This window comes from Gorilla gorilla, chromosome 12 (assembly GCF_029281585.2).
Source record: "Gorilla gorilla gorilla isolate KB3781 chromosome 12, NHGRI_mGorGor1-v2.1_pri, whole genome shotgun sequence".
Classification (NCBI taxonomy): Eukaryota; Metazoa; Chordata; class Mammalia; order Primates; family Hominidae; genus Gorilla; species Gorilla gorilla.
In genome coordinates this window covers 29,207,448-29,279,536 of record NC_073236.2, presented here as the reverse complement: position 1 = coordinate 29,279,536, position 72,089 = coordinate 29,207,448, and the positions used below count along the sequence as shown (strand labels likewise).

The window sequence follows — 72,089 nt, the reverse complement described above, 5'->3', positions numbered from 1 at the left end:
TGTTACATGTAGTTCTAATTTGTTCATTTTCATTGCTGAATAATAGTCAATAGGCAATTATAAAAATTCATCTTTTTTTAAACAAATAATGCTGCTATGAACATCCTTGCTTGTGTCTTGTGGTATAAATATGTAAGTGGGTAGCTGCATCCATTTACTTTTTCTCCAACCGTCTATGAGAATTTCCCTTGTTCTCTATCTTCATTTGTAATCGTTATTGTTAGTCTTTTAATGTTAGACAAACTAGTATGTGTAGAATGGTATGTCATTACAGTTTTAATTTAAATTTCTCTAACAAATAATGAGCCATTTTCATCAGGACTGAGCCTAGGGTGAAGCAAGAGAGGCATCTAGGGTACACAATTTAAGGACGTGTTTATTCCCTTTCCTTTCTGTCCTTGTTTGTGATGAATTATTTCTACTTTATCAAACAAAAAGTGTAATAGGTATACAGTTGATTTTTGCTTTTTGTGCATTTGTTATAAGTCCAGTCACCTTACCAAACTGGCTTTTATTTCTAATTGTTTGTAGATAATTTTTGACATTTGTACATAGCCATGCCATCTCCAAAATAGCATTTACCTTTCCTTTTCAATATTTACAAATTTAACTTCTTTTAATTGCCTTATGACACTAGCTGGGGCTACTATAAATCTTTTATACTTGTTTTGATGTCTATAGAAACTGTAGTGATGTCCTCTCTTTATTAATTTCTCACACTGGTAATTTCTGGTCTCTCTTTCTGTCTCACTGTTTATCTTTCTGTCACTCTCTTCCCCTCTTTCTCCGTGTGTATGTACGTATGTGTGAGTGTGTGTCTGTATAAAAGAATTTAAATATACAGATAGTCCTTGACTTAATGATGGTTTGACTTACAATTTTTCAACTTTACAATACTGCAAAACAATCACAATTTCAACATAATATACCATATTCAATACATTACATGAGAGATTCAACACTTTCTGATAAAGTAGGCTTTCTGTTAGATAATTTTGCCCAACTGTAGGCTAATGTTAGTGCACTGAGCATGTTTAAGGTAGGCTAGGCTAAGCGATGATGTTTGGCAGGTTGGGTATATTAAATGCATTTTCTACTTATGATATTTTCAATTATATTGGGTTTATCAGGATGTAACCCTATCATAAGTTGAGGAACATCTGTACTACAATTATACAATTATAAAGAGATTCATTATTTTTTTCCAGGCAAAACTTTTTTTGTTGTTGATTTTTCTCTTATATGTCTGCTGTATTAGTCAGTTTTCAAATTACTATAAATATACTACCAGAGACTGGATAATTTATAAATAAAAATGATTTACTTGATTCACAGTTCTGCATGGCTGGGGAGGCCTCAGGAAACATACAACCATGACAGAAGGTAAAGGAGAAGCAAGGCACATCTTATATGGCAGCAGGAGAGAGAGCAGGAAAAACTGCCACTTTTTTTTTTTTTTTAAGACAGAGTCTTGCTGTGTAGCCCAGACTGGAGTGCAGTGGTGTGATCTCAGCTCACTTCAACCTCCACTTCCCAGGTTCAAGTGATTCCCCTGTCTCAGCCTCATGAGTAGTTGAGATTACAGGCATGTGCCACTATACCCAGCTAATTTTTTTTGTATTTTTAGTAGAGATGGAGTTTTGCCATGTTGGCCAGCTGGTTTTGAATTCCTGATCTGAAGTGATCCACCAACCTCAGCCTCCCTAAGTGCTGGGATTACAGGTGTGAGCCATTGCACTGGACAAAACTGCTACCTTTAAAGCCATCAGATCTCATGACAACTCCCTCACTATCACGGGAATAGCATGGAGGAAACCACTCCCATGATCCAATTACCTCCCCCCAAGTCCCTCCTTCAACACGTGGAGATTACAATTAGAGATGGGATTTGGGTGGGGACACAGTGCCAAACCATATCATCCTCATCTTTTTTTCAATAATTTCTTCATCATATCTCATCATGTATTTATTTACATGTATTTTTAAATTGAGTTCTAGGCATTATATATGAAAAACTGAAAGTAATTTGAGGCCCTGGAAATGTTAACATTCTTTACAGAGGAATTACATTTGCTCTTTGCAGTAAGCTAAGGACACTAGCAGGTTACTTTAATGCATCCATAAGTGTACAGATAATCAGACACTAGTTTTATGTCCCTGAGTGGGCTGGTCTTTACCGAGTGTAGTCTTTGACCCCAACTCAAAGCCTGGAGGGTACTGTGCTCCAATTCTCCCCACGACATTCCCTTGCACACTGACACAGTTACATGCATTTGGCTGCCAAAAGTATTCCTTAGTTTTGCAATCTATTTTTTAACTTCCTAGAATCAGTAAAAATCTTGAGCTGAAAAGTGATGCTCAATGCCAAGCTCATCTCTTGGATCTGGGCTTTGCAATTTTCCATTGCTTTGTTAACACTTAGTGTCTCGAAGAAAATTTTGTTGTTGTTTTCCATGGGAGAGTTGATATCAATTACAAATCTGCAGTTACTGGTAGAAGTTCCTGTGGTTTCTATTTTGCCTTCAGATTTTACTTTTAGACTGCTCCAGTCTACATCTTTTTATGAGAGATCATGTGAGGACAGTTTTTTTTTTTTTTTTAATTCTCTTCTGCAACCTCTGGAGTTTTGTAACTTGCATTATTCTTGTTTTACCAAAATTTATGCCTTTTATTCTATAGTCAGTTTTCTTTAGTTGCTCAATCTATGTGCTGTATTTATAGGACTTATTTTTCATCTGTTATTTCATAAAATGTCTCTATTTACTTTCTCCTTATTTTGGCTCATTCTTGGCTAGATTTTTGTGGTGATGTTACCTGAGATCTTTTATGTCTATTTGTTGCCTGAATGACCCTTCGGGTTTTACATAATTTTTTCAGCCATCCTTTTATTTTCTTAAGAATGTCCTGGTAACATGTTTCCCCTATAAATCTACATCCAAATCCTTCCTTAATTTAAGAAATCACTACATGATAGTGAACTTTTAGTTCTCTTTTATTCCAATTTGAGTTATCAATGTCAGGCCAATTATTCTTATTCAAGATTTCATTGCCTGCACTCTTCACATATTATCTTGTTTATAATGACTTGAATCATTTTTGTTTATTAACATACATAGCTACACTCCCCCCAGAGGAATAGGGAACTCACATATGCAAAAGAAAATCCACGGGAACACCTACAACACAATTTATCCATCATCCAGAATTACTGAGTAAAGGCTCTTGGAATAAGAGTTTTCAACACAAATAGAATATGAAAAACTATAATATGCATACAAAATGTGAGAGGACTTGGACATTTAAAAAAAGGACTTCTAGTTGAAAACTAATGTGTAGACTGACTAGCAGAAAAGATACAGGTGGAATTGATGAGCATAAAATTATTAAATAAAAACAAAAATAGGAGAACATGATAAATATTTTCAAAGTATGATATCTGAGATAGCAGAGGTCAGAATAACAAAAGCATCACTGAGATGCTGCAATAGGAAACCATGATACCTTCGTGGGCTGCCAAGGCAGCCTAAGCTATTTGTTGCTGCACTCAGTGTCCCCAGACACCTGTGTGGCTGTCACTGCCTCTGGTGTGTCCATTTTACTTCTCTTCTTCTGCCTGAGCTTCTGCTCTGAACTCTGTCTCTAACTTACAAGAAATCAAACTCACTGGATTCTGAGCTCTTCGGGGTCAAGGACTGTGTCAGTAGTTCATGTCTCTTTCTAGAGATCACAGCTGAATATCTGGCACAGAGCAGATACTCAGCCAATGCCAAATGATTCATTTGCCAGAAAGCTGAATTTCATCCATAATCCTAGTCAATGCAAATACATTCTGCCGGTGGGGTGTGTTTGTCCTCTGAAGGCATTTTCCCAGGCATTGTAAATACATACAGGCCATTTAGAAATTTGAATGTCAAAGAGTAAAGGAGCTTAGAAAGTAAACATTGGAGAAGTGTGGGAGGGTGGTATTATTTGCAAAACATTCCTGGGTCCTTGTGAGTTCTATACACCCTCGATGAGATGAGCACAGATTCTGGGCCAGGCCAGACACCCAGCTGGACCCAGGAGATACTGAGGTGAGTAAAGCCAAAATGCCTACCTTCAGCAGGAGTTAGGCAGTCACACCAAAGTGATAAAGGCACAAAACCCAGAGGCAGCAGAGGAGCAAGGACTACCTTGTTCCTGGACTGTGTGACCTCAGGGAGAGCTTTCAGAGGAGGACATCTGTGCAGGGCTTGGAAGGATGAACACAAATTTGCCTAGCAGAAAGGGAAGCCAAGGAAATCCTGATGGAGAACAGCTTGGCTGAGAGTGTGAGCCACAGGATTGAGGGGCACAGGCATGGAACTGGAGGAGCAGAAAGAATGAGGGAGGATAAAGTTGGGAGGTCAGCGGAGGTCAGTCACAGAAGGTTTTGAATCCTGGTGAGGGAGAAGTGGGTGCTGCACAAGGGACATGGGCCTGGAGGAGATGCAGTTAGCTCTGAGTGAAGATGGAGCATGCCATCCACTAGGGAACCACAAGATGCAATAGAAATAAGAACCCCGAGAAGCCTGCACAAAGGATGAGGGGCCCAGGTGTAGCACCAAGAAGGTCCCTGTCAGAGGCCAGCTTTGAACGGAGACAGAAAAGACTCTTGAGGGCCTCAGCTGCTGCAAACCTCCTCAACAAACCATATTTTACCTTCAAATATTTGCTAAAGAATACTAACTACTGGAAGAGCAATGGTCCATTGATAATAATTATTCCCTCACTGTACATTTTTTACAATTCTCAAAATGCTCTCAGTCCAGTGTCTCATTGGAACCCCCATAAAATCCCATTTTATAAATAAGGAAATGAGGCCCTGTGATGTCACACCGAGGTTTACAGCAGTTCCAGGATAGAAAATAGGGAGCACTTTCATCTCAGCCTCAAAGTTCCTTTTCTGGGAGGGGGTCCTTGAGGCCATCCAGCAGCCCATAGTCCAAGTCTTCTTCTTCCTCCTTGGGCTTCTCCACACCTGTGTCCAAAGCTTCCTTCTCCTCCTTTGTTCTCAGGTACCACTACCGGTTGCTGGGCAGGGAGACCTCCTGCTGCTGCCCATCCTAGGGTGCATCCTCCAACATGGGTGCATTGTGGTTCAGCCAGGACCTACACCACCTGCAGCCCAGGGCTCCTGTGGTGGGCCTGAGGTCCCTCCCTATCAAATGGAGATGTGCTGGGGTTGCTGCCTTTGCTGAAGCCCATGTCCAGGTTATCTTTTTGGTGGCCAAGGGTACAGGGCCCTGGGGACAAGCCAGAGGGCTACAGGGGCAAAAACCAAGAGGATGAGGGGATCTCTGAGTCAGATCGCCTGGATCCACATCCCAGAGACTAGCTGCAAGGCCTGGGGAAGACTGGTTCACCTCTCTGGGCGTCAGTTTCCTCCCCTGTAAAGTGGGAGGTATAACAGATTCACTCCTACAGTTGTCTCTGAGCTTTACAGCCGGTAATGTGTGCAAAGTACTTTGCACAATGCCTGGCACATGGTAGGTGATAATAAACAGGGTTACTATGATATCATCATCTGAGCTAGGTCACTCATGCACTTCTCCAATGCTTCAGGGTTCCCCTCCATCCCTCACAGGGTAGCAGCAAATGAAAGGGATGCCCCTGGCCTTGAGGAGCTCACATCTTCTCATTTCCCAGGGGTCTCCATCCAGTGCCCACACATGCCTGGCATGCTGTAGGCACCCCATCCACATCTGGTGAAAGAGTGGAAAGCAGGTCATTGTCATGTATTGTTTGGCACAGAATCTGCAGTAGGGGACAGAGAAGTGAGTGACTGTAGTTGTGCCCACCAATTCCTGTCCCTGAACTTACAGGGATCAAGAGGCCTTAGCAAGTCTAGTGCCAGGGAGTGGGCACTGTGTGGTGGAGCAGGAGGCAGGTCTTAAGAAAGGCAGTGGGGTGAGGAGAGGAGCTCTGCCTTTGAGGTCTGGGAGATCCTCCACCAGGACCTCACCAAAGGCCCCGGGCAGGTCATCCCTCTTCCCAGAATCTCTCTATGCTCTTCTGTATGATGGGGCTAGCCTGGAAGAGATACATGCAAAACCATGTTCACAGCAGCATCATCCACAATAACCAAAAGGTGGAAGCAACCCAAGTGTCCATGGATGGATGGACGGATCAACAAAATACTGTCTATGCATACAGTGGACTAGGGTTCAGCCTTGAAAAGGAAGGAGAGTCTGACACCTGCTGCATCAGGAATGAACCTTGAGGACATTAGGCTGAGCAAAATAAGCCAGACCAAAAAGACAAATGCTGTATTATTCCACTTTTCCAAGGCACCTAGAGTAGTCAAATCCATAGAGACAGACAGGAGAATGGTGGCTACCAGGTCCTGGGGAGGGTGGTGATTGGGGAGTTGTTTTTAAATGAGTTACAGAATTGTAGTTTTACAAGATGAAAATCATTCTGGAAATTGGTTGCACAACATTGTGAATGTATTTAATGCACTGAAATGTAAACTTAAACATAGTTAGACAGTAAATTTTAGTTTATTTTACCACAATTTTTATAATGGGGTAGTTATGCCTGTCTCCTTGTGTTGCTGTAGGATTTCATGAGATAACATATAAGGAACCACCCAGCATGTTGCCTGGCACATAGTAACTGCTCAATAAATCACAACTGGATGCTATTGAAGATAAAGTTACCTGAGTTCTCTGAGGCTTGCTCTCTTCAGCTGAAAATTCTCCCGAAATATATGAGATGAGACCCTACTGTATTATACAGTGTTCATAAATAGCACTCCCCCTTTTCCCTTCCCACAGAGTGCAGTGAATAGAAGACACTTCTCTGCACCCCAAAAGCTCCATGCTGATTGCGAGAAGGAAATGCTGGATGGAGGGGTTCCTGGAACTACTGTGAGGGGTGAGCTTTCCCCAGATGTCTAGAAATGAGGCAGGGGCCCGACATCTTCCACCCCCACTAAGGTTACCTTGCAGTTCCCAGCTGGCTCCATACTTCCTAGAAACTGCCACTTTTCTGCCTCCATTACCTCATAGCCCAGTCAGCACTATCATCATCATCACCATGATCGCCATCACCATCCTTACAATCACCAACACTATCATCGTCGCCATCACCATTCTTACCCTCGCCATTCTCACCATCATCAACACCAGCATCTTCACCATAACTATCACTATCGTTATCACCACCTTCACCATCACCGTCCTCATCATAATAATTATTGTCACCCTCCCCATCCTCATAATCATCATCATTATCATCATTACCATCACTATCATCATCACTATCACCATTCTCACCATCATCATCCTCATCATCATCACCATTATCCTCACCATAAATATCACTATTATCATCACCACCTTCGCCATCACCATCCTTATCATCACCATCACAATCACCACCATCACCATTCTCACCATCACCATGTTCACCTTTACCACTCTCACCATCATCATCACCTTCATCATCCTCAACATAACTATCACTTCATTATCACCTCCACCTTCACCATCACCATCCTCACCATCATCATCACCACCATCACAATGATCCTTGCTACATGGAACCATGAATTCTGGGTATGACGGCTCTTGGGTCAGGGTATCTAACACATCTTGTCGGATAGAAACCCAGCCCCTCAGGGTCTCACAGTTGGTGAAGTAACTGATTCTTGTGAGGTCATGTTCCTCTGAGTGATGTGGGATGTCACAAGACCAATAAATATGGGCTGAAGCCCATGGCATCACTTCGTTTTTTGTAAAATAAGCTCCATCATCAGTAGTAATTGTATGATAGCAGAGAATAAGAACTCAGCAAATGTAAATAATTTGATGCTATGAGAAGCATATGAAGTGGAGTCCATATTCCGATATGCATCTATTCCAGTGAGGGCAATTCTTTACCACTTCCATGAAGGAAGGGAAAAAATATTATTACAACATTACCAGAAATCTCTCTGGTCTAGGCAAGGTAGTTCCTCTTTCCAGGGTCTCAGCATTGCTCATTGCTGGCAGTCAGGGCACTCATCTGGGCAGTAGGCAGCACTGCTGCAGGGAAGTTCATGTTATTGGAAACATGTAGCATCTTCTCCTGCTACCATCGCCACATTGTCCATGAACCCACTGGGCAAACGATAAGGAATCTGGGAAAAGTTCTCATAACCAGAATATAATCATCCACATCAGGATGTTAGCATTCACCCAACACTACGGTCCAATCAACAGATGCTATAATCTCATCCAAATTTTCTCAGTTGTGCCCTAAATACATTTTTTTGAACTTCGTAATCCAGGATCCAATCCAGGATTTCCCATTGCATTAATTGTCATGTCTCTTAAGCTCCTTCAACTTCAAACAGTTCCTCTGTTTCGCCCTATTTTTCATAAACTTAAGAGTTTTAAAGAGCATAAGCATTTATGAAGGATGTGTTCACCTTTTTCCATCTGATGTGTTTCCAACATCCAGACTTAGGTCATGTATCTTTCACAAGAAAACCGCAGAAATAATGCTGTGGTCTTCCTAGGAGGACATCACAGCAGGAGGCACATGATCAAGTTTGTGCCAGATTTCTCCACCACAAAGTCATAATTCTTCCAATTGTAATTGATAAGTATTTCATATGAAGACATTAATTACACATACACATGAGTGTATATTTATATGTAAAATACATACAAAATATTATTTCAATGTCTAACCAACATAAAAGTTATTAATTAGATATGTTTAATTTTATTTCCTACTAAGTTTTCAAAATCTGGTGTGTGTTTTACCCTGACAGCACATCTCGGTCCAGCCTAGCCACATTTCAAATGCTCAATATTCACATGGCTGTGGCTACCATATTTGTCAGAGCAGCACTAAAGCATTAAAGAGCTTCTTCCTTGGAGAAGTTCTAAGCTTTCAAAATGTTTGGCAAATACACTTTATAAAATTCTTCAGAATCCATAAATAGGCAGTTACACATTTAGTAAGCCATAGAATCCAACATGACATTAACAATGAATCCCTCGAAAAAAAGAAGGTAGGCAAAATGTTCTTCACACCAAATGGACAAATCAATTATGATTACCTAACATGCCCATTATTATTTATTAACATCCTTCATTAATACCCCCAGACCCCATCAACAGGTAAATGAATAAATGCATTGAGGCCTATCTGAACAATGTCCCAATTTCCTTACCATTCTTACTTCTTTTGCAAGCAGAAAGACTCAGTATTAGCAAAGACTATTCAGATAGTTTGTTCTTATGCCAGTAGTTGTAATCTCCTGGAGGTCTATGTGATATCAGTTATGTACTTCAATACCTCTCACAAGTACTTTTCCTGTTTGGCCATTTTCTGCAGTATATCCATGCTCCCATTTTCTCTATTCTTTTATTTCTATCCTAGACTTTTCTTTCATCCTATAATTCTTTATCCTAAAAATATTAATTTAAGGATAACATCACAAAATAGTGTATTTCTTCAGATGATACCCCAAATTGATACTTAATATACGGAAATGACTATCATGGACATAACCCACAACATGTGAAATGTATGGCTCATTCTACTGACATTATAAAGGAAAGTTAATGACAACTGAATTTCTAGTCATTTTCCACCCAACCAGTTGCTTATAAAATGGCAAGGAGTTGTAGATATGCACACAGTGGCTATTTTTTGGTGGGGTGTTCAGCAACTGTCTTCTTGAGAGCCCCCCTTTTCTTTGAGGACCATTTCAATGAGCACCAACTGGGCCTGACCCAACCTACCAGCCCCAGCCCTAGAGGTGATCATGATGCCCAGCTCTGGCAAAAGACTCTACCTTTGGATCATAGCAACTGTTTCAGTACTTTTTTTTTGGAATCATCAGGAAGGACTCTTGCTTTTTCTACCACTGTGGTCTGTGAGGACAAAGTAAAGTGGGTTATCTGTAGCACTATCTCTTGCTACAGACAGAGAAGAGAGTCATCTTCAGAAGGAAAAAGTGAGGCTAAAACAAAAGGAAAAGTGTCAAGAGAAAGAAGGAGAACATTTCTTGATGATTTTATGTAAGCCTCTGGGTCCAGCTATGCATGATAGAGACTTGGGTTAAAGCTCTGTCACTTATAGTATCATTGACTTAAATATAAAATAAAGCATTAAAAGCTATGAACTTTTAGATGAAAATACAGAAAAAAAATCTTTGTAATATTCAATTAATCAAAAATGTCTTAGATGAAGCCCCAAAAACCAAATGCACAAGAACAATTAATAAATTGGACCCCATAGAAATTAAGAGCATCTGCTATTTGAAAGATAGTGTTATGAGAACAAAAAAGAAAACTCAAGGGGAAAATACTGGCAAGTCTCATATCTAATAAGGGATTTGAATCCAGAGTATATAAAGAAACTATTAAAATTTAATAATGAGAAAATAAGCAAAGAAAAAAACAAAAAAGGAAGAAGGAAAAAAAAATGTGAACATACACTCTACCAAATATATACAGATGGCATGTAAGTACATAGATACTACATATTATTAGGCATTATGGAACCACTATAAAATACTATTGTACACACATGAAAATGTCTAAAATTTTAAAAGAAGGCCCATACAAAGTGTTGGCAAGAGTGTGGAATTCCTATATACTGCTGATAAAAATATAAAATGGTACAACCATTTTGGCAAACATTTTGACAGTCTCTTAAAACTAAACCTAAACCTATTAGCTATTACACTCCTAATATTTACTCAAAGTTAGAAGAACTTATGTACATGAATGTTCATTGCAAATGTATTTGTATAAGTCCAAAACTGGAATCAATGCAAAAACCCATCCACAGGCAAATGGATATATAAATTGTGACCGATCTGCACAATAGAATACTACTCAGTAATAAAATTAATGACCTATTGATGCCTGCAATATAGCTGAATCTCAAAATAATTATGCTGTGTGAAAGATGCCAGACCCCTCCAAAAAAGGGTCCATACTACACTTCATTTATATAAATATCTAGACAAGGCAAACTATTTTATAGTGACAGATTGGTGATTGCCAGGGAGAGTGGTAAGGTAGGAAGATACAGAAAGTTTGGGATTATGAAAGGGCAAGGGGAAACTTTTATGAGTGCTGGATATGTTCATTATTTTTATTTTGGTGATGGATTTGCAAGTACATATAAAAAATAACACACAATGGAAGTAGAAACAGTATTTTTGTTTCTTTCTTAAAAAAGCACAATTTACTTACTATTGGGATGTGTGTGCCTGTTGGGCACACAGCACAACTTTTCAAATGTTAAAATCGGACTGGATCTCACCCACTGGACCTTATTCCTATTCCACACTGACTTTAGCACAATACCTCCTTTCATCGCGGTAATTAACAACACCCACCCTAAAGGTAAACAAATGCACTTCTAACTAACTACTTTTGAAACTATGAACTGCCTCAGGCTAGTAGTTCTTAAGGTCTCCAGCAAATGTTGCTTTGTTTCCCTCAAAAATATACAGCCTGGGCAACATGGCAAAACCCCGTCTCTACTAAAATTACAAAACTTAGCCAGGCATGGTGGTGCATGCCTGTTTTCCCAGCTACTCAGGGAGGCAGAGGCTGCCGTGAGCCTAAACCTCACCACTCCACTCCAGCCTGGGGGACAGAGTGAGACCCCCATCTCAGATACACACACACACATACACAGACTCACACGCTATCCGCTGGTGCCCCTGTCAGTTAAACACAGCATCTCAGGGCACCTTAGCACACAGTGTGAGAGCCGTGGTCCTAAACACTTCAATTAGAAGTGAAACATCTCTGGCTGGATTTTTAGAATATTTACTTTTTAATGTTTTATATTATATTTATTTTTTATGTTTTAATTAATTTATCTGAATACAAGAATCCAGACATTTGGAAGTAAAACAATGGAAAACATGCCTGCAAACACTAATCAGCACAAAGCTCATGTTGCTATGTTGTTATTGACAGTTTAGACTTAAGCCAAGAAATATTGCTAAGATAAAAAAGATATTACGATGTCAGTCACTAGAAAAATATGCCAATTTTAAATATGTATAAATATAAAATATACCTTCAAATTATTTACTAAAGAAACTGATATAACTAAAAGAAAAATGGACTAATCTACAATATAGATTTTAACATACCTTTCAATTACTGATGGAACCAACAGAAAAAAATCCATAAGAGAAAGGGAGATTTGATGAACACAATGAACAAACTTGACATAAACTGACATATACAGAATGCGACACTCATCAACTACTGAATACACATCCTTTTCCAGTGCACGTATCATAGTTACCAACATAGATTATATGTTGGAATTTAAAGGGACTCATCACAGAGTATTCAGTCGTGGGATTTTGCCTAAATTTGTCTGGCCTTCAACAGGGTTCAAATACAGTTACATTCTTATTTCATCTAAAGAGTCCTATCCTTTTTGTTTTGGAAATTTTACTGCAACAATCTAAATTTGCATAACAACTGAACCCAGCCCTTGGAACTTGAAGTTTATTCTAGCCAAAGGCAGATTAAACTGTCTAAGTAGTAATGTCCTTCAAATTGTTGTCCCCTGCTCCAGTAATGGAGTATAGCTCCAAGAAGCTAACAGACTATTTGTTCTTCATAGTATACATTCTGTGTTATATCAAAACACGGTATAAAGCCTTGAAATCAGCAGCAGAGAGAAAATGAGATCAACAACCATCTAGCTGTGACCTTACTACTTAGTAATTACGCTTTTAGCTGACTCCTTTACTTGATTCCTAACTGCTTATTTCTGGCAGGGTAGCACTAATCTCTGACCAAGCTGACCTTTTAAGAAGTGAACAGAATGAAAAGGCTGTACCACTAGTGATCAGTTTAACAAGCTGCAACACTAGTCACTGGCTGCAACACTAGTCACTGGCTGCAACTCATATTGTGGGTTTTAAGAGCTCAGAATTAACATGGAAATACTATTGACTCCAAAAGAAACCCAGAAATCTCTGGGACTCCAGCAAAGATAAAAAGGGTCCTCTCAATAGTCACCACTCACACTTTGCTTTGTTTTGGTAACTATTTTATTACATACGGAGAATATCAAAAAAGTATGTCTTTTCCTCATTGTGAATGTGAACCCTAAAATGGTAAGGCTCTTGCAGGTTGAAACCCCCAGGCTCTCACTGGCCCTTCAACAGAAGGCAGTGAAGTCACCTGCAAGAGTGATTCACCCAAGAGCTTCCAGGCTGGACAAGTTGAGACTCAGTTCTTGCAGTTCCCAAATTCACAGTTCTCTTGGGACATGGTTATTTATGGAGCTCCTGAAGATGAGAACTTCCACCCAGGAAATTCTGTTTATAAAAGATTATTCACATCTAATTATCTCAGGAGACATTAACACAGCAATGTTGAAAATTTTCCATTAATTGTTAATCCATGGAGAAAAACTGAAAGATTATTTTTTAAAATATGAAAAGCTACATATAATACAAATTATATTCCCACATGTGATTCAATTTCTAGTCATTAATGCCAGAGAAGTTAATAATTACGAATTGCCAGTGTTAAAAAAAATAAATCATTCATCATTGGAGAAGTGCAGAAGGTTTAAAAGAGATAAGAATTAGTTTTTGGCTTTGAGGCGTCTTATGCTTTCCAGAAGGTTTTGCTCTTTTTTTTATTTTTGCTCATGGCTTTCTCTCTCTCTCTCTTTCTTTCTGATTTCAGTTTCTTTTGATTTGTCCTGCTTAGAAATGGTAGAGAACTTTGGATGTGGAACGTGGAGGAGGAGGAACACGAAGTGAGGGTCCGCACTTGGGGTGGTCAGCACTGCGGATGCCCAGCAAAGGCACTGCCTGGTCCACATCCCGGAGGGGTCTCTGCGCCCCAGTTGGCATCGCAGCTGATGGTGAAACTTTTGGTGTGGCAGAAGAGTGTCCACAAACTTTGGAAGGTATCCGCTGCCTCCTCCATAGCCGTGTATCACTGCCGAGGGCGATCATCTCTAGGATCGGAACGTCCTGCTCATGGGCCAGGGCTGGCTGGCTGGAGCCACTTGCGCGGCGCAGCCCTGGCTGAGGTTCAGGCGGCCCCGGTGTCGCAAGCGGCTGTGAGTGATGCCTCCTTGGGGCCGGAGGGGTCCCAGGAAGGCTGCAGACCAGGGCTGACCAGCGCGCAGCATGGTGGGCGGCCGCGATGGAAGGTGACGGGGTTCGCAGCGCCAGGGGACCCAGCAGAGCCCGAGCCCGGGCATCCCGCATCTCCAGCAGCACCGCGGGTAGGCCAGGCGCTGGTGACATGGCGGCCAGTGCACAAGACCCACGACCCAGTCCCAGAGGCCAGCCCATCGTCAGCTAACTTCAGGAACCCCGGGCCAGCGTGAGGCCCCGGGCCCCACGGGCAAGACAAAGGGCAGAGGGTCCGCAGGCGGGCCGAGAGCAGGCAGTTCAGGCCTGGCTCCACCGCTGCGGAGCTCGCAGGGCGCAGCAGGCACCAGGCAGCGACCAGGGCTTCCAGAGGAGGCTGTGCACCCCTGCAAAGGCTCCTGCCCGGCGTCCAGCCTATCCGCGGGGATTCCACGTGCACCCCCTCCTCATTGTCCTTGTCTAGGGCCGTGGCAAGGTCCTCGCTCCCATGGCGTGACTCCGGGGGCGCAGGAGCCTGGGCTGAGCAGGTGGAGTACGATGAGCATCGCCAAGAACCCAGCGAGAGTGGCACCCCAGGGCGGCACAGGAGGCCGCATTTAACGTGTCAATCATCTCAAAGATTTTATGGCATCTTCTTTTTTTGACATCTTATAATATCTATAATGTCTATTATTCTTATGATATAATTATTAAAACCACTTCATTGTGATTATTATGATTATTTTTATACCAACACTTCTTCAATTATTAATATTCCCAGTTGCTAGAGAAAAATGAAAACGACTAGTTTTGAAAGCCTTACTTCGGCCAATGGAAGCACATTCCAGCATGTCGCCAACGCAATCCACTTTCCACCACTTTCACAAGAAACGTTACTGCACAATTATACTATCCTACCCTTATACTATCCTACCCTTATATACTTTTTGTGTGTATGTGTGTACTTGTATGCATGTATGTTACATATATGTATACATATATATGTATATATAAAGTATGCCAGAGATGAACAAATATTAGAAAATTAAATGCACACAGGTCATGTCAGTGCTATGTATAATGTGATGTACTAAGTATAGATGTTCAACAGTGTGGGATCTAGGCTGGAACAAGACTCCTAGTCTTAAGCAATTCTTTCTAGGTTCAGTCTCTGGAAATAATGCTTTGTATCAAATGTGTGAGAAAATTAATGGGTTTTAAAGACTATTCTATGTCAACTATAACATTTCATTTGGGGATTTCTGTCCCTTATAATATCTACCTCATTTTGGATGGATTCCTTGAAGCCTGCTTTATTTTTCTCTTCCTTTCTACACATCGTTGCTCAGAGTGATGAATGGAGTTGTATTTTGAATAAAATAACTAAGCATCCTTTTGTGAGCAAGGAGCATGATGGTACTTAGGCCTACCACTTCTCGTTATGGTGGTTACAGTTACAGTGGGGCTGGGGTATTTACCTGGAGCCTGGACGTCCACTGGGACATGATACCCACTGGGATTTTTTTGTGTCAACCTGGTCTCTGACGTCCACCTGGGGATTGGGTATCCACCTAAGGCCTAATATTTACCTGAAGCCAGATGTAAACCTGAGGCCTGATGTCTATCTGTGGCCTTATGTTCATCTGGGGACTGATGCACATCTGAAGCATAGGTATTCACCTGGGGCCTGATATCCACCTGTAGTATGGGTGTCAACCTTAGGGCTGATGTTCAGCTGGCGTCCACTGTCTACCTGGGGCCTGGTGTACACATGGGGCCTGGACATCCACCTGAGACTTGATGTTTAATATGGTCTGGAGTTTTCTTGGGGCCCATTGTACCCTGGAGCCTGGGTGTACAACTGGACCCTGATGTCCCAGGTGGACACCTGGGTCCCAGGTGATCTTCATGCCCTAGGTGAAAACTCCAGGCTCTAAGTGGACATCCAGGCCCCAGGCTGATGTTTACTGGGGCCAGATGTCTACCAGGCCCCAGGTGAAAACTCCAGGCTCCAAGTGGACAACATGGCCCCAGGTTCCAGGTAGACACTGGAATCCAAATCAACACCAGGCCCCAGATGGACACCCAGGCCTGTGGTGGACATCAGACTCCAGAACGTCATCTGGCTCGAGGTGGACATCAAGCCCCAGGTGGATACCTAGTCCCCAGGTGGATATCATGCCCCACTTTGACACCAGTCCCTGGGTAGATACCTAGGCCTCAGGTGGATATCCAGTCTCTAGCTAAGCATCAGGCCCCAGGTGGACCCAGGCCCTAGCTGACTGGGGACTAGTGTTCATCTAGGGCCACATGTCCATCTGGGCCCTGGGCGTCAACTTGTAGCCTGATGTCAACCTGGGAGCTGGTGTTCACCAGAGGACTAAAGTCCTCCTGGTGCCTGATGTCCAACTTGGGACTTTGTGTCCACCTGAAAACTGATGTCCACTTGGGACTTTGTGTCCACCTGAAAACTGATGTCCACTTGGGACCAGATGTCCAACTGGAGCAAGATGTCCACCTGTAGCCTAGAACTTCACCTAAGGCCTGATGTTCCCCAGGGCCTACAGGGCCTGTGTATCTACCTAGGGACTTGTGTCCAGGTGGGGCCTGAGTTCCATCTGGGGCCTGGAATTAACCTGGGACCTGATGTCCACCTGAGGCCTGGGTGTTCCTCTGGAGTCTGATATCTATCTGGGGCCTGGGTGTCCTCCTGTGGTCTGATGTCCACTTGTAGGCTGGTGTACACCTGGGGACTGGGTGTCCACCTAGGAACCTGATGTATACCTGAAGTCCAGTGTCTACATGGGTACTGAAGTCTACCAGGAAAGTGATATAAACCTGGGGCCTGATAGCCACTGGGGACCTGAGTGTCCACATATGTTCTGATTTCTGCTTTTGGCCTGAGTGTAGGGTCTGAGTGCCACCTGCATCCTGATGTTCACCAGGAACCTAGGTATTCACTTGGGGCTTGCTGTTCACCTGGGGCCTAATGTCCATGTGAGACCTGGTATTCACCTAGAGCCTGGGCATCCACCTGTGGCCTGATGTTCAGTTGGTGACTAGAAATTCCACTAAGGCTTGATGTCCACCTGGGGCATAGGTAACCACTTGTAGCCTAGTGTTGCCCTGAAGCCTAGGTGTCAACCCAGGGCATAATGTCTTCTTGGGGCCTGCTGTCCACCTGCAGACTGGTGTCTGCATAGGGCCTGGTATCCACCTGGGGTCTGGTGTCTGCCTGGGGCCTGGTGTCCACCTGAAGACTGAGTATAGACCTCAGACCTGATGTATGCCTGGGGCCTGTTTATCCACCTGGGGACTGGCATTAATCTGGGGCCTCATGTCCATTTAAGCCCTGGGTGTCAACCTGGTGCCTAATGGCCACCAGGGATCTATGTACTCACTTGGGGCCTGATGCTCCCGCAGGGCCTAGGTATACACCTGGGGAATGATGTGCAGGTGGAGGTGGATGTCTTCCTGGGTGCTGGTGTTCACCTGGGGACAAGGGTCTCCCTGGGGACTGGTGTTTATCGGGAGCCTCATATGCACCTTGAACCTGCTGTCTACCTAGGGCCTGATGTCCATGTTAAGGCTGGGTGTCCATCTGGGACCTGGTTGTCCACTTGAGGCCTAATGTCCACCTAAGGCCTAGTGTTCACCTAGGGCCTGGGTGTCCACCTGGAGCCTGATGTTCAGCTGGAGATGCTTCCACCCAAGACCTAGGTATCCACCCAGGGTCTGGTGTTGAACTGGGGCCTTATGTCCACCTGGGGACTAGATATCTACCCGAGGCTTAATGTCCACCTGGAGCCCGATATCCACCTCAGAGCTGGGTGTCCACCCAGGTTCTGGTATCCACACGGAGCCTGGTGTTCTTCTGGGGCCCAGTGCCCACCTGGAATCTGGGTATCACCATGAGGCCTGGGTGTCCACTTGGAACGCGATGTGCACCTGGGACCTGAGTTTCCACCTATGGCCTGATGACCACCTGAAGCCCAAGTGTCCACCTGGGGTCTGATGTCTACCTGAAGCCTAGGTAACCACCTAGGGCATGGTGTTACCTGTGCCTTGATTTCTACCTCAGCCTGCTGTACACCTGGGGCCTGGGTGTCCATATGAGGCCTGATGTACGCCTCAAGTCCAGTGTCCACTTGTGGCCTGATGTCAACTTGGAAGCTGATATCCACCTGGGGACTGATGTTCTCCTGGGGCCTGATATCCAGCTGGGATCAGATGTTCACCTAAGGCCTGGAGCTAATCTGGGGCCTGATGGTCACCAGGGTCCCAGGTGTCCACCTAGGGCCTAGTGTCCAACTAGGGCCTGATGTCCACCTGGAGTCTAGTATCCGCCTTGGCCCTGATGCTACTTAAGGCCTGGGTGTCTTCCTAGAACCTGAGTCCCCAGCTGGGCCCTGATGTCCACCTGAGGCCTGGTGTCCTTATAGGGCCTGATATCTACCTAAGGCCTGGGTATCCTCCTGCAGCCTGATGCTCACTTGTAGGCTGGTGTCCATATGGGGCCTGGGTGTCCACCTGTGAGCCTGATGTACACCTGGAGTCCAGTGTCCCCTTGGTACTAATACGTACCAGGAAAATGGTATATACCTGGGGCCTGATATATACCTGGAGGCTGTGTGTCCATTTGAGCCCTGATGTCCACCTGGGGCCTGGTGTTTACCTGGGGCCTATATCCACCCACTACCCAAAGTCAAGTTGGGAAAAGGGCCCAGGATAGGTGAGGAGCACAGAACAGGTACCTCATTCATAAGAAATTCTGCCGTAGAATGGTGCTGTAAGCTCTTAAAACAGCCTCGGCCTCAGGAAAGACTGTCCAGGGCATAGGAAGCCCACACACAGGGTGGGATGACAAGTTTGCATCTGGCTCTGCTGGGAGCCCTGGGGGCCTCTGCCCTTTTGGCCGCGTTGTCTCCTGCCTCTTAGGTTGGTGGGATTCTGGACTCTGATTGCAGCAGGTGGATTCACTTAGCTCTCCTCCCCTTTTAGCATTACTGTCTTCTGTAATAAACCTCTCACTTTGATCTGCCAGGTTGCCAAATGCTTTGATTGCCCTCTCTGTTTTGTTCCAATGGTTCATCAATCCAAATATCCACAATAGAAGGACAGATTTTAGTCTCTTCATACAGTGGGATATTTCACAGCTATTAAAACAAATAAAATAAATACTTGTATATTGATATGCAAAGTTGTCCCACATCAATAACTTTTAAACACATTTTATGATCCCACGTCTATATCTATACATAACGTTTGCCACTGCTTAAACAAAACAAAACCTAAGCTTTAAACTCCAAATGGAATTACAGAGGAGTCTTGATGTCTGTGTTCTGCAGTTCTGTCATGTTTGAAATTGTCAAATAAACATGATGCCTTTCCAGTAGCCACTCAGAATTCCTCCTCTCTGTCCACAAACCATTGTCACCCTTCCTGTCCCATTTGCCCCAGCCTGGTGGAGCTTGCACCATCATCTCTTGTAATAGACAAAGACATTGAGGACCAGAGAGGGGAAGCACCTTGTTGACATCCCACAGCTCTGAGTCAAAGTGGACTTGGACTCCCTTACTAGCTGTTTCCTAAAGTCCAGGGAGCCCTGGAGGCCCAGGAATGTAAGGGCTGGAGCCTGGGGCTTTCTGTCCTGAAGTAGGGGAGGTGGGGCTACAGCTAACGGCTTGAGTGCATTTCCTCTCAAGTACAACAAGGGCTGCTTTGTAAGATGCAAAATATAAATGGCTGCCTGCAAATTTGTCAGGTAATGTGTTTGTCTCCCCTATGGGAGTATAAACTTGGTATAAGCAGGGACCTCTCTGAATCACCCTAGTGTCCCCAGCACCAGGCCAGAGCCTGACATATAAAATGACTGACTTCATTAAATACCAACACCTTCTAGGTGTCAGGTACTGCTCTAGATGCTGGAATCTGCAGTGCATAAGATACCCAGAATCCCTGCCCCTGTGTAGTTCTCACTGTAGTAGAGCAGAACAGATGATGAATAAGCATGCAGGGTGTGAGATGGGTGGGAGAGCTGCATTGCGGAACCAGGCAGTGTGCAAAGCAGACACTCAGGAAAGAACCTGAGGGTTGAACTATGGATATGATGGAGAAAAGTAACCCCTAACATGAGTGCAGACACTCCAGCTACAATAACAAGCGAAGGTGGAGAAGGAAGCACAGAGGCAAGCAGCTGGGGAGATGTGGGGGTGGGATCCAGGGAAGGGTCTCTCTTTATTGCATCTATTTTCAAATTGAAATAGGAAGCAAGGCAGCAGGTGTAAGGAAGGTTGGGGAAGGTTTTAGAGGTTTCAGGAGGAAGGAGAAGGCACGATACTGTTGCTTGGGGACAGGGCAGCACTTCCAGAGCTGGGTGCCTGGGCTCCAGGGCAAGTCACTTCTCTTCCTGTGCCAGCATCTCCTCAGCTGTGAAATGGTGATTATTATAGAACAGATTCATAGAATTTTGTGATAATTAAATCAGTTGGTATTCATAACATACTTAGATTATATATATTTTTATTAAAATAACAAATAAATAAGTCTGGCAGACTTATGGACTCAGGAAATGAGTGAGTTTGTAGGACATCATCCAGGGCCCACTGGAGGTTTGGGCTTGATGATTAAATGAGAGCAAAAGGCATGTGTGTTTCTCTCTGGCAGTGCTCAGCCACCTGAGTGCAGGAGCAGAGGGAGCGGGTGGCTGGCTTTCAGCAGAGTGCAGTTTTGCCCTGGGAGTACAATTAATTGTGGGGCATGAGAGTGGAGGGTGTTAGAGAGGGTAGATGACAGGCTGGACCATATAGTCTCAGCTGGGAGGAGGCGAAATTTGCAAGAAAGTGAGTGAGACACAAAAGTGAAAGTTTGGAGTCATTGAAGTGTCTTGGAGTTGGGAAGCAGCTGGAAAAAGGAAAGTGGTGGTCAAAAAAAGGGTGTTTGAAACTGAGGGTCTGGAGTAGCTACAGTTTCTGCAGTGACAAGGACAAGAATATACAGGTAGGAGTGGGTGACTCAGGGAGGGTGGAGACAAGGTCTCTAGGGGTGGAGGGACCAAGAGCCAGAGCATGAAGAGGACTCTCTATGTGCATGTTGGCATCACCTCAGCAGGAGAAAGTGCCCATGAACTGGGAGCTAAGTCTTCAATGCATAGGGATGTGGCCCTGGGTGCAATCTGAGGGCAAGAGCTTCAATATTGATTCCCTTTGTGTGTCACCATATCCTTGGGTAATTTTTCTTTGTGCGAACATCACAGAGTGTGCTTACACACACCTCAATATTGTACCTACTGTACACCTAGGCTCTGTGGCACAGCCTACTGCTCTCAGGCTGCACACCTGGGCACAGGTTACTGCAGTGAATACTGTTGGCAGTTGTAGCACAATGGTCAGTACTTGTGCATCTAAACATATCATGAAAAGTACAGTAAAAGCATAGTATTGCACTATATACAAATATAGTATGGTACCTAGACATGGTGCACTGGTCTAGGACACTTACCATGAATGGAACGTGCAGGGCTGGAAGCTCCTCTGGGTGAGTCAGTGAGTGGTGAGTGAAGATGAATTCCTAGGTCATGACTGTGCACTACTGTAGATTTTATAAACACTGGACACTTAGGCTACACTACAAGATATATATTTCTTTTTCTATAGAATTATAAATCTTTTTTAATAAATATATTTTTAAAGTAACTGTGCCATAACGTTACAATTGTTATGTCACTGGGCTAGGCAGTAGGTGTCTTTCGGCTCCATTATAGTTTCATGCATCCACCACTGCACATGCAATCTGGGTTGATGGAAACATCATTTCGTGGCACATGAATGTATTTTTATGGAAGAGCAGGATGATAAGCTGAAAGAGGGAGGCAATGAGAAGCAAGGAGGACCTATCCTGCTCAGGTCCAGGGAAGGGCAGCAGCAGAGGACCGCAAGGCAGCAGTATCCTCAGGGGATCGGGCCTGTTACTCACAGCAAGGAAGAAAAGGAAGAGTTCCCTGAGGCTGCTGAAAACCAGGGGGCTACTGGTGCTGGAGCAGGATTTTGAGGACATGCAAAAGGGTTTCAGCAAGAGAGGGAGGGAGGAAGGAACTGGGGAGTGAGGGTCACCCCAAGATAACCAGGCCTCTCCCAGGAATCTTCTGGCCACTCAGAAGCAGTGGTCATGCTCAGTTGAGCCCACAAAGGGCACCCAGTGCCCAGTGTGAGAACCTGGCCTGCCTATTGTCCAGACCTGACACAGTCCAGCCTGGCACCTGTTCTAGCCCCTAAGATGGATCAGCCTGGCCAGGTCCTCAACAGCCCTCACTGAGGCAGGTAAAAACACAGGCACCTTTGATAAGAGGCAGGCAGAGGCAAGTCACATAGTAGTGGCAGACCAGGTGCTGCAGGAGCCCAGTCAGATGGGCACTGAATCCAGGCAGGCTTTCTAGAGGCAGTGACTCAGGATTTGTGTTCCAGTTGTGATGGTGGCACATCCAGGAAGCAGCGCATGGTCCAGCTGGGCACAATGGGAATGGAGGCTGTTTTTCTGTTTTTGTTTTTGAGACGGAGTCTCACTCTGTCTCCAGGCTGGAGTGCAGTGGCATGATCTAAGCTCACTGGAGGAGGCTGGTTTTTAATGAGTCTTGAAGCCAAGGCAAGGGTCGTGACCAAGGTCCAGCCTCAGTAATGCATTCACCCCTTCACCCTGGGGCACTGCTGCAGGCCCACCATCACCAGCCTACATTTGCTCCCCTCCTGCCCTCTCTTCCCAGGAAGCCCCTCACCTGTCACTTCATGAAGAATATGGAAGCAAGGAGGTCTTCTTCAAGCATTCCTCTCCACCCATGCACTTCCTCCCTCCCTGCCAGCTTCAAAGGAATTGATGTCCAGAGAGACTCTCCCCAGTTGCCCCACCTTTCCACCAGCCCCTTCCAGGAACTGTCCTCTGACATCTCTCTGTCTAGGTCTCCCTGTCACTCTTGTGCACACCAAGACTGTTCTCCCTTTTCCTGTTAGCCACTGAGTCCACTCAGATTATCTTCTGCTTCCCAAAATTAAAATTACAAACCAAAACAGAAACAGCTTCCATGACCTTACACATTGTAGACACCTGGCTACAGCAGTGAATGACATAGACAAAGTCCCTTTCCTCATGTACCCCTCATGCCAGTAGAGTGAAACAGGTAATAAATAAACTAGTCAAATGTTCAGCATGTGAGTTGGTGATGAGAGCATGGAGCTTCATGCCTGTAATCCTAGTGATTTGGGAGGCCGAGATGTGAGGATGGTTGAGGTCAGGAATTTGAGACCAGTCTGGGTAACATAGTGAGACCCTGTATCTACAAAAAATAAAATAAAATAAAATAAAATAAAATAAAATAAAAAAGGAAAAGTGGAGGATAGAATGTATTAGTGGGAAAGGGGGATGGGAGAGCCACATTTTAGACAAGGTTGTCCAGGAGGGTATAGCTCCAACCACTATTCCTCTGGCCCATTCCACATCTATCCCCATCCCACCCCCTGCACAGTGCTTGGGTCAAAGCCTCTCAGTCCTGCTTGTATTTCTCCAAAAGTGATCCAGGGACCAACTGCATCAGAACTGTGGGGTGAGGTCACAGCCCCTGCCTGTGAGAAGCGCAGATTCCTCTGCCTGAACCAGAATCCCTGGGAACAGGACCCAGGAATTTCCCAAGATCTCTGGGGGACTCTGAGACAGCCCAAAGTATTGGAGCTGCAGATTTCCTCCTGAAAAGGGAGCACAGTTTCAAGGGTTCCAGGTCACCCAGCTCTACCTTGTAGCCACCAGACCAGTCTGAGCCTTGGAGAATGCTGCTCTTTCCTCCTGGAATGCCCTTCCCAGCATTCCTTGCCTTGTAACTCTTACACATCCCTCAAGACCCAACTCAAGGGCCACCTCCTCCTGACGTCACTCCCTGAACTTTCTCCTGTGTTTCCATTCTCTTCTTCACCAACTGATGTTGACATTTCTATGGGACTATCTCTCTCTCTCTAGACCAGAAATGCCTACAGTTGCGGCCCCCTGTAGTGCAATTTGTGTCAGTCTGGGGAGAGTGGATTTGGAGCCCAACCACCATTGAGGAAAATCCGTCTGATGGACATGGTGGGTTCCAGCCCAGATGCAGGGGTCAGTGAGGGGTGGTGTGACAGTGAGCACAGACCCTGAGTGGTGGTGAGAGTGGCTGTCATGGGGAGGAAAGGAATGGAAAAGGGACCTCATGGGAGCAGAAAGACAGGCCTTAGCTGCAGATGGGCCAGGACCCCGCCAGGAATCCAGAACACGCATCCTAATGCCAGCTCCGCTATAAGTCCATGGCGGAACCCTGGCAACGACGTTCCCCTTTCTGAGCCTCATTTTACTCATCAGTAAAATGGTGACAATAACTCCAATTTCACCAAGGAGATGCAAGGCTCAATGAGATGATGGATCTGAAAATGCCTTATGTTTCATGGCACAAAGGAGAGGGATTCCTGACATGCGACAAGCACAGGGAGAGAGGAAGGATGGGGTCTGTAAATGGCCAGGTGGCAGCCCCACCCCTCCACACACACAAAAACTCACCGTGTCACCCACACTGGTGATTTTCCCAGGAGGGCCCCCGGCCTGGAATTAGCACTGCCAGGTGGGCAGGGAGGACTGCAGTCCCATTACAGGGGTGAGGAAACAGGCTGCAGATGGTCCCACAGGGAATAAGGAGCAGGGTCTAGCTCCCCACTGCAGGCAGGGAAGATTGAAGTTGCTCCCTGGGAAGAGGAAGGGAGGCATTGACTGGCACTCCGTGATTTAAATGAGAAGCCCAGGCTCAGCCCGGTGTCTTGAGCTTCCTGATGTAGAAGGTGAAGGATGCAGAGGAGACAGAGGGCAGGAGGAAGAAGATAAGGAAGAGAGCAGCAAACTGGAGTCACTACAGGACACTAGCTGCTCCAGTCTGCTCTGTCCCATTCTAAGAGAAAAGGAAAAGTGGGAGAGGGGATCACAGATCATGTCCAGATTCCTCACCGGCATAGATGCTGCTATGGAAACATCCCTAATGGTCCAGGTTTGTGGTGGAAGAGATTGCAACGCTCTGCTTCCTGGAAATCTGTGTTTACAGCCAACGCAGTTGCTGCCCGAGACAGCCCCACCTGAAGACCCCAGAGCTATCCCAGCTTGCCAGCCTTCCCCTCCTCCTGTTATCACCCATGCTGCTGAGAACCTGCCTGGCAGGCGGCCCAGCCAAGGCCGGGACCTAATCTCAAGTAAAACTGACACATCCTCGTGAGGGCTGAGGAACATCCTCTCTCCCAACAGAGCCTCACTCAGGTTCTCATCTACTTACTTGGAGTCTGTCCCACCTCCCTCAGGAGTTTGGAACCACATACTCTTCTGGAGGGGACCTCTCACTGCTGCCGAACCTGTCCTCCAGGATACCCACAAGTGTTCATCTCGGTCGTGGCTAATTAACTTACCATATGGTAGTGAACTACCTTCTGGGGTCCCAATATTTTGTTTATTTTTTAAAAATAAAATTAGTACCATTATTTATTTTCTGAATGTACAGAAATTTTTGTCCGATTATTATTTACATGCCCTTTGGGAAAACTTTATAAAATAAAAAAAATATGAAGGAGAATCCTACCACACAGAGATAATCACTTTAATTATTTTTCTATTCATATTTGCACATACAGGTATATATGGGATCATGCTCTGTATATGTTGGGAGTGCATTAATCTGAAAGTTCAGTCACTTAAACAAAGACAGGTTCATTTTTCTTACATAGTTAGAGTATCTATGGTTCCTGGCTATGGTTCACTGGGTCAACAATGTTAGGCCCAGCATCTTTGTGAGTCTATTGGAATTTAGCTCATGGCTGTAAGATGGCTACTGCAGCTCCAACCACTACATGAGTTTACAAGGCCAGCAAAAGCAGTCACTTCTGTATTCTTATTAGAAAAGCAAGAACTTCAGAGGTGACCCCCAGAGGATTTCTCTTTAGGTCTGGAAATCTGTGTTTAGATTGGCCAGAGCCTGATCTCATGACCATCCCTAGCAGTAGAGAATAGCATTGTCATGATTGACTTTGGATCAATCATAATTTATTGACTGAGAGTGCGCATGTGGTCCCCCAAAGAAGATCAAGAAAGGAGGGAATTTGCAGTGTGTACTACAGCATGCATGCTGTTTTATAATCTGCTCTTTCTTTTCATTGCATATTTCAAACATCTTTCCATACTAAGAAATATAGATTCAGTCGTTCGTTTAACAACAAATTATTGAGAGAGTACTGTGTTCCAGGAACTTAACTTGGCATGGAGGACACAATAATGAACATAGTATACTCCTTGCCTCCATGGAGCTTAGCATCTAATGAGGGATACAGAAACTCATCAAAGAGGTTCACAAAGAAATGTAAAATTACGACTGTAATTTGTGCTGAAAAGGAGGGAGGTGTGTGGTGTGTGAGAGCAGTGACAGGAGATTTGACTCAATCAGGAGGGAGTGTGTTCTGAATGGCCATAAGCCAGCCCGTTGCCTAGCTGTAGCACAATTATTTAGCCAATCTCTTATTGCTGGACATTTACATTCTTCCCACATCTTACCTACTATCATCAATGCAACAATAAATATCCTTCTCTAAGTACCACTTGGCACACTTGTATGATTATTTCCTCAGGATAATTTCCTAGGGTAAAGCCAGGCACCACGGTTCATGCCTGTAATCACAGCTACTCAGGAGGCCAAAGTGGGAGGATCACTCGTGGCCAGTAGTTCGTGGCCAGCCTGGGCAACATAGGGAAGTCTTGACTCAAAAAAAAAATCCTAGAAGAAATGAACAATTCTTAGATGTCGAATTGTCAGATCAAGGGGTGCACCATCACCATCCCCATACTCACCATCACCATCCTCATTATCATCATCAGTCTCACCCTCACCATTCTCACCAGCATCAGCAGCAGCATCCTCACCATAACTATCACAGTATAATCACCACCTTCACCATCACCATCCTCACCATCACCATCATCATCATTATCACCACCACCATTTTCACCATCACCATCCTGACCATCACCATCATTATCACCTCATCACCACCATCTTTACCATCACCATCACCATGCTCACCTTCACCATTCTCAGCATCATCATCATCATCCTCAGCATAACTATCACTATCATTATCACCACCTTCACCATCGCCTTCCTCACCATCGCCTTCCTCACCATCACCAACATTATCACCATCGCCATCCTCACCACCATCCTCAACATAACTATCACTATCATTATCACCACCTTCACCATCACCGTCATCGTCATCATCATCACAACCACAATTATGAAAATCTTGGAGGAAAAGGAAGGAGGTAGCATATTAAAATACAGGTACTTTGATGAGGAAGAACAGGCAGAGTTGAAGCTGGGGAGGGGATATCAAACAATGGAGACCCCCAGAACATAAAACTAAGAAGCTCAGGCTTTGCCCAGAATCAGAGGCATCCTTGAAGATTTATCAGCAGGAGAGTATGCAGTCAGATTTGTGTTTAGGCAGAACATTGAGCAATCCTCAGAAGGAAGAAGCAGAGGGAGGGAGGCCCACAGAGGAGAGACAGAACTTTCAACACCAACCAGGGTCCTGGTCCTGGGTCCAGCAGATCTGTCAGGAATGAGGAACGGGAGGCTCATGGGTAAAGGCTGCAGCCAGGCAGGGAAAGGCCTCACTCTCCCTGCCACTCCTTTCCCTGCTCCCCACTTTCCTGTCCCATCTTTGCTAATAGGCTCAGCATCTCCAACTGCACCCACCCACTAGATTTGCCCCAATTCCTCCTCCTCTCTCATGCCTGAGGCCCAGGTGGCTTCCAGAGCTGACCAGGTCTACTTTAGAATATTAGTGAGATAATCTGGGTAGAAGTGCTGGTGCCCTGCCAGCCACAGCAGGTATTCCTCATATGGTAAACTGGAACTGTCTTCTCAGTTCCTACAGCCTTGGGTTCAAATTCTGCCTAATCCAGATGACCACTGTCTCTCACCTGAGCAGAGAAGCCCACTGGTCTTGCTGCCCCAGACCATCCTCTTTCCAGATATCAGCCTGATAATTTTCTCAAACTGCAAACGTGGTCATGTCCCTCCCTTGTCCCTTTGACTAAAGGGTAAGATCCAAATCCCTTAGCATGACACCCCAGGCACTGAGGAGCTGAGGCCCCTCCATTTCCACCTTGACTTGTTCCCCTCCCCCTCTAGCAGCATTGCTGACCCACTTGCCTTGTTCTTTCACCACATGGGTTTGATCCTGTTGCTCTTCTGCCTGGAGCGTCTTCCTACATCTTCTCTGCCTGGTGAATTTCTACTTAACCTACAAAGCCAAGCTCACCTTCTCTGTGAATCCTACTTCCTCCCCATCATGCCGCAAATTGTCTCTCTCACTAGACCTCCAGCCCCTAAAAATCAGGGACAGCTTAAGGCATGTTGGAAATGGCTACTCCTCACTTAATTACCCTAATTAGCTAGTTATATTCCCTTATATTTATGTTTCCCCATTTACTGAAGCTTTCCACAAGCCAGGCACTGACATCCAGGGCAGGACCCTGAGGGTAGGACAAGCATGAGCACTGAAGGCTACAATGGCACAGGCACCAAGAGGCCATGTGAGGTGCAGGAAGCCTCATCTCTAGAGTGTCTTCCTGGTTTACCATGCGCTTTCTTCCCTTCCCTTATTGGAGTCACCTTGTGCTGGTTTTGATAGCCTGTGTCCCTGAAACATGCACTCCCACACACACAAACAGACCCACACCTATCCACATGTACCTGCCCATACATACACATACCTCTCTGTGTATCCCCCAGAGCCACAAATGCCAATCTTGAGAATGAAGATTTTGCAAGTGCTCTGTGCCAGGTATGATGCCAGGTCCCTGACAACATAAGACCCCTCTGGTTTCTCCCACTCAGCTGTGCAAGGTTCGGGGTTGAGGAGCTCCCTCTGCCAAGGTCACAGACGTGGAACATGAGGTAACAGCTATTTGAAAGTAAGCCTGTAGGTCACCAAAACATATATGCCATCTGCACCCCACCACACTGCCTCCTCCACAGCACATGAAGACATGAGTCTATCAACTCTGACTCATTAGTACCCAGCAATATTTCCTCCTCCACTTCGCTTCCCACTGCCACTCCAGTATCTCTGCCCACAGTCCCAGAGCCACCTCTGCTTAACGGGGAGGTCAGGACAGATGCTCCGTTCCACCTGATGCCATCTTCCAGGGTGCAGCCTCCTCACAGGGAAGAGGACTACCATGGCTAGTGGTGACATGGGTGGCTCTGGCCCCCAGGACTTCTCCCCGGGACCTCTGCTCAGGACACGGCATGGACAGAGGTGAGGTTACCATAAACTGCCTCGGAAATGACTACAAACCAGCTGAGACCATTCCAGCACCTAACACGCTGACAGCCCAGGGTGGGCCCACAGAAGGGGAAGGGCTAGGGAGACCAGGGCCGCAAGAGTTTCCCCTTCCTGAGTCCTTGAGCACAGCCACCCAGGTGTAGAGGACAATATGGGGGTTCTGAGGATTCCCAAGCCTGGGCCTTAGAGGTGAGTTCTAGCAGGGCCCCCAGATATTCTCCCCATCCATCCCCTCATCCTGTCTCACATATTGTAAAAACAAGGAAACTGAGGCCTAGAGAGGGAAGGGGCTTGAGCAGTCTCCCAGGTAGTTAGAGACAGAGCCCAAGTTAGAATCCACGTTTCTCTGATTTTTTCCCCCTAGGTCTGTCTCTGACTAGCTATGTGACCTTGGAAGAGTCACTCCACCTCTCTGGGCATTGAAGGTTTACAACTTCTGACATGTTCATTCCAGAGGGTTGTCAGGACCTGACAGCCCTTCATCTAAATAAAACACTCTACAGTCTACAAATATTCATATATCTCTTCTGTTGTCTGACCTCTGTAATACCCCTAGGAGGCTGTGAAAATTGGTGCTTGTGTCCTATTATGCAGATGCAAATACTGGACTCAGAAAGACAAAGATCACACAGAAAGTTTGGGACAGGGCTGGAACTAGAACCCAGGTCTCCCAAAGCAGGGTCCTTGCCATCACTAAGGCTAGGAATACATTAAGACTCCAAAATATGGAGAGTTGCTCAATGCATGCCACCAAGGTTAGAGCGGACCAACCCCAGAATGCTCAGCAGCTCTGAGACCCTGGAGTGGAGGACTCAAGGCAGAGGCTGATGCCTAAGTCACACACATCTGAGCTCCAATCCAAACTCCACTACGCAGCTGTGTATCCCCACTTTATGAGGCTCAGCATTCTCTACTACAAAATGAAACTATAGAAGGTACCAAAACGCTCAGGATGAGGGGAGAACTGCACCCTGAATTCAGGACTGCTAGGCAGGTAGTAAGCACTCATTAGCTTTTGTTTCAAGCACACAAATCATATGTTATTTTTCATCATGTCTCCCCATGGTGTCTAGTCTATGGCTCCAGAACCAGGAGGCTTTTGATCAATCCTAATGCTAAATGATGGACAGATAGATGGATGGGTGGTTGGACAAATAAATGGATGGATGCATGGATTAACTGATTGAAGCTGGGATGAATGGATGGATGAATAGATGGATGAATGGATAAATGAATGGACGGGTGCTCAGAAGAGAATACAGAATAAAACAGGGAGTCAAAATGAAAATAACAAGATGATTGAAGGATGGGGCTGACACATGGAAGAGAGGAACAAGATCCAGCCCTTCTGGCTCCACTCACCCCCACAACCACATACCTTGGGGTAGCACTGGCACATGCCCCAGATTAAACCCCTGGACACCATGATGCTGCCACAGAAGGTTTCATTGAACTGGAGCCCATCATGACTCAGGAGGAATGTACTGAGAGCCAGGAGAAGACCCATACATTGAAGCTGAAGCAGAAGGTCTTCTCATCTGTCAGTCTCCTCACCCGCCATGGCTGCCGACCAGGCCCTGGCCTGTGCACCCCTGAAAGAAGGAGCCCAAGCCATCCAGCATAAACATCCAGACAGGCTCACAGGAAGAGATGAAGCTCTTGGATCACTGCAAATCAAGGCTTAAAGTTAAACGGAGGGCAAGACCCCTTCAGCTCCAGGCCCATTCCCTGGACCCACCAGTGCAGCAGGGCTGGAGGCAGCATGCTTCGGTGGACCAGTGAACCCACTCCCCACCCTCTCTCCTTCCCTTGGGGCCCAGAAGGCCTGGAGTTCATGTGTGAATATGGGTGAGGAAGCATGCAAGGGAGGGACAAGGGGAGGTTACAGGGGCTGGCCCCCAGGCAAGCCTGTGACAAAACCTTCTTTGCCTACTTTGGGGCTGAACTGAGTAAGAAGCTGATCCCACACCTTCTAGCCCCGGGAAGCAGGGTACAATTCTGCAGCCAAAATATGTTAAAATGCTGCCAGAGAATTTCAGGATCCCACTGCCAGGCATTTCAGGATCCTAGATTTTAGACCCTTCAAGGATATGTGTCCATCTGGGATTCAGGCATGATGGCCCATATACAGTGGATGGTGATGATGCGCATGGCACCATTCTAAGCATGTTACAGCTATTAACTCACTTAAGGGACTCCATGAGGCACGTATTGCTACACCCACTATGCAGAGGACACTTGAGCACAGACAAGTAACTTGCCCAAGATCACATAGCTGGAAATGGTAGAGAAGCTGGAACGTGAACCCAGAAGCTGTGCACCTGGCCACAGGGCAATCCTGCTTAACTGCAGCACGGGGTTATGGGTGAGAGCTCTGATGGCAAGGCAGGCTGCCTGGGTTTAGATCCTGGCTCCTGTACTGCGGGGCAGCATGGTCTTGATCACATTACCTGCCTGTGTCTATTTCCTCCTCTGTAAAATGGGGATAATAACGGTACCTCCCAGCATTGGCACTATCTCCAGGCCTAGGTGTCCTGGATCCTTCTGCCCCCTTTACACTCTGTGCAGCATCCAGACCTGCTTGTAATGAGCTCCTCTACTCCCTCACCAAAGCTCTGGTGAATTAATGTCCCTGTGGGGTATAAGTGACTGACAGTAACTTCCTCAATCTCCTTGCAGCCTAATCTAAGAAGATGCCTTCTAAAGAATAGCATTCTAATGTGAAATTTTAGTCCTGTGAAAGGCTAAAGGGAGAAATCAGATTCCTTTACAAGATTACAGAAGAAACAGGACAATGAGTATCTCTAAAAGAGAACGTTCACTTGGGGTGTCAATGGGGTTAGGTGGCCGATACAGGATGAAAGGCTTTCATTTGGCTCCCTGACTTGCTGGGTTTGGGGATTTCTCTGGTCCTGGTCATTACCTCTTTCCTCCTGCCCAGCATGTGCTCACACCAGCCCCTCTGCCTCATAGTCCTTCCCACAGGCCCTTTATCTTATATTATTTTAGAGAAGGTAAGCTCAGAGGGACTTTTAATATGCCAATCGATGTTAATAAAACACAAGTCAAAGACAAGTGCCAACAAGCTTTCAACCAACATTAATGAGGAAACAAGACACAAATTCTTTTTCTTTTTATATTTTATTTTATTTTATTTTTGAGATGGAATCTCGCTCTGTCGCCCAAGCTTGAGTGCAGTGGCGTGATCTCCACTCACCAGGAGCTCCTCCTGGGTTCACACCATTCTCCTCAAATAGTGAGTACGTAAGAAGACAAATATGTGAGTAAATATAAATGAACACTGACTATACAACATGTAGTTTCCAGTGGATTAAGAATAAGATGAGAAGGAAAACCATAAAACTTCTAAAGATAATATAGTAAAACTACCTTAATAGCCCCAGTGGGTTTTCATATAAAACCTAAACAAATTCTATTCACCAAAAAAAACACTATCACGATCAAAAACCCAAATATAAGGGGTAAAACTATAAAATTTGTAGAAGAAAACATAGTTATAAATCTGTGACCGTGAATTAGGCAATGGGTCTTAGATACAACACCAAATGCAAGAGTGACAAAAGGAAAAAACAAACTGGACTTTAACAAAATTCAAAACTTTTGTACATCAAAGGGTACTATCAGGAAAGTGAAAAGAACTCACAGAATGAGAGAAAATATCTATTAAGTCATACATCTGATGAGGAAATAATGTCCAGAATATATAAAGAATTCTTAGAATAACAAAAAGACAACCCAATTAAATGAGTAAACAATCTAAATGAACATTTCTCTAAAAAGATATACAAATGGCCAATCAGCACATGAAAAGATGCTCAACATCATTAGTCATTAAGGATATGCAAATGAAAACTACAACTAGATAACCACTTCACATCTACAAGTATGGCTATATTTTTTTAAAAAAGGAAAATAACAGATGTTGGCAAGGAGGTAGGAAAAAATGGAACCTCCATACGCTGCTGGTAATAATATAAAATGGTAGAGAGACTTTGGAAAACAGTTTTGAAGTTTTTCAAAAATTTAAACATAGATTTACCATATGCCCACTCCTAGATATATAAAGAAAATTGTAAAAATACGTCCACACAAAAACGAGTACATGAATCTCATCACAGTACATTATTAATCATAGTCAAAAAATGAACACTACTCAAATATCCATCAACTAATGAATGGATAAACAAAATATAGTACACTCATGCAATGGGATTCAGGCATATAAAGCAATTAAGTGCTGACACAAGATACAACATGGATGAATCAGGACAACATGCTAAATAAATGAAGCCAACACAAAAGGTCACATATGATTCTGCTTTTTCTGATATTTGGCATATGCTAGTCCATAGAGACAGAGAATAGACTAGTGGTTGCCAGGGGCTGGGAAAAGGGGGAAATGGGGAGTAACTGCTAGTAAGTATGGAGTTTCTTTTTGAAATGATAAACATGTTCTAGAGTTAGAGAGTTATGATAGCTGTACAACTTTATGAATACATTAAAAACACTTAAAGCGCCTACAGTCCCAGCTACTCAGGAGGCTTGAACCTGGGAGGCAGAGGTTGCGGTGAGCCAACATCACACCACTGCACTCCAGCCTGGGTGACAGAGTGAGACTCGAAATGTGGGAAAAAAATGCACTTAGTGTACACTGAGAGTGGATACTGGGCTAAAAGTGAAGTGACAGGCCTCAAACTGGGCAAATCTTCTATACACATATCTGACAAGGGACTTCAGGAAATCCTAAAAGTTTCAATCATGAAATAGGAGACTATAGACAAAAGACTTGAACAATGCACATAAGGAACCCAAATAACCCATAAACAAATGAAAATAAGCTCAGCCTCCTTCCAAACCACACAAGACTATTTTATATGCAACTGAAAAAATGATATCAAGTAAAGGCAAGAATGTGCACAAACCAGTACCCACATAAGCTGCCAGTGGGAATGTAAAATGGTGTTACTTCTTAGCAAATTTGGTATCATCTATTAAATAGTTCACTGTGCATAATCTTGGGCCAAGCACTGCCAATCCTGGGCACATATCCTGGAAAATCTCTACATGTGAACCAAAAACCAGCACCATTGTATGGATTATCAAAAAAAAAATCAAAAATAGAATGGAAAAACAAATTTCACTCTCTACAATCATATAATCAGACACTGCAGCAAGGAAAATGAATGAATGTCAGAAAACCACAATAGTAGCACAAAACAGCAAGTCAGAATATGTAAGGCATGATTCCTTTTATGTAAAGTTTCAAAATATGGAAAACTCAAAAATATCTTCTGTACGGAGAAAAACATACATTCTTAGAATATATTAGGCAAAGACTTTTACTTGTTTCTTTTTCAGTTTAAGGATCTGCTGATCTACTTTTGCAATTTCTCAATCTATACGATCCATACTCTGTATTAACTCTTCGTTTGAAAGTTTTGAAGGTAAAGCATTTTGTTCATTTCCACATGGTTGTCCCGAAATTGGAGAGGATGGAGCTTCATGTTTGCCTCCGAATGCTGGATCCTTTAGAGAATAAAACCAAGAAAAACAATTCATTTCTCACTAATAGAGTCCAGACTGCCTTAAATGAAAAAGTCAGTTTTAAACCACAGCAGAGCCATGTCTAATATGTGTCTAATGAAACCTTTAGTAGTAACTTTCATATTTACATATATGCAAATTCTCACCTCACTTTTATAGTTTAGATACACCATGTACTATTTTGAAGAGTCTAAAAGCTATACAAAGTCAGGTGAGTTAGTGTTGATCAGCCTCTAGTGTAACAATACTGAAATTATAGAGAATTTATAGGTAAATAATGCAATCATGACAAAGGAAGATACCAACTTCTCAGCCATTTCCTTGCAATGGCTCTTCAAATGGCCTGAACCACTGGCTGGGAAATAGTATTCCAGGTAAAACCTGTGTGTCCACCCAACTTAACAACTATAACATGGCCAAGTGTTCCTATCAAAAGTTTTCAGGCTTTCCAAACCAAAACTGAGGTTCACAAGTCAGAGAAGTGACCTAGGAACTCCAGCTGCTACTATCTCTGGGCGTACTTCCATAAAGCCCACACTACAGCATACACAACATTTCCTTAGCCAAAAACACCCCACTGTGCCTCCAAATCAGCAGAACTGTAGCAGAATGAAAGCCCCTTCACCCAAAATCCACTACCTTCCAACACACATCCACACACACCCTATTAATTTCCAGTCTGCTGTAAAGATATAAGCAATATTATAAAACAGATAAATTGTAGAGTACTAATTTTACTTAGACTATGAGAAACCTACAATGAGGGTGGTTCACAGGATTATAGAACCCTAAAATGTATTAAATAATGATTAAGGAACTGTGAAAAGTCAATAGTTCTGAGCCAAGAATGCATACAGGAAATAACTGGACAGTTGCTTCAAAACACCGTAGTACAGATATTTCAGCTAATATACACTGATGAAAAGCCTCATATTCTCTAATAGTATGCACTGAATCTGAGAGGCCTTCTGGGAAAATAAGATTATGGCTATACCCTAAAACCTGTACAATTCTGTAAGGAAAACACCAATAAAAGCAATTACAATTCTAATAGACTTAATAGAGTTAAAGCTCTAGTATCCTTTGCATCTGGCATACAGTCAATCTTTGGCAGCTTTAAGCCCTACAGTTTATGATGCCTCTCTTAAGATGTAAATACGTGAGGTCATTGGCTTCCAAAATAAACCAGTATGTTTCATCTAAATAAAATATCAGTGGCCGGGCATGGTGGCTCATGCCTGTAATCCCAGCACTTTGGGATGCCAAGGCAGGCATATCACAAGGTCAGCCTGACCAACATGGTGAAACCCCGTCTCTACTAAAAAATTCAAAAATTAGCTGGGCGTGGTGGTGGGCACCTGTAGTCCCAGCTACTTGGGAGGCTGAGGCAGGAGAATGGCTTGAACCCAGGAGGGAGAGGTGGCAGTGAGCTGAGATTGTACTACTGCACTCCAGCATGGGTGACAGAGCGAGACTCCGTCTCAAAAAAAAATTAAAAAAAAGTCAGATTTGGCATATAACCATCTATATCAACCTCTTTTTCTCCCCCTCCCTCCTTTATCAACGTTAAAAACATACAAGAAAATTTGTCTTCACATTGTCTTTTCAATGCTTGAATCTTCACTAACACTGTGAAAAGCACAACAGTTCTTAAATTCACTAAAGCAGTTACCACTTGCACTAAATGAAAACTAAATGCAGAATGTTCAAATATTCTTAAGTCTTCATGTGTTGTGAAGCTTTTTTCTTTCATTATGAGACAGTGTACTCCTGAGAACTTAGAAATGTTAATGCATAAAGAAAGATCTTTGGTGAACCACCAGAACTTTCATGATACATTAATATCATTTTCCCACTATACGCATATGAGTAAATTTGTGTTACAGAAACATACAAAATAGCAAAAGAGATTACATTTTGATTCAGCAGACTTCAAAAGTGCTCCTCAGGTGATTCTGATGCATGCCCAAAGAATTAATATTACAAATGAATATTTTCCACTGACTTCCTTTCTAAATATTAAATATTTAATAAGAAACCAAATCCTCAAGTGCCTACTTATATAACAGGAATAGGGTGGTGGATCAAAACAGACAAGATATCTGCCTTCATGAAGCTTACAATCTTGGGTTGAAACAGCAAGATACCAATCCTGAAGAAAAAGAGTTAGATTCTTACCTCACATCTTACATAAAAAAAAGCCAAGTAATAGCAAACATTTATAAGAGGCTTATTAGCAAATCACAAAAAGCCTCCAGTTAAAAAAAAAAAAAGATTCACATTATCTTGGGTTCAGGAAGGCCAAAAGCAAAAGATATAAAAGACATTAGTTTTCAAAAAGAGAGATTGATGGACAAAATAAAAAACAATCTTCTGCTGGGCACGATGGCTCACACCTGTAATCCCAGCATTTTGGGAGGCCGAGGCAGGCAGATCACTTGAGGTGAGGAGTTCGAGACCAGCCTGGCCAACATGGTGAAACCCCATCTCTACTAAAAATACAAAAATCAGCCAGGTGTTGTGGTGCAGGCCTGTAATCCCAGTTACTCGGGAGGCTGAGGCAGGAGAATGGCTTGAACCCGGGAGGCGGAGGTTGCGGTGAGCAGAGATGGCACCACTGCACTCCAACCTGGGTGACAGAGGAAGACTCCATCTCAAAAAAAAAAAAAAAAACACATGCAAAAACACAATCTTCTGCTTATCAAAACAGTAATAAATTAAAATGACAAATGATTAAATAGGAAAACCATTTGCAAAACATGCACTCTAACAACTCAATATAAAATAAACCAACAGAAAAATGGGCAACATATATGAAAAAACAATTTACAAAACAGGAAAAATAACCAATAAACAAATAAAAAAAGTTAAATTTTACTAAAAAATAATAAGTTAAAAACATTCATCAAATTAACAATCTTTTTTTAAACAATAAACGTGGTGTCAGCAAGGATACAGAAGGAGTGGGTACCTTTATTTATTTTTATTTTTATTTTTTATTTTTTGAGATGAAGTCTTGCTCTTATCCCCCAGGCTGGAGTGCAATGCGCAATCTCAGCTCACTGCAACCTCTGCCTCCCAGGTACATGCGATTCTCTTGCCTCAGCCTCCTGAGAGTAGCTGGGATTACAGGCGCCTGCCACCACGCGTGGCTAATTTTCATATTTTTAGTAGAGACGGGGTTTCACGATGTTGGCCAGGCTGGTCTCAAACTCCTGACCTCTGGTCATCTGCCTGCCTCGGCCTCCCAAAGTGCTGGGATTACAGGCATGAAATAAATAAATAAATAAATAAATAAATAAATAAATAACTATATTTAAATAAAGTTATATAAATAACTTTAATCAGTGAACTTTATTTTTTCATATGTGGAATACTAAGTAGCCACTAACAATACAGTTATAAACTTATTGGCACAAAAAGCTAAGCACATATTTAAGCAAAAGTAAAGTTAAACAGAATGTACAAAGTGAGAACATTAAAATATTCGTACGGGCTGACTCTGGACACACTGCCTATGGGTTAGCCCTGTTCCACAAGGAGCAGCAGCAAAAAAAAAAAAAAACCCATAAAATAAAATTAATTAAAATTAAAATAATACACACACAAATAGGGAAGAATCAACATGAAAATGTTAATAACTTTTAACTGGTAAAACTGCAGGTAATTTTTTCTTTCAAGCTTATTTAATTCTTCTATAAATGATATACCAAGGCTTAACATTTAAAAAAAAATCTAACAAATGTTAGTTCTTTTTAAATCCTTACTTCTGGAGCTAGGCAGTTGGGAGAGAATGGGGAGAGGGAGATGGAAAGAGAAGTATTAGTTAGTAGTAGTAGTCATGGTTTACATTTTAGAGGAAAAAAAGCAGGACTAGAGTCAGGGGTCCTGGGTTAATTCCAACTCAGGAGGTACTACCTAGGTCACTTAATTTTTCTGAACATCCAGTTTCTCAACTATAACGTGGAAATGGGTCACACTACAACTCAACACATCTCATTTTAATGAATGAGTTTTTAAGACAGTTTTCTGCTAAAAAACGAAATTCTGTAAATTACATTTGTGGTAATGTATTCAGCCATGGAAGATGACCTTTATTCACTATATTTTTAAATTTCTTTTTTTAATGCAGCAGAACATTTCTTATAAACCCCACAGACTACTGTAGGATAAAGATGTTTCACATGATAAGGTGGGTCACAAAACACCTAGAAACTTAGCTAATTTCTAGCTTATGGCAAAGAATTTTTCCCCATCCAACTTACTATTTTGAAAAATTTCAAATTCACTTAAAAGTTGAAGAAACAGTATAATGGACACTCATCCTTCATCTGGATTCACCAGTAGTTAACGTTTTAACATATTTGCTTTCTGTGTGTGTCTGTGTATGTGTACAAAACTTCATTTTGGCTGAACTATTTGAAAATAAATTGTAGATACGTTTATTATCTTTTAAATTACTCTTCATTGCATGAAAACTCAAAGAAAATGTGTGGGTACTTATTTATCTGATATCAGGGAAGAACGGGCAATCAGGCATAAAGGTTAATAAACATTATAGAAAAAAGATTTGATGGCAGTAAAAACATTTTAAACTTCAGTATGCTTTAAAAAAAAGAAAAATTGAAACAAAAAGACACTGGGAAAAATATTAGAATATGTTAGGCAGGCAGATCACTTGAGGCCAGGAGTTCGAGACCAGCCTGGCCAACATAGCGAAAACTTGTGCCTACTAAAAATACAAAAAATTAGATGGGGCCGGGCACAGTGGCTCACGCCTGTAATCCCATCACTTTGGGAGGCTGAGGTGGATGGATCACCTGAGGTCAGGAGTTCGAGACCAGCCTGACCAATATGGAGAAACCCCGTCTCTACTAAAAATACAAAATTAGCCGGGCCTGGTGGTGCATGTCTGTAATCCCAGCTACTTGGGAGGATGAGGCAGGAGAATCGCTTGAACCTGGGAGGTGGAGGTTGCAGTGAGCCAATAACGCGCCATTGCACTCCAGCCTGGGGAACAAGGGCGAAACTCCATTTCAAAAATATAAAAAATAAATAAATAAAATGTCTGGACATTTTCCTTCATTCTCCCTTATGTACATATTTGCCAACATGAAACAAACAGCAAACTCATCATTAGTCTCAATCACCACTAGGGGGAGGAATAAAAAGTGTTTTTTTCCCAGGAGAACTGATTTCAAAGTTGTGGATTAGTGCTACCTTTTATCCATAGGAAAAAAAAAAAGAAAAAAAAAAGAAACTAAAACTGATATACTAGTCTGCCTTGAAAAACATATATTGGCTGGGCATGGTGACTCACACCTGTAATCCCAGTAGTTTGGGAGGCTGAGGTGGGTGAATCACCTGAGGTCAGGAGTTCAAGACCAGCCTGGCCAACAAGGTGAAACCCCATCTCTACTAAAAATACAAAAAATTAGCTGGGCATGGTGGTGGGCACCTGTAATCTCAGCTACTCAGGAGGCTGAGACAGGAGGATCGCTTGAACCCGGGAGGCGGAGGTTGCAGTGAGTCGAGATCACGCCACTGCACTCTATCTAGCCTGGGCAACAAGAGTGAAACTCCATCTCAAAAAAAAAAAAAAAGAAAGAAAAAAAATTATTGCCCTTTTAGTAATTCCCTTACTTATAATAACTAACTAAATTTAAACCAAAAAAATTTAATAAATTTTTTAAAAATTAAAAAGTAATTCCCACACACCAAATAAATTGGTTTTACTTAAGTTTGTTATTTATTTATTTATTTTTTGAGTCAGAATCTCACTCTGTTGCCAAGGCTGGAGTGCAGTGGTGCCATCTCAGCTCACTGCAACTTCTGCCTCCTGGGCTGAAGCGATACTTTTTTTTTTGAGACGGAGTCTTGCTCTGTCACGCAGGCTGGAGTGCAGTGGCACGATCTCCTCTCACTGCAAGCTCTGCTTCCTGGGTTCACGCCATTTTCCTGCCTCAGCCTACCGAGCAGCTGAGACTATAGGCGCCGGCCACCACGTCCAGCTAATTTTTTATGTTTAGTAGAGACGGGGTGTCACCATGTTAGCCAGGATGGTCTCGATCTCCTGACCTCGTGATCTGCCTGCCTTGGCCTCCCAAAGCGCTGGGATTACAAGTGTGAGCCACCGTGCCCGGCTGTTCAAGCTATTATTGAGCTTCCACCTCCCGAGTAGTTGGGATTACAGGTGCCCACCACCACGCCCGGCTAATTTATGTATTTTTAGTAGAGACGGGGTTTCACCATGTTGGCCAGGCTGCTCTCGAACTCCTGGCCTCAAGTGATCCGCCCACCTTGGCCTCCCAAAGTGCTAGGATTACAGGCGTGACCCACCACACTCGGCCTGTTTTACTTAAGTTCTTTAAAACTCAGCGTGTGTGTGTATGTATGAATATATGTATGTATGTATACATATGCACCAATATATGTGTATATGCATATATATGCATGAATACATATATACCTATGTATGCATGATACATATACATATATGTATGAATATATTATATATACATATATGTGTATGAATATATATACAAACATACACACACTCTTCTTCCAGTAATTTGTGCTAAAGTCAATTCATTTCATTCGTCTGGCTGGAAATCACACACCCTAAGGTCATAGTGACATTGTTCAACTCTCTCTCTGGAGTCAGTGACACTTACTTTAAACAACCTTGGTTTCCAATTAGTTTAGTTTCTGAAGCACTGGTAAGTGGAATAACTGGTGTTTGTTTTTATAAGAAAAACTATCTGGGCAGTTGTGGAAAGGCAAGATGTTTTGCTTCTAACAACTGATGAGTTCTGTCTGATTAACCTGCCAGCCACTTGGGCTTTGATGTCTCCTCAAGTTCCCATGACACTGCTCCTCCTACTCACTCAGTGGGAGAACCTGCCAATCTGCATTACTCTTCTTCATCACTCACAGTCCTTTTGTCACTAGACGTAAGAAGATCACTGAGTGGCCTCAGAGACACACAGAAGTCTGTGTGACATAGTGACATTAAGAACAAGAAAATGTTGAACCACCTACTGGTATTTTGGATCCTGCTTGTTTCCAAACTGTCCTTGGCTCCTTGAGTGCACTGAAATTGTTCATCTGTGTTCTGTTTTCCAGGGTCAGAAAGAGTCAGCAGCTTAAAAAGCAATAAACATGTTTCAGAGCTTTGATGAGAGAATTCCCATTCTCTTCACTGTCACACTATTTTCAAAGCCATTCTTGCTAAATGTATAGAAATAACCAGACCTACCAGGATTTCCCTTTGCATCTTTCCTATCTGCTAACCCATCTCTTATCTGGAGGTCATTTTTTGTTTTGTTTTTATTTTGAGACGGAGTCTGGCTCTGTCGCCAGGCTGGAGTGCAGTGGCAAGATCCTGGCTCACTGCAACCTCCGCCTCTCGGGTTCAATAGATTCTCCTGCCTCAGCCTCCCGAGTAGCTGGGACTACAGGCACACACCACCACACCCAGCTAATTTTTGTATTGTTAGTAGAGACAGGGTTTCACCATGTTGGCCAGGATGGTCTCGATATCTTGATTTTGTGATCCACCCACCTCGGCCTCACAAAGTGCTGGGATTATAGGCGTGAGCCCCTGTGCCCAGCTTATCTGGAGGTCTTTACCCAGAAATGTTGGTCTCCAGGAACCTAGCCCAGACAGGATACAAGTGGAGAATAAGCAGACAAGATAGAAATTTAAAAAAAAAAAATCCACTTTCCTGAGCATTTTCCCCCTCCTATATGAATATGAAGACAGCAGATCTTTGTGGCAGGAGTTAAGGCCCTTGGGTTCTAGTCTAAGTGTTATTCAGACTAACCTAAGAGAATCTTTTTGTTTTGAGACAGGGCCTCACTCTTTTGCCCAGACTGGAGTGCAGTAGCCTGATCTCGGCTCACTGAAACCTCTGCTTCGCAGGCTCAAGAGATTCTCGTGACTCAGCCTCCTGAGTAGCTGGGATTACAGGTGCACACCACTACCACTCAGCTAATTTTTTATATTTCTAGTAGAGATGCGGTTTCACCATGTTGGCAAGGCTGGTCATGAACCCCTGACCTCAAATGATCCACCCTCCTTGACCTCCCAAAGTGCAGGGATTACAGGTGTGAGACACTGCACCCTGACACTAAGAGAATCTTGTACTTATCCATAAAATAAGACCTTGTACTTATCCATAAAATAAGAATGATAATACCTACCACTGGGGATGCTATGAAAATAAAACAGAATACAATAAAGGTTACAATACTTAGGAAACAGCAAAAGTAAAACAAATGAAAGTCTATGCTCTTTATTCAAGAAACCATCAGCTCTACTTATCCCAATTTTAACATAATTTTAACAAACTTAGTTAATTATATTTCCTAGCCTACAGCAAATTAACGCAACAAATATGGAGTTTGAGATGGGAGCAAGATGTGTAAAAGTGAGAAGGAGGCACAAAAAATTACTACATGCTCCCTGAAGTATAAGATCCAGAGGCCTTTGTATGGGCAAACACTCCTTAGCAGAAGCTTAAGACAGCCCTATATCATGATGCTTCACCATAACAGGTGTTCAGAAAAATACCACTGTCACCAAGAAAAGGTTAGAATATGTTTAGAATATAATCAAAATAGATATTTAGAATATCATGAAGTTTGTAATGTTTTCATTCAATATAATTAAAATTTTAAGACCTAAGAAATTAAAAGAAATAAACTTCAGTTGTCTGAAAAATGCATTTAGATGGAGACGGCTTTTTCCCTGATGCTAGAAAAAGAGGGTGACGTTTTTAAGGAAAAAATAAATATGGTATCATTGTTCTATATCCTATGTACTAGTAGATGGTTTCCAGCAGTGGCAGCCATCAATTCCCTCCTGTCCACCCTGCCACGCCTCCTATAAGGAGCTAGAGTCTATTTCCCCACCCAGTGAATCTGGGCTGGCCTCATGAATTTCTTCGATCAACAGAGAGCAGTGAAAGTGATACAATCCTAGCGTCAGGACTAACTTTTAAGAGGTCTGGTAGTTTTAGCTTTCACTTGCAAAGTCAGCTGCTATGCTGTAGAGAAGCTTGGGTGAGACTATCTATTGAATGACAAGTCAAGTGCAAAGAGAGGCCACCTGGAGGAGCTCAAGGTACCAGACATGTAAGTAGAGGCTTCTTGGACCTTCTTGCCCAGTCCAATCTCCAGCTGACTGCAAACAAGTGAGTGATGCTAGCCAATGGCCATGTGGAACAGAAGATCCACTCAGGTGAACCTGTCAAATTCCTGACCCACAGAATTCTGAGAAATAATAAACTATTGTTATTTTAAGCCATTAGGTTTTGGGCTTTGTTGTTGTTGCTATGCAGCAATAGATAACAAAATATAATATATAAAAGTTATTTCAGGCTGGGTGCGGTGGCAGACACCTGTAATCCCAACACTTTGGGAGGCCAAGGCGGGTGGATCACAAGGTCAGGAGTTTGAGACCAGCCTGGCCAATATGGTAAAACCCCATCTCTACTAAAAATACAAAAATTAGCCGGGCATGGTGGTGCACACTTGTAATCCCAGCTACTCGGGAGGCTGAGGCAGAAGAATCGCTTGAACCCGGGAGGTGGAGGTTGCAGTGAGCTGAGATGGTGCCACTGCACTCCAGCCTGGGTGACAGAGCAAGATTATGTCTTTAAAAATTAAAAAAAAGAAGTGATTTCTAACAGTTTTCTAGCAAACTCTAATTTTCTGTGGAAACAGAAATATTAGGATATAAGTAAATTCTTTGTGCCTTGTTTGTTTTTGAGACAGGGTCTCACTCTGTTGCCTGTGCTAGAGTGCCGCCACATGATTTCAGCTCACTGTAATCTCAACTTCCTGAGCTCCGGTGATCCTTCCACTTCAGCCTCCCAAGTAGCTGGGACTACAGGCACACGCCACCATGCCCAGCTAATTTTGATATCTTTTGTAGAAACAGGGTTTTGCTATGTTGCCCAGGCTGGTCTCGAACTCCTGGGCTCAAGTGATTAACCTGCCTTGGCCTCCCAAAGTGCTGGAATTACAGGTATAAACCACTGCACGTGGCTGTGTCTTCTCTTTATATAAAAACAAATGACAGCTGGGCATGGTGGCTCTTGCCTGTAATCCCAACACTTTGGGAGGCCAAGGCGGGTGGATTGCTTGAGCTCAAGAGTTTGAGAGCAGCCTGGGCAACATAGTGAAACCCCATCTCTATGGAAAAAAAAAAAAAGATAAAGAAATAAATACCAGCCGGGCGTGCTGAGACCCCATCTCTACAATTCACAAAATTAGCCGGGTGTGCTGGTACAGCCTGTAGTCCCAGCCTGTAGTCCCACCTACTCAGGGGTCTGTGGCGGAAGGATCGCTTGAGTCCAGAAGATTGAGGCTGCAGTGAGCCATGACAGTGCCACTTCACTCCAGCAAAAATAAATGCCAATGCTTTCCCAAATGTTCTAAGTGAGGACTGAAGCCTCACTAAGATTCAGTATTGTACAATGAAAGAACAACAGACCAGGAGTCAGGAGACCTGCCCCTAACCAACTTGGCCCTTGGTTGTAGCACAGCAAGTTGAGGGGTGGCAGGGAGAGCTATCCGCCCTGTATAGGCAATAAAAGGGCGATATGGCCAGGCACGGTGGCTCACGCCTGTAATCCTAGCACTTTGGGAAGCTGAGGCAGGTGGATCACCTATGGTCAGGAGTTCAAGACCAGCCGGGCCAACATGGTGAAACCCTGTCTCTACTAAAAATACAAAAAATTAGCCAGGCATGGTGGCACATGACTGTAGTCCCAGCTACTCGGGAGGCTGAGGCAGGAGAATCGCTTGAACCTGGGAGGCAGAGTTTGCAGTGAGCAGAGATCGTGCCACTGTACTCCGGCCTGGGCAACAGAGTGAGACCCTAACTCAAAATAAATAAAATAAACTAAAAAATAGAAAAGAGAATAACTGTTAAGCAGAGAATTTTAAAACAGTAACAAAACCCAGTAAAAGTTGGCCTGCTTTTTATCACCATGGGCCAGCTATTCTAAATAATATCAGTAATAACATCCGCCTTCCAATGAGGCAGACCTCTCCCACCCCACCCGCATCTTGACATCGCTGGGCCTCAGGAAGTTTACATCGCGGGGCTTGAGCTTCACACTCTGTAAATTGACAGGGCTAATCCATGTCTAAGGGATCTCCCAACTCTAAAATTCTAAAATTCAAGAGGCAGCCAGCTCTCTTGAGTGTGAACTTGTTCAAATTCATTAATTCATTCATCCCCTCATTCCTTCACTGACCATTTATTGAGTTCCTTCTATGTACTGGTCACCGTTGGCCCTGTCCTTAAGGAAACTCACGGAAGAACCTCTCTGAAAGCTATACCTCCTAGCCAGCTCCCATGGTGTCTGCTCACCTCCTCCGAGGGGTTTTCTTTGACCCACCAGGTCCCTCAGTCCCCAGCTGTTATCTGAGCTACTTATGGGCAGAGTTTGTGGCTTATTCATCATCAGAACCCAGAGTCTAGGCCAGGCGAGGTGGCTCATGCTTGTAATCCCAACACTTTGGGAGGCCAAGGTGGGCAGATCACCTGAGGTCAGGAGTTGGAGACCAGTGGTGACCAACATGAAGAAACCCCATCTCTATTAAAAATACAAAATTAGCCAAGCGTGGTGGCACATGACTGTAATCCTACCTAGTTGGGAGGCTGAGGCAGGAGAATCACTTGAACCCCAGAGGTGGAGGTTGTGGTGAGCCAAAGATCACACCATTGCACTCCAGCCTGGGCAACAAGAGCAAAACTCTGTCTCAAAAAAACAAACAACAACAACAAAAAAAACCCGGAGTCTAGATAGCCTCTGGCTCTATAGATGTTTGTTGAATGAGTGAATGAATGAATAGCAGCTTAGAATGGAGATTAATACCTATCCAAGATACTTTATTCAGTAAGTTGAGCCATGCAAAATTGCCAATACTTGACCATTTTAACTAATAAAACAGCAATTTAATATGGTTCAGTTTGATACATACGAATTTACAGAGAAGGACGTGGCCTGTGTGTTGGGTCTGAACTGGGAGACAGAGAGTATCTACCTTGGAATTCCACCATGGAGGACTGATTTCCCAAAGCTAAGAGCACCTTGCTATGAGTCGGCTGCATATATATGTCAGTCCCTCCACATAGGTTAGGGGCAACGTCAAACCCAGCCCTGGGGTCCTGCTTAGGTTGCCCCTTCCTCCCACTTAGGTTACCTAATGGCTCATCTCTGACTGATCCCCAGTGTTTACTTTGGAGACTTGGGTGAAAGTTTCCAGCCACAACAATTTCTTTTCCTGGATCTTTTGCCAAAATATCCCCCTTGAAAGTCTCTTACCATTCTTGGAAATCTTGGTAGGGTTGGGTAGTTGCCACTGGTGTCTGGCTGCTGACCCCCTGAAAGCTGTAGGACAGGAGGAATATAGTTTAAAGATGGAGGGCCCACGGCCAGAGGTAACTTGTAGGCATTTGTAAACTCTCTTGAAGTGGCCCATAAAGACATGCGCTCTTCCTGCTCCTTCTGTTTCATCTCAACTTCATCTAATATCTGCTCGATAATCCTCAGCCTATCATCATTCTCGTGCATTATTGTCTGCATAATCTTCAGATCCAGCACACACTTACTGATGAGATACTCCTCAGTCATGGACATGTTGTTCAAATTGCTCTTGGCTTCTATGGTTGACTCAGGAAGGCTGAGTGAACTGAGTGAACCGTTTTGCCAGTCCCAGTCCTCAAAAGAGTACTCTGTCTCAGCTTTTGAAGAGCTCTCATCCTCACTGCAAAAACAACACGCCTCTCTCTCCATCTTATCCAGCTCTTCTTCCATGGATTTCAGTTCACCTACCTGGTTAGGTCCGTCTGCCTCCAAAGATGAAGCAGCTCCTGGAGGCTCTTCTATGTCATCTTCCAAAATCAAGCAGCCTGAGTAGATCTCGTTGATTTTGAAACTGCAGAGGCTTGGCTGACCTGTGCTGGGGCTGCTGGCCTCTTCTGCCATAAATGGAGCAGGGCAAGGAGCATCTTGATTCTGAGTCTCCCTGGCCATCAGACATGCATCTGGGGCCTGAGGATCTAGTGTCCCCTCAGTGAATAAAGAGTGAACCCTTGGTGAATGAGGTTGACTGCCTATTGAAAAAAACAGCAAAATGCAACTCATTAAAATGAACATATTTGGCAGCTAAGCAGCCTTGGCTTGTTCAAGAGGCAAAGACTGTCAAAAAAAAAAAAAAAAGCTTTTTATTTTCCCACCCCCTTCCCAGTTGTGGAAGACTAGAGGATACACTCACAAAGGGTGAGGGAGTATGTGTCCCCTAGGGGAAAGCTCCTATTTTGACATGGAATGAGGCAGAAACTGTTGTCAGGGCGGGGGTCTAGCCATGGAGGAAATATTCTAAGCTTTATTGTGTGTCCAAACATGCATAACTGTCAGCACATGCAAATTACAGGCCCCTGAATCTTGTTTTCTTTTGTTTTATAGAGATGGGGTCTTGCTATGTTGCCCGGGTTGCTCTCAAACTCCTGGCTTTAATCCTCCCGTCTCACTCTCCCAAAGTGCTGGGATTACAGGTGTGAGCCACCATGCCCAGCTCCCCTGAATCTTAAGGACCACATTCATAGCCTTCTTTTCACACAAAAGAGTTTGACTATTTCTCAGTTAAAGTTATGCTCTTGGTGAGCATCTGATAAAAGTAGCCTAGGGCCGGGCGTAGTGGTTCACGTCTGTAATCCCAACACTTTGGGAGGCCAGGGCGGGTGGATCACTTGAGGTCAGGAGTTCGAGACCAGCCTGACCAACATGGTGAAACCCCATCTCTACTAAATACAAAAAATTAGCCAGGCATGTACATGCCTGTAGTCTCAGCTACTTGGGAGGCTGAGGCAGGAGAATCGCTTGAACCTGGGAGACAGAGGTTGCAGCAAGCCGAGATTGCACCATTGCCCTCCAGTCTGGGCAAAAAGAGTGAAACTGTCTCAAAAAAAAAAGGAGCCTAGATACCACCCAAGGAGCCATTACATTATGGGAGTAATGAAAAAACAAAAAAAAATATGCTAGGATTGGCCACCCACCACCCCTGGTTTACAGGTGTACAGCTTACAGAGAATGGGATGAAGCTGTCAAAGTAATGAGGTTACAGGGCCACTCTGGAGGCCTCCAGCACTGCTGAAGGAGAATCAGAGTGAATGGTCATTTGGCTGGAATTGGAAGGCCTGGGTTCCAGTTCTATAACAAGTTCTCTGTGATCCTGAGCAGGTTACAACTTCTCTGAACCTCAGTTTTCTCATCTGTAATATGAAGGCATTAAGCCTGATGACTGCAAGGTCCTTTCCAGTTCTAAATTCTAAGGTTTTCAAATGTACTAAAATGTAGTAAAACTGGTTGGACAAAGTGGCTTATACCTGTAATCCAAGTGCTTTGGGAGGCTAAAGTGGGAGGACTGCTTGAGGCCAGGAGTTCAAGACCAACCTGAGCAACACAATGAGACGTCATCTCTAAAAAAAAAAAAAAAAAAAAAACAAAACTTTTTTAGCCCAGGTGTGGTGGCTCATGACTGCAATCCCAGCACTTTGGGAGGACCAGGTGGGAGGACTGCTTGAGTTCAGGAGTTCAAGACCAGCCTGGGCAACATCGTGAGACCTTGTCTCTACCAAAAATTTTAAAAATAAGGCTGGGCACAGTGGTTCACGCCTGTAATCCCAGCCCTGTGGGAGGCTGAGGCGGGTGCATCACGAGGTCAGGAGGTCGAGACCATCCTGGCCAACATGGTGAAACCCCGTCTCTACTAAAAATACAAACAATTAGCTGGGCATGGTTGTGTGTGTCTGTAATCCCAGCTACTTGGGAGGCTGAGGCAGGAGAATTGCTTAAACCAGGGAGGCGGAGGTTGCAATGAGCCGAGATCGTGCCACTGCATTCCAGCCTGGTGACAGAGTGAGACTCCATCTCAACAACAACAAAAAAAAATTAAAAGAATTAGCTAGGTGTGGTAGTACACACTTGTAGTCCCAGCTACTTGGGAGGCCAAGGCAGGAGGATTACTTGAGCCTGGGAGATTGAGGCTGCAGTGAGCTATGATTGCACCACTGCACTCCAGCCTCAGAAATAGAGTAAAACCATGTCTCATGAAAAAAAAAAAAAGAAAAAGAAAAAAAAAACTTAAAAAAAATTAGCAGGATATGGTGGCATGTACCTGTAGTCCTGTGTACTCGAGAGCCTTGAGCCCAGGAATTGGAGGCTGCAGTAAGGTATAATTGTGCCTCATACTCCAGTCTGGGCAACAGAGTAAGATCCTGTCTCTTAAAAAAAAATGGTAATTTTCTTCTTTAAACTATTCCAAATTCTCCATAATGAGTGTTTTTATTTGTGAAACAATTAGATAAATTCTTAAGAGTAATCATGCTAGAAATAAACTCAATTATTATGACTTAGTTCTAGATCCACGCTAGGTATATATATGGATCCCCAAAAGTTTACCTTAATAATTTTAAGGATCTTGATTTTTTTCCTAAGGCATTCATCTTTTCCCAGTATAAGCTGTAACTACAGTGGCCAGGCACAGTGGCTCATGCTTGTAATCCTAGCACTTTGGGAGGCCAAGACAAGCAGATCACTTGAGGCCAGGAGTTCAAGACCAGCCTGGCCAATATGGCAAAACCCCGTCCCTACTAAAAATACAAAAATCAGGCCGGGCGCAGTGGCTCACATCTGTAATCCTAGCACTTTGGGAGGCTGAGGCAGGCAGATCACCTGAGGTCAGGAGTTCGAGACCAGCCTGGCTAACATGGAGAAACCCCGTCTCTACTAAAAATACAAAATTTAGCCGGGTGTGGTGGCATGCACCTGTCATCCCAGCTACTCAGGAGGCTGAGGCAGGAGAATTGCTTGAACCCGGGAGGCAGAGGTTGCAATGAGCCAAGACCACACCATTGCACTCCAGTCTGGGCAACAGAGCAAGATTCCATCTCAAAAAAAAAAAATTAGCCCAGCATGGTGGCACATGCCTGTATTCCCAGCTACTCAGGAGGCTGAGGCATGAGAATCGCTTGAACCCAGGAAGTGGAGGTTGCAGTGAGCTGACATCATGCCACTGTACTCCAGTCTGGGAAATAGAGCTAGACTTTATCTCACAAAACAAACAAGTTACATCTACAGTTTAGAGGAGTCAATTAGTTGCAGCTCATGTGACTCTCAGAACACATTTGTGTCAAAGTAACACAATCTGTGAATTAAGATAACATACCCATTTCCTTTAGCTCTATGATTTCCATGTCAGGGGTCTCTCTGGGGTGTTCTGAAGTCAGTCCTAGATAGACATCGACATCAGGATGGAGTCCGTATCTCTGCACTCTGGGGCTCTCGGTTGGTTGAGTTCTCTGGGCTCCAGTAAAATCCTGTAACACAGGAAATATTGTCAAGGACATAGTCTCAGTCATCCTGAATGTCACTGGTGCTTTAGAAACCATCTATGTATCTGATAAACTCCCTCTTATTCCTGTTGGGTAGACTGACTTTAGTCCTAATTAACTAGTTTATTGTTATTGCCAATACCTTAAAAGCAATAATAATAGCTACCATTCACTGAATCTCCACTAAGTGCCTACAATGTGCCCCTACTATGCATATGTGTTGAATCTCCCTAGCTCCCCTCCTCAATTCCATGCTGCTTTCACCAAGTTAAGCAGTTAGGCTATTCTCAAGAACACAGAAATGGTGTAATAAAACGAGGATTTCCAAAATTTCTTACAACTTGGTCTCTAGCTTCATCTTGTCTCTAACTCCCTACACTCCTGAGTTAGGTAAGCAGAAATAAACTCCCAACAACTTCAGGGCTTGCCTTTAAGTCATTCTTCAGAATATACTGGATATCTTGAAGGTTCATAGTTTGGTCTTTCCGCTTGACGTGGATGCCTGACTTAACAATATCACAGTAAGGTTTCGGAAGCCTGACATCAGCTTCTAAATAATTCCCCAAGACTAAGGCTTTTTTAACAACTGAGTCATCTAAGCCACTCCAGGGTATGTCATCTGTAAGGAAAAAGTCATACAAAAGAGTAAATTAGGAAACCAGAGAGTGGAGTGGGGGGAAAAGAAATCAGATGAAGCTGGGTAACCTTAGGCAAGTCACTTAACTCCTTTATTTTTTTTTCTAATCCACTGTACTTTAGAAACAATTCATTTCCTTATATATTAATTTCTCTCTAGAAAAACTACCCAGAAGGGCCGGGCGCGGTGGCTCACACCTGTAATCCCAGCACTTTGGGAGGCCGAGGCAGGTGGATCACAAGGTCAAGAGATCAAGACCGTCCTGGCCAACATGGTGAAATCCCCTCTACTAAAAATACAAAAATTAGCCAGGCGTGGTGGCGCGCACCTGTAATCCCAGCCACTCAGGAGGCTAAGGCAGGAGAATCGCTTGAACCCAGGAGGCAGAGGTTGTAGTGAGCTGAGATTGCACCACTGAACTCCAGCCTAGCAACAAAAACAGAAAACAAAAAACAAACAAAAAAAACTACCTGGAAGGCCAATTCATAAGTGAGAAGCCACTTTACCCATTTACCAGGGAGATCACTGCCACAGAGATAGGAAACAATAGTGTCAGCAACATGTACACATGGGCTCCCCGCTGGCAGGAGAGCCCAATATTCATCTCACGTATATTGTCATTTTGCCTCTGGGACTGCAAACACCATAAAAAAGCAGCCCTTGGCTGGGCGCGGTGGCTCACGCCTGTAATCCTAGCACTTTGGGAGGCCGAGGTGGATGGATCACCTGAGGTCAGAAGTTGAAACCAGCCTGGCCAACACAGTGAAATCCCATCTCTACTAAAAATACAAAAATTAGCTGGGTGTGGTGGCGAGCACATGTAATCTCAGCTACTTTGAGAGGCCGAGGCAGGAGAATCACTTGAACCCAGTAGGCAGAGGCTGCAGTGAGCCGAGATCGCGCCACTGCACTCAACCCTGGGCAACAGAGTAAGACTCCATCTTAAAAAAAAAAAAAAAAGTCTTGTGCGTTGGCTCACGCCTGTAATCCCAGCACTTTAGGAGGCTGAGGTGGGTGGATCACGAGGTCAGGAGATCCAGACCATCCTGGCTAACACAGTGAAACCCCATCTGTACTAAAAATAGAAAAAATTAGCCAGGCATGGTGGCACACGCCTGTAGTCCCAGTTACTTGGGAGGCTGAGGCAGGAGAATCGCTTGAACCCGGGAGGCAGAAGTTGCAGTGAGCCAAGATCCCACCACTGCACTTCAGCCTGGGCAACAGAGTGAGACTTTGTCAAAAAAAAAAAAAAAAGCAGCCTTTAATGAATGTGATTTTACTGTGTGTGTGTGTGTGTGTGTGTTTGTGTGCGTGTATGTCTTTCTCTTGAAGGATTCCTTCCATCTTCAGATATGTGACTACTTTCTCCACATCAGAGCAGTGGATTTGGAAGTACATCCATTTCTTTCAAGTGACACTGTTTATACATCTAATGGACACAGGGTGTGTTTCATAGTTTACTTCTCAGAGGCTAGTCTTTCCCCCTAATTTACAAGTTCTCAAGGGATACCGCACATAGATCATAAGTACTGATACCAATATTCAGTTTAAAAAGTTTGCTTCGGCCAGGCGTGGTGGCTCACACCTGTAATCCCAGCACTTCGGGAGGCCAAGGTGGGTGGATCACAAGGTCAAGTGATCGAGACCAGCCTGGCCAACATGGTGAAACCCAGTCTCTACTAAAAATACAAAAATTAGTTGGGCGTGGTGGTGTGCACCTGTAGTCCCAGCTACTCGGGAGGCTGAGGCAGAAGAATTGCTTGGACCTGGGAGACAGAGGTTGCAGTAAACTGAGATCGAGCCACTGCACTCCAGCCTGGGTGTCAGAGCAAGACTCTGTCTCAAAAAAATAAAAAATAAAAATAATAAAAATAATAAATTTTTTTTTAGTTTGGATTAAATGCATCATCACTGACAAGCAGATGGATGGGCTTTGCTGAGTCTTTTTTTTTTTTCTTTTGAGACAGAGTCTCACTCTGTCACCCAGGCTGGAGTGCAGTCGCACTATCTCAGCTCACTGCAACCTCGCCCTCCTGGGTCCAAGCGATTCTCCTGCTTCAGCCTCCCAAGTAGCTGGGACTACAGGCACGTGCCACCACACCCAGCTAATTTTTGTATTTTTAGTAGAGACAGGGTTTCACCATTTTGGCCAGGCTGGTCTTGAACTCCTGACTTCAGGTGATCCACCCACCTCAGCCTCCCAAAGTGCTGGGATTACAGGCGTGAGCCACTGCTCCCAGCCAAGAAGTCTCTTTTTAATAAGTCTTCTATTTTCATAAAAGTCAGTAACTCCTGTGGGGGGAGAAAAATGCAACCTAAGAATAGGGACTTTGGTCAACCATTAATGATCTTGATCTACCTGTTAAAATCTCCTGCATGATCATAGAAAAGCTGTAGATGTCTGATTTCACTGTGGCTGCCTTCTGTAAGATCACTTCTGGTGCGGCCCCGTTGTATAGCTGCGTAGGAAGGGGCACTCGAGTCAGGTCCCTCTGTACACCTCTGTCCTTGCTATGGAAGGAAACTCACAAGTCAGGGTTCATGCCTTAAAGGGTCTTTTATTCATTCATTCATTCATTCATTCAGAGTCTTGCCCTGTCACCCAGGCTGCAGAGCAGCAGCGTGATCTCAGCTCACTGCAACCTCTGCCACCTCCCGGGTTCAAGCGATTCTCCTGCCTCAGCCTCCCAAGTAGCTAGGATTACAGGTGTGTGTCACCAGGCCCAGCTAATTTTTGTATTTTAGTAGAGATGAGGTTTTGCCATGTTGGCCAGGCTCATGGGTCTTTTAATCAACATACTACATTTGTGAAAACTTTGCCTCTGAAGGCTGACAACCTCTTTGAGTTCCTGGAAACCTAGCTAGACAATGAGCTAGTCCACACTGCTTCAGAGGTGTTCCAACACCTGCAATTCCTTACTATTCCACCCGGGCCCTCTCCACCACTTCATCTGGCAACTCTACTGCTCCCCCACTCCACTCAAGTCACAGGGCCCTTCTTTCAGATCCTCCAACATACCTCATGTTCTTCAAGTCTTTGCACTGGCAGCTTCTGGCAGGCATGCCCTGCCCACAGGTCCGAGAATGACTAGCTACTTTTTGTCACTGAGATATTTGTCTGAAAGTCACTTCCTCAAGGAGGCCCTCCCTGACTGCCTAATCTAAAGTAGTCCTGTTTTATTGGTTTCAGAGCACTTATTATCTGAATTTGTGTTCATTTAGTTTATTATCTGTCTCCCCTCCATTCTAGAGAGTCAGCTCCATGAGAGTAGGCAACTCACTTGCCTTTATATCACTGTACTTCTGGGCTTGCACCAGGGCCTTGATGCTTGCTGTTGAATAAATGAATGTAAACTCTTTCAAGAGCCCTCTGAACCCCCATATGCTTTATCAAAGCCATCTGGGACTTCCCCAACTCCTCATGATTATTTCTTTTCTGAACTCCTGCCCTTTTGGGAATATGTCCTCTCAGTTTAGCACTCAAGGGTTCACTCATATGCTTAAATAACTCTTCCCAACCAGACTCTTTAAGAGCTAAGTCAGAGCATCCTAAATGTCTTCTGGCCCAGCAAGAGTCCTCAGGGTAAACTCAGCACTGACTTGTGCCAAGAGATGGAATGCTATCCTTGACAATGACATTCAACAAACTGATATGCCCTAGTAGAGTGTTACCAAAAATAAATGTGGGATTGAAGGCTATTTTGGGTTGGTGAATAATCAACTCATGTTATCAGTTTTCAAAGAAGGGTATGTTGTTACACCTGCAATGGCTTGCTGACTAACATTTCTGATACTTCTACCTGAAGTTCCATCCTGAGGTCATTCCCAGACATTCACAGACCCTTGGTTACCTCCTACCCCCTCACTTGGCCAGTTGTTGACCCCAGCAACTCCATGCATTTCACGTTATTCCCTCCCATTTTGGCTTCATGGTCACCACTAGGCCCTGTCTCATAGTCTCCTGGCTGGTGTTCCTGTCAACCTCCAATCCATCCTGCCCCTATATCCTGGAGACATCTTCTACCATCTGGTTTAGCCCCAACTGTGTCTCTAACCAATCAATTGGGTAACTTCACACCATTGCTTCACTCCTGGGTGCCTCAGTTTCCTCAACTATATAAGGACAGCATTGGGCTGGGCCATCTCCAAAGCTCCATTTCAGGCTAGGATTCACTTTTCTATCGGTGAGCAAAAGGAGAAGAAACTGCTGTACCTTTCTCTCAACAGCAGATGGCGATCCATCACTGACAAAAGTGCACATCCTTTAGCTTCCACTGCTCCTGAACACATAGCCAGAGAGGTCAACCCTTCTCTGAACCATTTCAAGTTTTTCCTTCAACTAGATCATCCAATCATTTAAGAAACATTACCGGCCAGCTGTAGTGGCTCATGCCTGTAATCCCAGTACTTTGGGAGGCCAAGGCAGGAGTACTGCCTGAGCCCGGGAGATTGAGATTGTAGTGAGCCACTGTACTATCGCCTGGGCAAAAGAGGCGGATCCTGTGTCCCCCACCCACAGAAAAGAAGGCTGGGTGTGGTGGCTCACACTTCTAATCCAAGCACTTTGGGAGGCCAAGTCGGGCAGATCGCATGAGTCCAGGAGTTCAAGTCCAGCCTGGGCAACATGGCGTGACCTTATCTCTATAAAAAATACAAAAATTGGCTGGGTGCAGTGGCTCACGCCTGTATTCCCAGCACTTTGGGAGGCTGAGGCGGGTGGATCACAAGGTCAGGAGTTCGAGATCATCCTGGCTAACATGGTGAAACCCCATCTCTACTAAAAATACAAAAAATTAGCCGGGTGTGGTGGCGGGTGCCTGTAGTCCTGACTACGTGGGAGGCTGAGGCAGGAGAACGGCGAGAACCCAGGAGGCGGAGCTTGTAGTGAGCCGAGATTGTACCATTGCACTCCAGCCTGGGCGACAGAGCGAGACTCCATCTCAAAAAAAAAAAAAAAAAAAAAATTAGCTGGATGTGGTGGCATGTGCCTGTAGTCCCAGCTACTCAGGAAGCTGAGGTAGGAAGATCTCTTTGACGCTGGGAGGTTGCAGTGAGCCGAGATCGTGCCACTGCACTCCAGCCTGGGTGATAGAGCAAGATCTTGTCTCAAAAAAATAAAAAATATTTACTGAGCACTTACCATAAGTGGCAGGCCCAGAGCTGGTGATGAACTCCCCATCTGGTGGCGCAGACACACTTGTATAGAAATGACTGTGGTACACTTGTGTGACACATGTGAGAAGAGGAATATGCAAAGTGCCTCAGGATATGAGAGCATCAGTATAGACTTCACAGAGAGTGTTGGGAGACTGTGTCTGAAGTGAGTTTAAAAGGCTAAATTGGCGTGTGCCAGGTATTCCAGATGCAGAAAGCAGTGTAGTAAAAGTGCCTTCAAATGGTCAGGAGGGAGCAGGGCAGTTAGGAGATTGACACTACGAGTGGAGCCTCACTTGGGGAGGCTTCTGCTCCCTGAAAAGGGGTCTGGACTTAATCTTGCAGGCAATAAGGAGACCATGAAAGCTTTTAACTCAGATTAAAAATGGACCAGATGTGAAGCTGAGCAGTTCAACTAGTGACAGTTATCTAGCCTCTGCCTGTTCCCATCTAGAAAAGTGCCATGGCTCCAGTCATACCCCAACGGCTCCCCTGCTTTTTTTCTTGAGACGTAGTCTCACTCTGTCACCCAGGCTGGAGTGCAGTGGCGTGATCTTGGCTCACTGCAAGCTCCACCTCCTGGGTTCATGCCATTCTCCTGCCTCAGCCTCCCAAGTAGCCGGGACTACAGGCGCCTGCCACCACGCCCGGCTAATTTTTTGTATTTTTAGTAGAGACGGGGTTTCACTGTGTTAGCCAGGATGGTCTCGACTTCCTGACCTCATGATCTGCCTGTCTCGGCCTGCCAAAGTGCTGGGATTACAGGCATGCGCCACCACGCCTGGCTAATTTTGTATTTTTAGTAGAGATGGGGTTTCTCCATGTTGGTCAGGCTGGTCTTGAACTCCCAACTTCAGGTGATCCGCATGCCTCAGCCTCCTAAAGTGCTGGAATTACAGGCATGAGCCACCATGCCCGGCCTAGAGGAAGGATCTTAACCTACAAATCATCCATGACCCTATACTGTTCAAAAATGCCTATCCTAAGAACACAGCATCCCAGTGTTCTTAAGATAAAATTCAAACTCCTCACCAGGGCCCACAAGGCCAAGCACAACCTGACCTCTGCCTCCTCTCCATGCAGAGGGACAAAAGGCACTCCAGGTCTGGGGAAGTGAGAGGCTTTTTATTTGTTCAAAAAACATATGCTGAGTGCACATACGCAAAGGCCTGTTCTGGGCATTTGAGATATAGCAGTAAATAAAACAGAAATCCCTGCCTCATGGAGCTTTTCATCTTTGAGAGAAGTTACAGAATATGTGACAAACAAAGATCTGGTGAGAGACCAGAAACAAAGCATCAGTGATGGGTAGGTGGCAGACAAGGGTAAGAGAAAGTAGGTGGGTCTAGGCAAGGGGTCTGCCCAGTGGCTGAGGCCTCACAGAAGAGCAGAACCAATACTGGCCCAAAGGCTCAGAGCTGTGGATGGCAGTAAGGAAGCGCAGGGGAGAGCCTCTGCCTCTCAAAGCTTGGGGGCTCTCAGGAAGACTTTGACTCTTGCCAACAAGAAACAAAGCCCTCTTACCAACTCCTGAATTTTGACTGCCTCTCTCACTGTGCTGAGCCCCTTGAGGGCAGATAATGCCCTCCATATCTATCCAGGCCAGTGCCTGGCCCAGATGTAGGAGGTGTGACAGACCATTAGGCTCATCAGCACTCATCACTTTCTCTCCTTCCACGATGCACAGGTAAGGCACAGCTCAGCTTCCCTCCAGTAGAAGGTAACTGGGCTCTGGCCACTGCAATGTGGGAGGCAGTACCATACCCATTTCAGACTGGCCCCAAACCCCACTGTGTCCCCTCCATGTTCTTTCTTGCTTGCTGACTGGCAGTGCAAAGAATGCAGTGGGGGATCAAGGCCTGAAAAGTGGTGAAGCTACAGATTGGTGTGACAGGGAACTCTGTCCCTGCCTCCAACACAGACTGGATTGCAATGTGAGTGAGAAATACACCTTGTTGTGTTAAAAGCTGCTCAAAGGGCCAGGCGCAGTGGATCACACCTGTAATCCTAGCACTTTGGGAGGCTGAAGTGGGCGGATCACCTGAGGTCGGGAGTTTGAGACCAGCCTGGCCAACATGGTGAAACTGCAGCTCTACTAAAAACACAAAAATTAGCCAGGCATGGTGGTGAGCACCTGTAATCCCAGCTACTCAGGAGGCTGAGGCAAGAGAATCACTTGAACCCAGGAGGCAGAGGTTGCAGTGAGCCAAGATTGTGCCACTGCATTCCAGCCTGGGCAAGAGGGCAAGTCTCCGTCTATGCACATTGGCTAATACGAGCTCTTACTTGTTAAATGTTTGTTAAAATGTCTCCAAATTCTTCTAGCCTTGGCAAATAGGGTAAGGCATTTGGGACAGGTTCAGCAACTGATGGACAGGTTCATCTCACCAATGAGGAGTCCCACCCAGATCAGATTCTGTCTCTACAGGAAAGGTCCCCAAGGGAGGTCAACTTCAGGAGAAAGTCCCACTCCATGTTATGCCCACCTTTCCAACATGTACTCCAGGTTGGTCAGCCTCGCTTCACCTGGGGAGATGATATGGACAGCATAGAAGCTGAGGGAGCGGTGGATAAACACCTGGAAATGCAGGTATCTCAGGGCATCAGATATCTGGAGCAGCAGGTGCACAATCACCTCCATGTGCAGCACTGGGAACTGGGACCGCTGCAAGCAAGAGATAAAATGCCAAGAAAACAAAAAGGACTGGGGCCCTGATACTGTAGAGCATTTTGTGATTTCCAGTCTTTCCATATGATCCTCATGGTTACCAAGGATCCCCATTTTACAGATGGAGAACCTAAAGCTCAGTGAGGCTAAGTGAATGCCCTGAGGTCCCAATGACTCAGGCCCCCTGGATCCAAACCTGGATTCCTTTCCCTCAGCTGAGCTGCTTCATACCACAAAAAATGAAAAGAAAGTTCTCAAAGTCTGGTATGTGCATCCAGGATTGGCCTGGGGAAAACTGACAGGGGAGGTCCCCCCATACCACCAGTAAACCTGCCCTGTCGCCTCCCTGTCCAAGCCCAAGCTGCTGGGGAGAACCTGGAAGCTCAAAGGACCCTGCAGAATGCAGATAACCAATTCAGTCCTACCCCAGTCAGATGAGACAGAAAGTGTCTCCTAAGGGAACAGAAATTCACTCACATCAATGCACCTGGCTGACTAAAGTCTTCATGGGTCTCTCCCCCAGAGAAATGGTCTTTAAGGTAATATCCTCACTCAAGGGGGAAAAACAGAAAAAAATAGAATAGGAGGTCCTCAGGCAGAAGGAATGGCAAGCCATTTGGGGGAAGAGCCCTTCTTGGGGTCTCCTTACTTCTATCCAGAGTATTTAGAACAAAGTCATGGAGGAAAAAAACCTAAATACTCCAAGAGCTCTCTAAACCTACATCTCAGGCCAAAGCACCCTTTCCAGGGACTCTATACAAGCCAGGAAAGATGTCTCCCAACACCAAGGAAATTTGAGGTGAGAGGGGAGTGATACAGGCCTCTATAGAAAAAACTGGGAGAGAGCACAAATGAAAATGTAGGAAAATAAAGCCAGTGGCTGCTGGATTATAGTTAGTCAAAGGTGTTTGTGTTTTCTGGGTCCATTGAGCTCTTAGATGTCTGATCAAGAAGCAGGACTAGGCTGGCTAAGGTGGCTCGTACCTATAATCCCAACACTTTGGGAAGCTAAGGCAGGAGGATCGCTTGAAGCCAGGAGTTCAAGACCAACCTGGGCAACATAGTGGGACCATGATTCTATTAAAATTTTAAAAATTAGCTGGGTGGGGGCTGGGTGCAGTGGCTCAAGCCTGAAATCCCAGCACTTTAGGAGGCTGACACAGGTGAATTGCCTGACGTCAGTAGTTCGAGGTGATCCTGGCCAACGTGGTGAAACCCCGTCTCTACTAAAAATACAAAAATTAGCTGGGTGTGGTGGGGGGGTGCCTGTAATCCAAACTACTTGGGAGGCTGAGGCATGAGAATCGCTTGAACCAGGGAGGCAGAAGTTGCAGTGAGCAGAGATTGTGCCACTGTATTCCAGCCTGGGGGACAGAAGGAGACTCTGTCTCAAAAAAAAAAAAAAAAAAAAAATTAGCTGGGCACGGTGGCATGCACCTGTAGTCCCAGCTACATTGGAGGCTGATGCAGGAGTATCATTTGAGCCCACGAGTTGGAGGTTACAGTGAGCTATGATCTCACTACTGTACTCCAGCCTGGGCAATAGAGCAAGACCCTGTCTCAAAAAAAGCAGGACAGGCCAGGTGCAGTGGCTCACGCCTGTAATCCCAGCACTCTGGGAGGCCAAGGTGGGTGGAGCATCTGAGGTCAGGAGTTTGAGAACAGCCTGGCCAACATGGTGAAACCCCATCTCTACTAAAAATACAAAAATTAGCCAGGCCTAGTGGCAGGCGCCTGTAGTTCCAGCTACTTGGGAGGCTGAGGCAGGAGAATCACTGAATCCAGGAGGTAGAGGCTGCAGTGAGCCAATATCGCGCCACTGCACTCCAGTCTAGGCAACAGAGGGACTCTGTCTCAAAAAAAAAAAAAAAAAAGCAGAACTGACAATAATAAAACCGTACCAATTCTGACCATGTGCTTATCAGCCTTAAATAGCATGTTAAACAGCCCCTATAAAGCAAAAGAATAAAGATATTTATCTTCCATGAATGCAGAAATGGGATCACCACAGCTGGGGCAAGAGGGTGAGGAGGGAAGAAACCGGGAGGGCAGCAATGGAAAATCCATGGAAACAGCCGTTTACTCGTTCATGAAGGACACTGAACAATGTGCCGATAGTGATGCGCTCGTACACAAAGCGGGTTTTCTCTAGGTCCTGCGAGAGACACACAGCCATCAACTGTAGCAAGTAGGGGTGCCGCAGCTTGCTGCAAAAGAAAAGAAGCTTCAGATAAGGCAGGGGAGAGGAGAACATGATGAAAAAATGAGCATAGGCCTTTTGAACACATTCTAAACAAATATCATTTGTACGCGATGTTTTCTTTTCTTTTTTTTTTTTTTTGACACAGAGTCTCACTCTATTGCCCAGTCTGGAGTGCAGTGGGGTGATCTCTCGGCTCACTGCAACCTCCGCCTCCTGGGTTCAAGTGATTCTACTGCCTCAGCCTTCCAAGTAGCTGGGATTACAGATGCCCACCACCACTTGTAGCTAATTTTTGTATTTCTAGTAGAGACGGGGTTTCACCATGTTGGCCAGGCTGGTCTTGAATTCCTGACCTCAGGTGATCCACCCGCCTTGGCCTCCCAAAATGCTGGGATTACAGGTGTGAGCCACTGTACCTGGCTTTTTTTTTTTTTTTGAGACAGAGTCTCGCTCTGTCGCCCAGGGTGGAGTGCAGTGGCGCGATCTCGGCTCACTGCAAGCTCCGCCTCCTGGGTTCACGCCATTCTCCTGCCTCAGCCTCCCAAGTAGCTGGGACTACAGGCGCCCGCCACCATGCCCGGCTAATTTTTTGTATTTTTAGTAGAGACGGGGTTTCACCGTGTTAGCCAAGATGGTCTCGATCTCCTGACCTCGTGATCCACCCGCCTCGGCCTCCCAAAGTGCTGGGATTACAGGCGTGAGCCACCGCGCCCGGCCTTACCTGGCTTTTTGTATACAATGTTTTCTAAGAAAACAGGATGAGGTGTTGATGAGGGTTTCTGTCGGAATCTGTGGCCCTAACTGATGAGACCTTGAGAGCTTAGAGCCATCAATGACAACAATGACAATGTGGCCAAGAGCTCCTGTATTCTTTGCATACATCATACCTAACAACCACCTGCAAGAAATGTATCATTATACTCATTTTATAGATGAGGAGACCAACATCAAGGAAATGTCAGGGCCTGGTGCAGTGGCTCACGTCTGTAATCCAAGCACTTTGGGAGGCCAAGGTGGGCAGATCACTTGAAATCAGGAGTTTGAGGCCAGCCTGGCCAAGATGATGAACCCTGTCTGTACTGAAAATACAAAAGTTAACCAGGTGTAGTGGCGCACACCAGTAGTCCCAGCTACTCAGGAGGCTGAGGCCCGGGAATTGCTTGAGCCCAGGAGGTGGAGGTTGCAGTGAGCCTAGATGGTGCCACTGCACTCCTGCCTGGGCGACAGAGCGAGACTCAATCCTAACCCCCGCCAAAAAAAGAAGAAGAAATATGTCAGGAATTCACCCAAGGTTGCACGTCCAACTCAGTCTCATGTCAAAGTCTATGTTGCCCAGGCTCCTTCTTTCAGCTTCCTTTGGTCCCTTCAAGCTGACTTCCATGAAAAGAAGAATGTGGCCTCTCTACATGCCTCCTGCAGAAGTTGAGGAGCCTTCTTAGGAGAGAGCTAGATGAGCCTGGGTCCACTGAATGAACGAATCAAGAACCTGTCCTAGCAAGAACAGAAGGACCTAACTCTGGGTCCGCTGAATGAATCAAGAGCCTGTCCTAGCAAGAGCAGAAGGACTTAACTCTGGAGCCATAGGAACCCTAAGGTCTGGAGATCCATGAGCCTGTCCTCAACGGCACAGACATGTCCTCAGACATCTGGATCTTAAGCAAGCCATGCTCTATGAAAACAGGATAGCCACACACCATCCTGATGGGCACAGGGCCCAAAGTGGGTGGACTCAGGGATTATAGCACCAGAACCAGAAGGGCCTGCATGGAGGCTGCAGCATTCAGAAACATGGGTTACGGGGCGGCTGACAGCTGACAGAGCCCCTCACCACCACTGTCCCCACTGCTCAGGCTACTCGTTAACCTCTCTTCCTCTTTCTTGGCAGCCCTTCGAAGTCAAGTCAATCAATTTCAACAGTCAGGAAATGCTGAGACTGAGAGAAGCTGGAGCTCCCTATCCCAGGCACAGAGGTGAATAGCCCAGAACTTGAGTCTGTAAAGAGACCTGGACCTATAAGGGGCCTTGGGCTTCCTTCTCACCTGCTGTGTTCCTGCTCGGCAATTAATAAGTCAGCCAGCCGCAGCTTGCTGCAGTGTGGGTGGGTGGGGAGATTCAGCTCTTTCACTGTGACCCTGCTCCCATTCCACACTAGACTACAAGGACAGGAAAGAGTTTCAGCAGAAAGGAGTGAGCAGCCACTTACTCCTTCAATGAATGAGCTTTCCTAAGCAAGGACCAGAGAATTGGTCTCCACACAGAACCTGCAATGCCCACTAGGCACTACTGGGTCCTCTCTCCCACTACCCACCCCCAGGTACTAAAGCACCCTGGATAACTTAGGTATAGGTGGTGGGAAGTCACTGAATGCAAGGGAGAGAGTGACTTGATCAGGTTTGTATTCAAAAACACAATGGTACTGGCAATGTGGGGAATGGGTAGGGGAGGGGAGGTCCAGAGAATGGGAAGCCAGTTAGGAGACCACTCCAGGTGAGAGATGGTGAAGACTTGGGCAAAGGCAGCAGCAATAAAACAGCTTCTATAGGGGCCTCATTAACCTTGACCTGTATCAGAGGCAAGATAGTCACTACCAAGCTGCCTCTAATTCTTTAGCGAGCAGAGACATTAAAGTATTGTAATGAGTAATCTTTCAGAGCAGTGGTTCTCCCCCAGAGACCTATGGCAATGTCTGTAAGACAGTTTGGTCGTCACAGCTGTGGGGGCTGTAAGGGACTGCAACTGGCACTAGTGGGTAGAGACCAGGGACTTCTAAACATTCTACAATGCACAGCATTACTCCCAACAACAAAGGATCATCTGGCTAAAAATGGTAATAGTGTTCTGGCTGAGAAACCCTGATTTAGACAGATGTTCTTAGGTGTTCCCTGTGTTTGAGTAGAAACTCCCCACACTTAAGGAAGTCACATGCAGCCCTCTCTTCCCCTGAAACTGAATCAGACCTCAAACTGGCCAGCCCCCGCTTACTTGGTCATGACCATGTAGGGGCTGCTGAAGAAAGAGAAGGTGGGCTAATCATCAGCTCGAATCACTTCCTTTTCTCCAACGACCGGAAGAGATCCTAGATAGGCCATCTGTGTCGCCCCAGTAAGATAAAACTGAAACCAAGGCATAGCCTCAAATTATGGGGAGAAGGGAGGAAAAGCAGAATACATCCAGAATCTTATCAGCCAGCTAAAATTTTAGCTGCTATTTATCAACTTTCTGAATACCCCTATGCACTGGGCCTTTTTCTTTTTTTTTTTGAGACAGGGTATCACTGTCACTCAGGCTGGAGCATATGACATGATCTTGGCTCACTGCAGCCTGGACCTCCCGGGCTCAAGCAATCCTCCCACCCCACCCTCCCAAGTAGCCGGGATTACAAGCATGCACCACCACACCTGGCTAATTTTTTTTTTTTTAATAGAGACGGGCTTTTGTCATGTTGGCTGGTGTCAAAGTCCTGGACTCAAGTGATCCACCCACCTTGGTCTCCGAAAGTGCTAAGATTATAGGCGTGAGCCACCAGGCCTCACCACAACTCTTTATATTATCTTTAATCTTTCTAAAAACCTTTCAAGGTTTTATTATTTCCCTTTTGTTCTTTTCCCTGAAGAAACTGAGGCTCATGGAAAGAAGTCAGATGCTTCCAGTGCCATCGCTGGGACTGAGAAGCCCATTGTGGCCCCCACAGCACCCAGGATTGTGTCTGGCCAAATCTGATATTCCTCCTCTCCCTCCCCACCAGGCTGCCTCAGCACAACAAACAGAACGGAGGGTAGGGCTGGGTGAGTTGGCTCAAGACTGTAATCCCAGCACTTTGAGAAGTCAAGGCGGGTGGACTGATTGAGTCCAGAAGATAGAGACCAGCCTGGGCAACATGGCAAAATCCCATCTCTACTGAAACTACAAGTAACCAGGCATGGTGGCACACACCTGTGATCCCAGCTACTTGGAAGGCTGAGGCATCAGAATTGCTTGAACCCAGTAGGCAGACGTCGCAGCAGTGAGCCTAGATCGCGCCACTGCACTTCAGCCTGGGCAACAGAGCCAGACTCTGTCTCAAAAAAATAATAATTAAAAATTAAAAACTAAAAATTAATTAATTAAAAGATCATTTTCTAAACTCAAGTGTAGCCCAGGGTCATCCAAGTGAATTCTCTGGGGTTTTCACAAATTTGTTAGTAAGACAGGAACACTAAGAGATACCTTTCCCTCAATAGGGGCAAAAAAGAAAAGAACAACACTTTGGTGAGGATAACGAGGCAGGACTTGGACAAAGGTGGGAGATGGGCCCGATGATTCTCCAGTTAGCCCTGCAAACACTGGCTGTCAGTGGCAACCTCTTACCTTCCCAAAAACAAAGCTGTAGATATTTTGAGCAGAAATGACTCCAGCTTTAAGCAGTCAGTTAGGAGAGCCATTACGGTTTCTAGAAATAATTAAAATGGGAAAAAAAACTCAGAATTAACCACTCATATCCAGAATAATAATGCTGAATCAAGTTTTCAGAAGGTGTAGTTGATTTTGTCTTTACTGCTAGACTTTCTGTTACAAAACTAGAGATGATGTAATAGCCAGCCTCTGAGAGGGCCTCTATGATTGTCACTTACCGGTATGCATAACCTTGTGTAGCCCCTCACAGGTCAGATGGGGCTGACCTGTTAACTCATTTTTGACTGTTAACAGTGCAAAACAGTGATAGTCTGTCACTTTGAGGCTAAATCTACCAAGGCTTCGGCCCTGATCTCTCTTGGATCATTTACTCTGCCAGCTGCCATGATACAAGGACATTCAAGCAGCCCTAGGGGGAGGCTCAATGCCCAGCACCAATTTGTCAGCCATGTAAACGAGCCATCTTGGAACTGAATTGTCCATCTTCAGTCAAGCCTTCAGATGAATACAGCCCTAACATCTTAACTGCAACTTCATTAGAAACTCTGAGCCAGAACAACCTAGTTGAACCATTCCCTGATTCCTGACCCACAGAAATTGTGTGAGATAAAAATGTTATTGTTTGAGGCTGCTAAGTTTGGGGGGTGATTCATTATGCAGCAATAGATAACAAATACAGATGGTCAGAGTTGGAAATAATCATAAGCACATCTTGTCCAGTTTTTTCATTATATAGGCAAAAAAATGAAGCCCAGGAAAAGGAAACTTGCTGGCCTGAGGTCATAAAATGCAGCAGTGACCAGACACTGATGTTGGTCATTCCAGCCACTGTTCTTCCCACATTCCACACTCAAACTACCACCTGTGCATCAGGGTCCCCCTTCACTGAAGGTGTCTTGGAAGAAGGGGTGATGCCTCGTATTTCTTTGGCTCCCAGAACCTGGCATGGTGCCATGCAGTAGATGCTCAGTTAATGCTTGCCAGTTGGGTACTTTCAGCTCAGACTGAAGGAAAAAACATCCTACCACCACCAGAGGCACTTTCCTTTCCTTGGCAAATGGCAAAGGAGCTAAGAGATGCTGCATATTCAGGGCCAGCCCTACCTCAGGTCTGTGAGGCCCCACGTGCCACTATTAGAGAACAGATGTAAGTGCTTTACTTCTTTTCTATTTCCTCAGCAACTCATCAGTGCCAAGCTGTCCCATCTCTGCTTTAACTTGCTATGCTATTGAGGAGAAGACTCTGAAGTTTAGACTGAGATAAACTGAGCATCCCAATTTACACCTGGTATCTTAGCACCATTATTGATAGTTTCCTTTACACTCTCGAAACAGCCAACAGATAATAAGCTATATGGTCACTCTCACTTGAGTAAACAGACCATAAGAAAAAGGCCACTTTTCAACACCAAATCATCAGTCTCTTCTTAAAATAAGGCTTATGTGCTTAGGCCTCAAAAGATCTAGGAGACAGTGGACCGTTTCTTGCCCAGGGGAACAGACCTTGTGCTGACAGTGAGGGTGTCAGCCTCCAGCAGCAGTAGAACTGGGGGTTACCAGTGATGAGGCCTCCTGCCTTCCACTCTGGGGCCTCTGGGCAGTACGTGGCTCTTTGGAGGGGATAGTTCTTTCTAAGCAAAAGAGCCGAGCGTTCTCAAACAGTGACCTGGACAACAACTGCAGTTCAGACCAACATTTCCTGCTCTCTTACCTAAATTTCTCAGCACATGTCTATATAATTAAACTCGGCTGGGTTAAGGGGAGAAAAAAACTAACTCTAGTCATCTACAGCCATTGGTCCTCAACTCAGTGCTTTTCTTCTTTCCCCAGTCCAAGCTCTGTGCAAACACACATGTGAGGAATCTTATCTGACATGGCACCACTCACAAATCTCAGAGGCTAACTCTAATTTCAAGAATTTGTGTGGTTTTTTACATTAAGAGGAGGGGGGGCAGGCACGGTGGCTCACGCCTGTAATCCCAGCATTTCAGGAGGCAGAGGCAGTCCTTTCACCTGAGGTCAGGAATTCCAGACCAGCCTGGCCATGGCGAAACCCCATCTCTACTAAAAATATAAAATTAGCCAGGTGTGCTAATTTTATATTAATCCCAGCTACTAAGGAGGCTGAGGCAGGAGAATTGCTTGAACCCAGGAGACAGAGGTTGTGGTGAGCCGAGATTGCACAGACTCCTGCCTGGGCGACAGAGAAGACTCAGTTTCAAAAAAAAAAAAAGTGGGGGAAGAGGAGTGTATTTCCATGTAAGCATTCCATTAACCCTGTAAGAATGTTTCCTCTAATTCTAAACTAGATGCTGTATCTAGATGAGTAACTAAGATTGTAAAAGCTCATCCACACTTACACTTGGGTTTTCCTTTCAGGCTCACTCATGAGCCTCCTCTCCTTGTACAGAGCCCTACCATGCACCAAGCAGCTAAGGGTTAGTAGCAATGAATAGGACAGACACAGCCCCTGCGCTCTTGGAATTCACAATTTAATTGGAAAACTGGAGAAGAACATATACAAATAAAATAACTGCAAACTATGACAATTCTCTAAACTCTGAAGGAGGGGTCTCCATACAAGCTCCAGGGGCAGAGGCAGGAGATGAAGTGGGAGGGCTTGGATGAGGCAGGGCCTCCAAGGCCAGATAAGGGATTTCTAAACCTATTCTATTAGCCATGGGGAAGGTCCTTAAGGAGTTTTAGCAGAGTGGTACAACCTGATTTCCATTATTTTATTTTTATTTGATTACTTTATTTTATTTTTATTTTTTGAGACAAGATCTCACTCTGTCACCCAGTCTGGAGTGCAGTTCCATGATCTTGGCTTGCTGTAACCTCCACCTCCCAGATTCAAATGATCCTCTCACCTCAGCCTCCAGAGTAGCTGGAACTATGAGGAGCACACCAACACACTTGGCTACTATTTTTTTTTTTTTTTTTTTGAGATGGCGTGTTGCTCTGTCACCCAGGCTGGAGTGCAGTGGTGCAATCTCGGCTCACTGCAACCTCCGCCTCCTGGGTTCAAGTGATTCGCCTGCCTCAGCCTCCTGAGTAGCTGGGATTACAGGTGCATGCCACCACACCTGGCTAATTTTTGTATTTTTAGTAGAGACAGGGGTTTCACCATGTTGGCCAGGCTGGTCTCGAACTCCTGACCTCAGGTGATCCACCCACCTCAACCTCCAAAAGTGATTACAGGTGTGAGCCACTGTACCCAGCCACCTGATTTCCATTTTTAAAAGGTCATTCTGGATGCTGAGTAAAGAGCCAAAACTGGCCAGAGTGGCAGGCAGCACAGCAGTTAGGAGTTAACGGGATCATGAACTCATCTCGCCCGAGAAGCCAGCAGCATCCAATCATCAGAGGAAAGCCAGGACTCAAAGTGCATGAATGACAGGACAAGGAAGCCTGCAAAAGTGTGCTGAGCCCAGCTACCCTGCTTACAGAAAGAGATGCCATCAGAGGAAAGCCAGATGGGAAGGATTCTCTACATACACACCCTAAGTCAACAAATCCCAGAGAAGTTAAAATGACACTCCTCCCTTTCAAGCTTAATCCTGAGCATGGAGAGAAGCATGGAGCCCACCTCCTGCAGCTGTGATGGGAGAAGAGGGGGCTGCCCAACCAGCTGGCAGCAAGTCTCTCATATCAGCTGAAAATAGCCCAGGAAACCGTAAGTTAAGCATTTGTGGTCTTTTGCAACCTTAGTAATAAAGGAACACTCTTTCTATGGTTCAGGAGATGACAAAAAAGCCAGCCAGGTGTCCTGCTGGGTAAGGGTTTTCTGCTGGGCTTCTCAGACCTGAGATGTTCCCCTTCTGCTAACCACAGGGTGGTTTCTACCGGAGCCCACACTCATTCCTCTCACACCTTCTCAGGGAGAGGGGAGAGAGGGGCAAAGGGGATCCTCTGGCCTTCCTTCAACAGGGCCAAGCCTTTTCTTTCCAAGCACACCCGTTTGGATGGGCCACATGCCAGAGGGCACTGATGTGGAGGAGCTGAGGCAACCCATGCTGCAGGGCTCCCACAAGGAAGGCTGGGTGATGGAGACTATCCCACTCTGCTCGAGGGAGTACTCACCCCTGCACGAGGCCACCACACCAGGGCGGGCTGTAGACAAGCCGCTGCGGGGAGTCTATCTTCTTCAGGAGGTCATAAGAGAAGCCCTGGCTGATGGCCTGCATGTGTGAGGCACAGCGCTGCATGAACTCCACTATCTGCAAAACATTGCAGAGATGCCCAGTGCGGGTGCACCAGTTTTCAATGGAATGGAAGCTTGGGTATGAAGATAAGTGGTCCGAGGAGCTGAGAGCCCCCAACAGAAAAACCTCTCAAAAGGAAAGGGCCCAGGTGATTTTCTAAAGGTATGGAATGTTTTCAGGGAGAGGATTTAGGGCAACAATTTCCTCCAACTCCCTCCTTCAACAGATGAGGAAACCAAGGCCAAGAGGAGTAAAATTTGCTGGTCCAAGGCCCAACAGCTTTAATAAGCAGGAGCCCCAGGAAGGAGACTGCACACAGAGGGGCCTGGCACTGTACCTGCCCTCTGAGTTTTACATTTATGTTATTTAGTCTTCATTAAAACACATCACACCAGCTGGGTGCGGTGGCTCATGCCTGTAATTCCAGCACTTTGGGAGGCCAAGGTGGGCGAATCACCTGAGTCAGGAGTTCGAGACCAGCCTGGCCAACATGGAGAAACCCCATCTTTACTGAAAATACAAAAGTTAGCTGAGTGTGGTGGTGCAGGCCTGTAATCTGAGCTACTCAGGAGGCTGAGGCAGGAGAATTGCTTGAACCCAGGAGTGGGAGGTTGCAGTGAGCTGAGCTCGTGCCATTGCACTCCAGCCTGGGCAAGACTCCTTCCCAAAAAAAAAAAAATTCCCACCTGCCAAGCAAAGTTACTTAATGTCAGTGGGCCTCAGTTTCCCCACCTGTACAATAAGGACAATAATAGTACTTACCTGAGAGTTTGTTGTGAAGATTGAGTTAATATATAAAAAACATTTAAAACAACATCTGAGTCATGGTAAGTGCTAGTTAAATGGGTCAGACAAAATTACAGTTGTTTGCCTTTCCCATCGAATGGATGAGTAGGAAGGTTCACTAGACCTGCCGGAAGTTTCGCAGCTGGCTAATATGCTTCGATCCAAGGCTGAGACTCCAGTACCAACACTAAGGCCACTGTACGCTCTGTGCTGACCACTGAGAGCCTGACTCTCAGCCCAGTGCTCTTCTAGTGGGCATGGCTACAGAGTGGGACCCACCCTTATCTGGGTGCTACGCTCCTTTCCTGCTGTCAAAGCCCAAGTCTTCGGGTTTTGACCCCTCTCATCGTGGAGTCGCAGGTCACCTCCTGCATCCAGCAGTTTGCTAAGGATCCACTGATTGCCTGAAAATGCTGCTGCATGGACGGGGTGCTCCCATCAAAGCAGCGGCTGGGGAGGGAGATGGGTACAATGGATGTCCATGGCAATGCTCCTGCATTCCATGGAGCGGGGCTCAGTGTGCAACACAGGGCTCCCATTCTACAAGGCAACCTTGGTGATGAGGAATATAAC

General features: G+C 45.0%; 1 protein-coding gene and 1 pseudogene across 4 annotated transcripts; one reads left to right on the top strand and one right to left on the bottom strand.

Moving 5' to 3' along the window:
• Positions 1–4,017: 4,017 nt before the first annotated feature.
• LOC134756835 (protein FAM182A-like) lies at positions 4,018–15,528 on the top strand (annotated as a pseudogene).
• Positions 15,529–34,748: 19,220 nt separating this feature from the next.
• On the bottom strand, positions 34,749–70,700 carry LOC115933152 (inactive serine/threonine-protein kinase TEX14-like). Of its 4 annotated transcripts, none has more exons than XM_063695514.1 (11): positions 70,609–70,700; positions 66,482–66,563; positions 62,015–62,138; positions 59,750–59,928; positions 54,469–54,620; positions 51,901–52,091; positions 51,307–51,457; positions 47,913–48,193; positions 47,403–47,468; positions 42,100–42,202; positions 34,749–35,040 (listed from the first exon to the last, which is right to left on the bottom strand). In XM_063695514.1, exons 2-11 carry the CDS (start codon positions 66,553–66,555, stop codon positions 35,015–35,017), a joined length of 1,347 nt encoding a protein of 448 aa, XP_063551584.1. In that variant the 5' UTR covers positions 66,556–66,563; positions 70,609–70,700; the 3' UTR covers positions 34,749–35,014. The 4 variants fall into 4 exon arrangements, with proteins under 4 accessions (XP_063551584.1, XP_055233347.2, XP_063551583.1 ...); XM_063695513.1 differs by lacking the exon at positions 34,749–35,040 and adding an exon at positions 38,031–38,313; XM_055377372.2 differs by having other exon boundaries at positions 47,403–48,193.
• Positions 70,701–72,089: the final 1,389 nt, after the last annotated feature.

Bases quoted from the DNA above. Each gene is read 5' to 3' on its own strand.
- LOC115933152 (XM_063695512.1), bottom strand. From the start codon at position 66,555: ATGGCTCTCCTAACTGACTGCTTAAAGCTGGAGTCATTTCTGCTCAAA. The intron at 59,929-62,014 runs GTAAACGGCTGT...TCTTGCTTGCAG, and splicing joins TCAGTGTCCTTCATGAACGA to CGGTCCCAGTTCCCAGTGCT. The intron at 54,621-59,749 runs GTGGGCATAACA...TTCCTTCCATAG, and splicing joins CTGGAGTACATGTTGGAAAG to CAAGGACAGAGGTGTACAGA.